Raw genomic sequence first — 70,838 nt, 5'->3', positions numbered from 1 at the left:
GACATCAGCCAAGCAAGCTTTTCTCCTGCCGCCCCACACCCCAAACATTCCCTAATGCCTCTGGACACGAGGCCACTCCATCCTAGGTCATCCCAAGATCCTGGCTGCTATCTTTTCTCTTGGGAAGGGAGGGGGGCGGGGAAGCACCCCTCCTGCCCTCTTTAGTCTCCACCCCTTTCAGAGGGAGTTTTTAAGACGGGAAGGAGCTGATCAAAAGATCATAACAGAGACGTGGATAACAGAAAGAGGCTGGTCTGGGAAGAAATCATCAGCAGAAAATAGGAGAGAGAAAAAAGCAAAAAAGGTATGTGCTACTCTACACCTGTTTCAAAAAGTTCATTTCCTGTTTTCAACGTTATTGGCATTATCATTAAATAGTACTAAATACTGTTTAATAAAGCCTACTAGGGTATCATGGTAGTTAACTAACAAAGCTATTGCTTTTCAGCTTCAGAAGATTTATAATGCTGGATAAAACTTTCAGCTTTCAGTTGCTTCAAGAAAGCCTCAGCAAGCTATTCCAGGGAAAGGGCAAATGGCCTCAGGCTCTGAACAGCTAGCAGGGAGGAGCCTCCTGCACAGAGAACATTTTGAAAAAGAACTAGCAAAGGAAGAGTTACAAACATTCCAATGGTAAGGAGAAGCCCCGAGAGCCAGGCGTGAAAGGACAATTCATTGTCTTCCCAGGAGATCAGACTACACATTTCACCCCAGGCTCACAATCAGGATAATGGAGGCACAAAGGGGAGGAGGAGGGCGGGTTGTCTTCAGTTCTTCCTAAACATGATTCTTTTCAAATGACAGGAAATATTGAGAATGATTCCCCAAAGGAAGCCAGAGCTTGAAATGCCCGTTTTCTCCACTGCCTTCAAAGACTTCAAAATTTTAAATTATTTTCCCCAAAAGCAAGCGCTTGTCCACTGTGATATTCTAAAGAAAAGCAGTACAAGCCTGATACTCATCTGCTCAGTTTAGAAAAGGGATATGGCAGCACTTTCTCCAAAAGGCAGGAAAAGGCATCAAGGACCTGCAGTCCTCTGATCTAGACCAAGACGGTGGTTTATAAGCAAGGGAGCTGCTAATGCTATGGATTCAGAATCGAAGCAAGTATTCTATATGTATACCAGGTGACTAGAAGGGATGGGTGGGGGAAGCTACCTTTACTTGCTACCAATGATGTTCTGTTTGACCTTTATAAGCTATGCCCCTTTTTTAGGTCTTATGCCACATCTGTAAATAATACACTCTCACTTCTTAGAAGAGCTGTTATTAATAATTAATAGTCAAAATATGCAATTTAAAGTATTCCTGATGATGATGCTTCAGCAGAGACACTGCATCTGCAGCATTCCTTATCTGCATCCAATTCCAGGTCTGTATTGAGGTATATGCTACTAGCACAATACCTGTACCGTGTGCAACAACTCACGACTTGCTGATCTATGTGGTTAGCATGGAATATCCAATCTCCAGTGAAATACTATTACACGTTAGTCGCAATAATGTTTTCCAGCTTACTCCATTCCTTATTGGCTATCATAAAAGGCATACATTAATAAAAAAAAAAAAAAAAAAAAACAATGTATAGAGCTGGCTCTGTACAAGTAGAAAAGTCCTCGTTGCAAGCCTGGTTATCTACTTCATCAATTCACTCCATTCTTTAAAACCTTCATACTGTTTTTAAAACTTTTTGCTTTTAGCCAAGCCTCCTAATTCATCCCCCTGAGTTCTAGTTCCCTCTTCTCTCTGTTTCTCTTTCAAAGGGCAATACTTCCTTTATTACTCACATGTCTGAAGTGTGATTATGAACAAAACAGGCAGCTTCTGATTCATTTAGAATTCTAAAAGAATTAAGCCTGAGAACCTCTAAATTTAGGGTATCGTATATCCTTGTTTTACTGTACCTCACAGCATAGAAACAGAATGTCAGAACAACACATCAAGGCCTCTGTCTTATTGCTAGAGTATTTCTTGTTCAGAGAGGAAACAAGATGAAAGCAGCAGGCACAAACTGCTTATGAGAGCAGTACCACCAAGTACATTGGTTGAAGGTTTCTGCCTGGAGTCTTGTAAACATGCTATTTTTCATAGAGCCATGTGGTTTCTGTTTGATAGGGCTTATCATTCAGAACATTCCAATTGACTGGCATGGTATCGTACCTTTCTCTGGACTGAAAACAAACATCTGGCAAAACCTGTTACCACTTTTCCTTGCACAGTGGGACACCAGCCACCAATGGACAGACAGGCATGGGAGAGGGGAAGAAGGAAGAAAGGGCTGTAGCACTGCAACATGAGCTAGCCTGAACAGGGCGCAGGAAAAGTAACTGGAAGAAAGGATGCAGTATCTGACGCAAGGCAACTTCAGGGATACATTCTGTAGCACTCCACGCTAGCAGTATGTACAGCATAAGACTAGAATCTACTTGTACAGAAGATTATACAGCATAAACTTGATTATAACATTAAGCCACTCAAGTAATTCATAAATAGGGACTCCTTTCATGTCAGTTTCCAAGACTGAAATAGCTCCCTGTTTCTCAACCTCCCTTCCTTCACTAAAACTAGCTATAGTTAGTTTCCTTCTGGTATCAGGAACCTAGGACTTCTTCCAAGATATTAATTAGGCCAGCTCTGCCACTCCAATCTCCCCTCAAAAAAGTGTTGCCAGTGTTGCCTTGTTTCCAGAGAATCTTAGCATGTACCTCAGAAATAAAGTCTCTACAGTTCTTCATAGTTCTTCCCACAGAATAATGCTAACAAAGCAGCTCAGTCAGAGTCGTTTCACTTCATGAGTCTTTCATACGCAAGGTCTAGGCTAGCAGAATCTTGTTTCTTAAAGCAGTCAGCAAGAAATTCCAGCCTCCTCCACAGCTGGCAACAAAGGTGACTGGTGGTGCTAATAATTAGCAATTTAAAATCCTGCAGCTGTGAGATTCAGAACACATCCCTGCACAGCTCCAATAATGAGCAACAGCTGCAGGGATTAAGGATAAGATAACACAGTGTTTGAGCAGCAGCCCAATAACTTCTGCGTGATTTTGGGTTATGCATTGCAGCTTTGGGAGCACCGCTGGCTGAGTTCAAATGCAGTTAGCATATTCCCGTGAAGTCAATGCCTGTTTGGAAAACTCAGCTTGTTTTTTTTAAAGGCTTGCTGTGTAATGCAAAATGCTTGTTAAGAGGTCAGAAAGGACTTGAAAGTACATGGAGATTACTACAAAATCTGCATATTAATATTACCCCTGAGAGCTGCTCTGGACCACATGTATTTCATCATTAAGGTATGACCCAGAGACAAGACTTGGAGTAATAATGCTCTCAGAAGCTGTTCCTATGAACCTCTTCAGTCTGACTTGCAACTTTGTCTCCCCTTCGTGCAGGCTAATCATGAGAAACCACTATCCAGTATGTTGTAGAGCAGCCCTAGAGACTGGGAATGGAAATGAGAGCCCACCCTCTGCTCTACCTCATCCACATCTCTTACCGCATAAATCTGCCAAAGTGATTTGAGGGAATAAAACATGCAGTTGTGATCGCATAGAAGTGACACACAGAAAGAAATGCTGTAACAAGGAGAGCACCAGATCAAAAGCTAGCCTGTCAGATGTTCAACATACTCTCAATTTTTAGCAAAAACATACGACAATAGTAGAAACTGAAAGCTCAGCAAGGCCAAAGAGGGAGAAACTGTAGAAATACTGAAAAATGAAGACGTAGCAACCCGCCTATCATCACCACCTACCACAAAGCATCCCTATCATCACCATAGTCTCCTTGCCAACGCAATCCATCAGCAAGCAGCCCTCACTCTTGCCCAAAGAAGCAGCCTGGGCAGAAAATACAAACCTTCTTAAACAACAGTTATTAGCAGATTTCTGTGCCACTGCAAAAGATCTCTTGGATGGGACTCAGTGACCTGAATCTCAGTTAATGCTTTCTAATCAACATTTCCTTTATTAGACAAGTCATCTCTTTAATAATGGGCATGATACTGTTGGCTTCCAGCAGCCTTGGGAAAAAGGACTTTCAATTTTCTTCTACAAGTCTTATTCTCCAGGAAACATGCTCTGAGTTTCCACCAGATCCAAGAGGTTATGCTTTAGGGTTGTAGGGTTTCTATGTTTATCAAATATAAGCGCAACTAGGTCCAGCCTGGCAGTTTCCTCTGTTCAGGGACACCAAGACAGCTAAGCCTAATTGCTGAGAACTGCAGAGTAGAAAGTGGGACTTAATGTAAAAAGCATTTTCATCATTTAAAACCTTAATTTAAACTCACTACTTCGGATGTAACTCACTCTGTAAAACATTTTTTTTTTTTTAACCCTCTATAGATAACTTGAGATCTGGAGATGATGTGGAAAACACTCCAATATCTCCTCCTGCTGATGGGAGCAATCACAATTACTCAGTGCCAGGTAAGGAGGGAAATAATGCTCTTGCCATCCACAGGCACTCAACCTTGTTTTCAGCAGCACTTCCTTGCTAGCGATTCCAGCTGTCTGCATCAGACAAAAGGAGGATCTCATTCTATCACTATAAATCAGAGGAAGGAAAGCCATGTGAACCGGTCTATGTCTAATATGGGATTTCTACTAATGTATTATCCTATCTGGTTTCCATTTCAGTAAGAAAGTCACTTCCAAATCTTCCTTGTGTATCTGTTCAGTCAGATACTATTCACAGTTAGGAAGAGATCCATCACAATAACCCTTTAATTTCCTTTCCGTTGGCCTCACCTTCATCATTATTCTCATGTACAACTAGCCATTGATGGTTTCCATGTCCTCTCATTCCACGCTTCACATTGCATAGCTTAAATAAACACTGCACAATTCTAAAGTTTAGTATCTTCTCAAAAAATTGTTATCCCAGCCTTCCTCTTTCTTTTTATGCTGTTCTTTCTTTTGTGTCCAATCAAAGTTTTCTAAATGGGTTTCATGCTTAAAACTTCAAAATATTTTATTTAATTGGCTGCAAGAAATTTATCTCTACCTTTCTCCTCTTTCCTCCCACCCCAATTTCAGTACTTAAGCATGATGGATAACAAGTGAAAGGCTTGTGCCAAAGGAAGGATCACATTCCGTTGCATACACGTGATCCAGTCCATGCTGAGCTCCTGTTATGACCAGCTAGTAAAATACGCTCTGAAAAAAAAATCAAATCTCATCAAGGTACAAAGGCTCATGAGGAAACTGCAAGCAACAGCTGCTGGGCAAAAGTAACTGTTTACCTATATTTATGTCTCTGAAAAATATTTCCTTGGACCTCCTGCAAATAGCAGAAAGCTGACAAGCTAAGAGTTGCGATGCCCTAAAAGTACATAATCATTTCACACCTGATGCAAGTACAACACATCACCAAGTTCACATCACTCAAGTGACAAACAATAACTGTATAATCAGTGGTAATTCAATGATTTGCAGTTTTCAGTACCCTTGCTGAAGTACTGAAGGCACTTTTCACTACTCTGATTTGCAAGACCTCAAGAGGAGGACTGTCCCTTTGGAGGCACTTGTTCTCTCAGTTTTCTTAGGAGAGCAGCTACTCACAGAATTAACCTTCTTTGCTTGCAGGGCTGGCACATGCGTTACAAACGGGGAGCCAGATCTAGAGGTAAGCCAGGCAAAGTACAACTGCATTATCTGGAGCTTTATGAGCACAGGACAGAAAAGCAGATGGTGCTGAGGGAATAGAGCCTGAAAGCTGTTTTCTATGGCTGGGGTGGGGGGGGGAGAGGGGATCTGAGAATGGCAGATTCAGAAGGCAAAATACTGGAGTATTAATACCATCTACAGCTCAAAGAGCAAAGTCGGCCCCCCACCCCCTGTTCTTCACTAGCAGAACAGAATACCCAGTAGCATAATAGTGAGAGTGACAGGACAATCTGGGTCTGGGGAGGAGAAAGGGTTGCCTGGACCCGATGATCTTTCGAGGTCCCTTCCAACCCCTACAGTTCTGTGATTCTGTAAGACAGATGCTCCCATCATGGATACTTTTTATCCTGGAAAGAGAAAAGAGTTCTTTTGCTAAACCAAGTATTTTCAATGAATCTCTAAGAGATTCCTTTCTCTAATTACAGCCATTTGCACAGACTATTCATCTGGAGAAATTTACCAGCACAAGGGGAGCTGGCTGAGGCTCTCAAGGAGCCGAATAGAGTACTGTAGGTGCGACAGCGGTCGGAGTCGCTGCCACACTGTTCCCATCAGAGGTGAGTATGAAGAAGAAAAAGAAGGAAAGAGCAGGAGATGACAGACTGTCCATCTAATTGTTCTAAAGAGCTCCACCGTCAGGGAAGGAAATTATCACATGGAAACCTTGCTTGAAATGAAAGCATTAATATACACCAATCAGGCAGAACTAAGAGGAATGAGCAAGAGGCTGAGAAAGGCTCATAACAGTGAACACGGAGAGAATGGAACAAAGGAAGAATGTGGCACTAAATATGTTTAGGCAGGGGGAAGTAGAGCAGGCTAAAGGAGACTGACAGAAGGACAGGTGGGTACATTGCCAGCTGCTTACTTCTGTGAATTCTAACTGTTTCTTGACTTTTCTTTCCTGCACAGCCTGCACTAGAAATAAATGCTACAATGGGGGCCAGTGTTCACAGGCATATTACTCCCCACAGCTCTTCGTCTGCCAGTGTCACCAAGGTTTCTCTGGGAAGCAGTGCGAAATAGGCAAGTATAATGTATCAGTTAATGGGAACAATGCTGCTCGTTTTAGCTATGTAGTGCAGAAAGCAGAGACTCAGAAACTACTGCTGTATACTGGGCTCTCCATTAAGGTGTCTCTTTTCACGGTAAAGCTTTTCTACAAAGAACCTTTGAGAAGGACACCTGGGTTGATCTCAGTGTCTCTCGATAAAACACTACATTTTGAAGCTGAAGATATTTGTATATCCTTGCAATTTGCTTGGAAAGACATTTTCACCAATTTACAATACAAGGCAGCTGGGAGCCAAGTTTAAGCAGAACAAGAGACAAGAGAAGCGGTGTGTGATGCTGTCCTTTCAGTAATGTTTTGTTCCCTTTTGCTCAGATACTGAAGTTAAGTGCTACAAAGATGCTGGAGTAACATACAGGGGCACGTGGAGCAGGACAGAGAGTGGAGTTGAATGCTTGAATTGGAATATTGATGGTTTGATGGACCAGACGTACAGCGGCCAAAGAAAGGATGCTGCTGAGCTGGGATTGGGTAATCACAACTATTGCAGGTGAGGGACTCACGACTCATGTCACAGCTGTAAGAATCTGCCCATTCTGAGAACCTGGGGCAAAAGAGAGGCTGTTTGATACCAGCCACAGAACACTGCATACAGGTGCACATACAGTGCAGTACGAGAGCAGCAACTGCAACTTCTATAGATAGATCTCAGCTTCTGATTCATCTAGAGTAGATGTTTATGCTGGACTAAAAAATGCATGCCTTTCTCACCCCATAGTCTTCCCTTGTGCCCATTTGCATCCTTCTCAGTGCCTAAAGCTCCCTTTGCAAGCCAGTTTCCTGCCACCTATGCCTGCAGATCTGCATGCTCCTCACAATTCTAAAATATAGTGCTTCCTGCAAATGAACTAAACTGCACAAACAAGTTAGCTAGCCCTGCTACCGGCTGTCTCATCCTCATCTCCACATATTCTTTGCTTTTATAATTAAAATAAGAATACAAATTACTTTTGGTGGTTCCGTCCACCTCTGCACTGCTGAGCAGGATCAAGTTACTGTACTAGATGACACACTTGAGACTAATAATGACAGTTTTATAATGATGCATAATGTCTTTATAATATCGCATAAATGCATTATGCATTAACTCTTTCAGAAACCCAGATGAAGACTCCAGACCCTGGTGCTATATCTATAAAGGGGGAAAGTACATCTGGGAATACTGCAGTGTACCCTCCTGTTCAAAAGGTACACGCAAGACAGGGAATGGACTTCAGAGCTTCCATGACTCACTGCATATATAAGGGTTCTCTGTGGACTTGTGTAACTGAAAAGTTGGTATTGTCATATTAAATCATGTTTAAGCTTTTTATATTTATGACACAGAGAGACTGACATAAGTAGAGCTAATATATAGATGCCTTGACAGAAATGACAATAGGAACAGCTGATGGTTTACATGCATCAGTTAACATGCAGCTTTCTTATTGAAGTTGGGAACAACAACTGCAAAACTGGAAGAGGCACGGTTACCGAGGCAGTCACAGTGTTACCAGTTCTGGAGCTACCTGTCTGAGGTGGAATTCTCAACTCATTGTTAGCAAGCTATATACTGCATGGAGAAGAGATGCTTACCAGCTAGGCCTTGGCAGTCACAATTTCTGCCGGTATGTATCATTATAGAATGAATTTAATAAATAAATAAATAACAGTAAGCTTTCTTGTGGTACTCCTGAGGCAGGGCATGTTGTTTATATGGGTTATTAAAGCCAGGTTATTTAATCCATGTTGTTTACATAGTTTATTAAAGCAGGGACAATACATTACAGCGGAGAATAAAGCTCACTGCCAATAGTAATTTTCATTCCACTTGACTTGTGTATACTTCCCTAACACTGGACTACATTAATAGAAATTCCACACTGCCCTGTGCTCTCTGTATCTCTAGAAAAAACAAAAAGAATACAGTCAGATCCCCACCTGCTCTCTTCAGGTGTCTCCTTCTCCCCAAAATCCCTGCAAACCTGGTGATTCAAGTTTTTCTTCTCCTTCCTGTGCTGCAGGAATCCTGACAATGACAACAAGCCCTGGTGCCACGTACTGAAAGGAAATCAGCTCACATGGGAGTACTGTAACGTGCCTACCTGTTGTAAGGCTCCTAACAGTCCCAATTCTTCTTTCTTTGAGGCATTACTGTTCAGAGTGTTGCAAGCCTCTTACAGTAAAATAAGAGGTGGGAAAAAAAGCTGCTTGGGGTAAATAGGGATTCTGTAGATCAGCTGTTATAGAAGTACCTTATCTGCCAGAAGAGAAGACTGCAGAACTGGGAGACAGAAAAGACAGGGTTTCTTTACTATATTGTTTCAAATCTATACAAGTTTCCTAAGAAACAGGAATGAGTCAGATACTGAACAGTTGATACCAGGCTGCCTTGATATGCAGTGACAACTAACAATCTCTTAACTCAAACTCAGTGCAGAGTTCCTGAACACGTTTGTCATCCACAGCCACCTGTGGCACACGGCAGCATAGAGTACACCAGTACCGCATAAAATTTGGCTCCCGTGCAGACATTGAAGCTCACCCATGGCAAGCTGCCATCTTTGTGAAGTATCGCCGAGTACCTGGAGAGCACTTCCTTGTGGAGGAATTCTGATCAGTTCCTGCTGGGTTTGGTCAGCTGCTCACTGCTTCGAGGAAGGGTGAGCTGAGGATTCAGTACTGTCTGGGAAATCATACCAAAATTCTGGAGAATGGAAGCATCCAGGATTAGCCTTACTGGAAGGGTGAAAGACTTGAAAAGCCATTTACTCCACAAAAGTATTCTATAGAGTTAAATGTGACCAACATATAGACAGGCAAACTGGCTGTATGGCATTAAGGTACCACAGCAAAACACCAAATAGCTGAAGAACAAAGCTGTCAGTATAGAATGCAGAGCCATCTGAAACTTGGTAACAGCAACAGCCTACAGAGGAGGCTTGCCAGTGTGCTCTAAGCAATTACTGCAAAAACTAAGGCAACAGGACATCTGAGGTTAAACTGCTTGGGCAATGACGTAGTAATAGTGCTAAATAAGCAGAAGTTCCAACAGCACATCTTCAAAGAAAGGGTCCATTCCAGTTAACACAGGAAGAAAGCAAAATTCTTTCATTTTTCAGCTTTAGTACTGATCAGCTGAAGATTGTGCTGGGCAGGACTTCACGAACAACTCCTGAGGAAAATGAACAGAACTTTCAAGTGAAGAACTACATTGTGCATCAGAGATTTGACTCCGAAAATTATGACAATGACATTGGTAAGAACTTCTTTGACATCATGATTTGATAGGTAATGATTTGCTCGAGCTTTATGTTAGTCAAGTAGTCATTTTTTTCCCTCTTCAGCTCTGCTGCAGTTGAAATCTGATACAAAAGACTGTGCTATTGAAACAGACACTGTCCGTGCTGCCTGCCTCCCAACACCAAACTTGCAGCTGCCTGACTGGACTGAATGCGAGATCTCTGGTTATGGCAGAAATGAAGAATGTAAGTAGAAGATACACCGGGTACAAAGTCAGGTCCCCCTGTCCTCAAAGAATTCAAGCCCTTAGTATTGTTTGACGTCTGACCCCCGCAAATAATTTTGTGGGCTTGTATCAGCACTCCAAAACATACACGTAAGTGAAACACATACAAAAAGAAGTTCTGGTCCAAGTTATTTCATTCATCTGAGATCTGTAGCAGCATGGCTAGTGGAGTCTTCCTTGAAACTTTCCAATAGTAAAAACATAGAAAATGACAGAACGTATAAGAGAAAAACTGCAGTCAAAGCTCCCGCATTTCTGCTTTACTGAGATATTTACTGCATTTAATATTAAACTTAGACATTGTCATTCTGACAGAAATCCATTTCTGTTGAGATTTACAGTTGCAGGTAGTTGCATTATTCTAAAAGATACATTTGCTGTGCAGTGATTAGCAAAAAAGCTAAAAAGTTGATGATCCTAGACATATATTATAAGGCCAGCTAAATGAATTAGAATAGTTCAGTTGGAAGGGTCTTATGAAGATCATTAAATCCAACTGCCTGAACATTTCAGGGCTAACCAAAAGTTAAAGCATATTACTGAGGGCATTATACAAATGCTGCTTGAACAATGACAGGCATGGGGCATCAATCACCTTGCTGGGTGAAAGGTTTTTAAAAATGAGCTATTTTAAAAAGCACAGCCAAACAAAAAACAGGAATAAAACCTGACTGGAGACATACACTGGCATTTTCTACTTATTTTGTTTTATTCTCTTCAAATTGTAAATGCTGAAGCAGCGACTGTGAAGCATCTGTCATAACAAGTACAAATCATGATTTGTGCTGTTAAGGTTTTTGGAACAGACTTGAAAATTTAACATATGAGCATACCATATGCTTTTCGAGCTAGTCCTTCACATTGCTTACAGGGAGTACAGAATAAACTCATTCAGAGCAAAGGGATACTGCAATTGTAATTCAAAACTGGACTGAAAAACAATCCTGCCAATGTTCAGCTTTGTGAACACACAAAACAAAAATAAATCTATTCCATTCTAAAATAGCACATGTGTATTCCTATCCAGTTACTCAGTGTTGTGTACAATAAGGCATCTTTTTTTTCTTAACAAAAGTTTAATACTAAAAAGTCAAGGTTACATTTCATGCAGGTAGTCATTTTTAGATGCAGTTACTATGACTTCATTTAGATGTAATTTGTGCAAAGATGACTTATTCATCCAAGAAACCTAGCGCTCTTTATTTTGCACCCAGTAGGAACCTCTGTAACATTGCTAATATTGCTTGCTAAGAAAGCAATATTCTCTCTCAGCTAGATTAAAGTTGTTCTCATGAGGAAAGCAGAACCCTCAAGAATTAAAAAAAGACCCTTTCAGCAAGGGAATTTTGCCACCCTCCCCTCCTGCCAATAGCTAGTTCCATATCTCTTCCCCAAACTGCAGAAATTGAATTGCAAAGTTTTTATAAGTATATATATATTCATGTCCCTTCCAGTTTCTCCCTTCTATTCAGAGCACCTGAAAGAAGGGCACGTCAGACTATTTCCAGCTAATCGGTGCACAGCACAGCATCTAGACAACCGGACAGTTACAGACAATATGATATGTGCAGGAGACACGAGGAACCTTGACGACGCCTGCAAGGTAAAGCCAGCTCTGTTCCTCTTTTCTTTCTAGGTCTGTCCTTTATAGTGTGAACAAACCAAACACAAATCTTCAGAAAATAATTTATTTTCTGCATTTGACTACATGAAATTCTAGTAAACTTCTGTTCAATAGAACAGAACTGCTGGGTCCTCTTTCATTTTTTTTCTCCTTTTTTTCTCCCCTCTCCTCATAGCTGAGAATGCAGGCCACATTCAATCAAGCAAATCAGAATACAGACTGAAAATTCCAAATACAGGAAATATCACAAAGCTGAGCAGGAAACTCCACCTCAGCAGGGTTTCCTAACATTTTCTCTTATGTGAGCCACCAAAACATTCATCAGTAGGTTCTGTAAGAGATGTAGGTGCCACTCTACTGGAAAGCGGAGAATAAAATAATAAAGATGAAAAGATAGGGGAGAATGAGCAGCTGTAACATGAGAAACAGGAGAACATACATTAAATTATAATACCTAAAACAAAGATTGACATTTCTTCAGTTTCAACATCTCTTTAATGTTCATGATTTACTATTACTCACAAGAGTATAAAGCAGCCCGGACCTTTATAGTTTGAACTTTATAGTTGTTGGGTTTTTTTTGTTGTTCTTAACAATACATCACCTACATTTCATAAATAACTGCCATACAAAGTTAGACACTTCAGTATTAGATTGTTTTCGGTCTCTCCCTGATACAAAAGAAGCACTAACGGAGACTGCCTGGAACACAGAAGTTGCTTATGTAAAAGTGTTGTTACTAAGAGCATTAGAAGCATGGTGTCTCTTGATTTGTGAGTATATTAAATGGGATATTTAGGAAAACACAAGAGATGATACCTAATGCACAATTAAAGGCAGTGAGAGAAAAAAACAATACAAAACACAAACAAAAAAGGAGATTCTTTACTAACCTAGTACTTCTCTGCAGGGTGACTCTGGAGGGCCTCTGGTCTGCATGAAGGATGATCGAATGCATCTAATTGGAATCATCAGCTGGGGAATAGGTTGTGGTCGCAAAGACATACCTGGCGTTTATACAAATGTGAATCGTTATCTTGACTGGATTCAGAACAACATGAAATCCTGAAGAAGAAAAATGAACTATCCACAATCTTGTGACCATGCCCTTGCAAATTCCTTTGGAGTGTTTTAAGGATATTAACAGGGCATCCTGGTTGCCCAGATGCTTATGTCTGTCTGTGAAAAAGGAAGACCCATGCCATGTGTGGTAAGGGCACATTCTCAAATTACTCCCTTTTCCTCACCACAGGTTATCAGAAGCAGAGTCCTTCCCCTCATCCCCCTTATATCTCCAAGCTTTGTCGTTTCATCAGTCTCATGTGTACAACTGAAAACAAACATTGGCTTGCAAAAAGAAAGCTATATTGTTTGGGGAACGGGAGTGAGCAGCAGGCAAAGGGGACAGATTTCATTTCCTGAAACTTTCATCTCCCTCTTTTGAGGGAACAGGACTCAAACATTGTTAAGGATGCTCAATGACACATGGACATACATCTTCTATAACACTGCCCCAGGGCATATATGAACATATTTCACAAAGGGGATTATTTATTATTCAAATTAATTTCCACAAACCCCTTCTCCTCTGCCCCCCCTTGGGGGAATATTAATTTTCTAGCATTTAAAGCATGGGACAGAGAAAAGTTTCTCCCTTTGAACAAGAGGCCAGAAGAGAAAGTTTTGTGATCTCATGTGGAATAACAAGAACATGTTTTAAAAGTGCAATGGAAAGACACGTACTTTCTTATCCAAAACACAGCTGAGGTGAATCCTTGAAGGGAGTCTTGAGTTTGAGCCCTCACTTTGCACAGATTCTTTCTAGCTCAGGTTGTTCCCATTTGGGACTCACAGAGCAAAAAGAACATATTGTGTAATGACCACTTCACAAACACACTGCAGTAACATTTTTATTTTTATTTCTTTTTTTTTTTTGGGGGGGGGAATGAATAATCTTCTGATGTATTTGTCTATACAATTCTGAAATTTATTTTATTCTTTTTAATACTACACAGGTATTTTAAGCTGTTCTGTGCTTGTCTGATTTAACAATAAGCTTTCCACCACTGTAAGAACAACTGACAGGTCTAAACTCGTCCACTAAAATATTAGAATCTACACTTACCCACTGAATTTACAACTACACTCTGATTAACACAGGATCAAAAATGGATTTGCAAATAAAAATGTTATTTCTTATTTGGCTCTAAGTTTAAAGTAAATTTCAATCAAGATTAAGTTCTTTCCTTATGAAATTTTACTTCATTATTTAATGAAGTAAACGAAGTAAAATTATTTGATTTTACTTCATTATTTAAGCGGATTTCAGACTCCAATAGATATAGCACAGCTCTAGGTGTGGGCTACTTATTTCCATATCAATGTACAACTTGCTTGTTCAGTTTGGAAAAGATTAATTAACAGAATCTAAGAGATCAAAACAAACACAGGATTGTTACATGTTATAAAGAAAATGTTATAAAAAAAAGAATTAATTTTAGCTCTTCAGACAACAATTTATTCCCAAGCTTACAGAATCAATTGTATGAAGACATTCGTCTCTCTAAGGTACCCACTATCCAAGGTCCAGTTGTCATAATTTACCTTCATCCTCAAACTTCAACTTTGCATCTTGTAGAGACCACACAAACCACTCTGAAATATCACAGATGACAGGTAAAAATTAATTTTATTGATGCCCTTGTTGAAGGTTATATTTGCACTGAATATATTCAGCACTAAGGCCACCTGCTGTGGCATTCACCAGTTGAACTGAAAACTGCAATTCGAAAATCAAGATGTCACTCATCCACTGCAACTAGCCCATCAGAGGCAAAACAGAATTTGTGTTAGCCTTCATTTAGGGCCACCTTGTTCTGCTCACAAGCATTAACTACACGTGCTGGACTTCACAGCCACCTGGAAGATGCTGTAGTCCATAAGCTACTGTACATGTAACAAGCTCTGATACCAGAGAAATTAACACATTGGCATCTAGTGGCCGAAGAACACATTACAAACAATAGGGAACAGTGCATATGCCTCATTTTATATTTATGTGTGCTATACAGAGAGAGATGCAGCACAGACTGGGATGGGCTTATGTAGCAACAGCTCCTGCAGAAGGGATGGTCCCAGTGAGAAATCCAACACAGGCTTGAATCCACCTGCACAGCAGCTAATTGAGACAGGAACTGGAATAAGGTACAGCCAGAAACATCACAAAAGGTACCAGGACATAATTATTTCAAATAAAGTCATAAGCGAGCAGGAGAACATTGGTATCACCTTCATTTGTAATAGGCAGGCAGGAAGAAAAATAGGTTCCAACAAGTTACTGGGATAGCAATTGTCTTCGTTTAGCTGCAGCTTCAGTTTCAAAGAGTTTCCATCAGAGTGCTATGTCTCCACGCAAATTCTTGTCCTGTCTCTGCCTCCTCCCTGACTTCCCAAAGAAGCCAGGAGAAACACTACCTCAAAATATTGAGAAAAGAACAGAAGCAGAATTACATTCAGATGTCACCATCCATCAGTTATAAGATAAGTGCTACAGGTGGCTTTTCAAAGGATTCTATACTAAAATTTGGATGGGTTTCCGGTTACTCCCCAAAGATTCAAGAAACTTAACGACCATGATAGATTACAAAATATCAAGGAAAAGTGTTCATTTTTTCCTGCTTCCTCCCTCTGTGGCACCACCCCCAATCTCAGGCTTCTTAAAATCACATCCTGGGTGTGACAGTCTACCTTTTCACTTCTTTCAGTCTCATCAAGGCAGAATGGCCAGCTAATCTCTCTGCTGCCAAGAACTATAGCTCTCCAACCAAACATGCAGTGATGGGAAAGGGCAGATGCCAGACCACCACAGTACAACAGAATGTTGTGGAAATTCAACTTCATATCATCTACAAAAGGGATAAAAGACAGCCAAAACATAAGGAACAGGAAGTAGAAAAGGGAATAAATCCCTAGAATTTCCTTTAAGACAGTAAGATGAAGATGGTACAAACTTATATCTGACTCACTATTCCCAAGTGACCTGAACTCCTCTCCCATCTGCTGTTGCTGCTATTACTCCAGGCCTATTTAGGGATGTGACAGCTTCAGGTTAACCTTACTTTTCCCTTCCCCCCAGCACACTAAGCACTGGTTATCCTGATCAGGCTAAAGGCAAGTGAGCAACCCTAAACGGACTGGGGAGATGCTATATCCAACAGCTAGGGATAGGAGAAACAGGAAAGTGCTTTTCCTCACTATCATGATCCTTTAAGTTCGGACTTGGAACTTGCCAGCCTTAGTCATGTATTTTATCCCCTTGAAGGGCTTGTACTTCTCCCCATACATGTCCAAGCGATTCACCTTCAGTCCTAAAAGCAAGCAAATATAGCATAAGACTGACCGCTGCCACAAACACAGAACTTCAGGATAAAGGAACAGAAGAGCGTACTAGAGGGGCAGAGAGCATACTTTAACAAGCAGGAAATGGAGGGGGGAAAAAAGAAAAAAAAAAACCAAAAAACATAAAAGCTGACAATTGCTAATTGTCAGAATCATTCTTACAAACACAACCATACTCTAAAATTATGTATGAGGCTCTAAGCAAGAAACGCAAGAGGATGTAGACAGGCTGTTTCGCAAAGCAACAGAGAATAAATCCTTTTATCTGTTGCCAAAGCACACAATTTTCAGATAGGATGTTCTGAAGAGAAGGTCTGAAGAGCTACATCAGCTACATGCAGAGTAAACACTTTGACAGAGAAGAAAACATTCAGCTTCTTCACCTGATAATCACTTACCAGATATAGCCAGCTGCTGAATTTTAAACTGCAGGTTAATAGTTGGATTTTCATCGGGTTTTGATGTCCCAGCTTGCAGATTCATGCTTCCCTTCAGACTTGGCAGCTTCTGGGGGTTTATTTTCCCCACATCCCATGAGAGCAACTTCAAGGAACAACAAATGCAGCAGTCAAGCAGAAATACAGTAACAACCTCTAAAGAATAGTCCCCTTCCAATGACAATTTTTAACATTTCTCTATGAAAAAGCTTTGTCTCAGTATCTTGCCTTTCAGATTGGACATACAACACACACTCCTCTCCCTCCAGTCGGGTCCTCCACTTCAGACATAGTAAAGGCTTAAGGAGCAGCTGTCTCAGAGACCCTCGTTCTCCCTCTCTTTCCAATGTTGCTCCCCAAAAGTCTACCATCAATGGTATTTCCACTATTTGTGCTACAAGCCACAATTGCTATGGGTAATAATAACATAGATAACACAGAATCACCTCTTTTCTATGAGGCTGAATCTGTGTTGCCTGATGCTCTACTGTGGATAAACTTCTAACTTACAGAAAGATAATATTGAACCAGTGGGGAGGAGGAAATCACTAACCAACTGAAATCCTCATCATTTCCAAAGGATCAAGCCTTAGCATGCAGTGCATGACAACCAGCAAACAACAACTTCTTATGTGCAGTTGTTCAAAAACCAGGGGTATATTAAGTTCTCACCCAAGAAAAGATACTGCCTTCAGGGCATCAACATTCAAAGGAATGATCTTGAAAGGATGAATAACTCAACTTCATTTGCTGAAAGACTTACATAAATAAATTAAAATATACTTTCTCTCACCTTTGTAACTGGGTCAAAGATGTGTGTTCCTTGTGAGGGTGTGAGGCTCATATTTAAGACACCTTTTGGCATCTGGCTAGTGACCATCACTCCCTCTATAGTCTTTCCCATAGTCTGCTTTGGCCCCACTGTGATTTCAAAGCGTCCCAGTGAGCTGCTATCACGGAAACTGATGTTGTGTTTAACATAGACAGGAATTGCCACAAGACTAGAATAAAGACAGTAACAAAGAGACCTTATGAATTTCTTGCCTTCATCTTTGCTTTTCAGTGTTCCCAGTAAAAAGGGCAAGGACTGCAGCAGGGAAAGCAATGAGATCTATGCTCTTTATTTACCAAATCAAAGAGCAAAGTCATAATGCTGTCCTCAAGTCTTTCTTACTATTAAAAAATAAAAAAAATCAAGCTTTCCTTATCTTACTTTTCCACTGTCATACAAGACAGGTAAGGACACCCAATGTAATGGAGAATTGAGCAAGAGAGGGGAGAAACTTTTCACACGTCACAACCAAGATGGTAAGTAGTCCCAGGCAGAGCAACAGCACTTGAACTGCATGCTTTCAGTTTGACTTTTCCCCCCACACTCCTTTTCAACTTCTTGAGATAAGCCTGACAAAGTCTAACAAAATGCTTTAATACCTGTAACCCCAACTGCTAGTCAGTAGCCTGCTTCCAGAAAAGAGTGCAAACAGCTGCCAAGAACTTGTAGTTTCATTAAAAAAGACATCGAAAAAATCAACATGAATATCAAACTAGTTTATCTTTAAAAAAAAAAAAAAAAGTAAACAGGAAATTAACAGTTACTCCATACTGCCTAATTCATTCCCACTCTAGATTGTTCATCTGCTACTAGTTTTTGACAGATGCAGGTTGACCAGTAAAAAGAGACAAGAATCACTGCTCCAAACAAGGGGAAAAGACATTTAAAAAAAAAAATGTGAATTAACACACATCCCTATTTCACATGGCACAAGTAGTCACCTAATCTTTAAAAGACATTCTCCCCCGCCTCCTTCTTTCTAGTCAGGAAGATCCAAATTCCATAATCCACTACACTAAATTCACCACTTACTTCTGAGCACTGACATGGTATGACAGCAAGCGAAAATTTCCATCAGGAGGAATAAAGGAGAGTATTCTCTCTGACTCCCAGCGCTTAAACCGTACACATGGATGAAAGCTGACATCATCCAACAACCGAGGGTTCTGAAATAAAAGAAAGGTTAAAGAAGGCAGTACTACCTAAAATAAGTACTTAAATTCTTCAATCTCCTATCCACAAAGGGCCCAGCATTTGACACTCGGCACCTTTGAGCATATCTACATTGAGACATTTTAAGCCGTTTGATGCTGCTACATCTGTGCAACAGCAGCACTCAATTATCATCAGTTCTAATCAAACTGCTCATTAGGAAAAAATTCTGTACCGTGAGGGTGGTCAAACACTGGAACAGGGTTCCTAGAGAGGTGGTTGATACCCCATGCCTGTCAGGGTTCAAGAGGTATTTGGATAATGCCCTCAATTACATGCTTTAACTCTTGGTTAGCCCTGAAATGGTCAGGCAGTTAAACTAGATGATCTCTTAAGATCCTTCCAACTGAAATATTCTATTCTATTCCATTTTTGCAAATTCCATCGTGTTAAATAATTATATTGATGCATACTAATAAAAAAGATGGCCCTTTAAAATATCTGCCTAAAGCACTACTATATCACAGAAACTTAGTCACAGAATGTGCTAACAGTACTTTCAACAAAGAACCTGAAAATAAAATCTTTACATTCAAAGTTGAAGTTCACTGTGAGTTCCCACTGTCCGTTCTTTCTCTTTTTGTTTCGTATACTCAGCTTCTGATCTAACTGAATACATCACAGTGAGACTGAGAGCTTGGTAGCATGGCTGGGAAGCCCTTTTCAGGGATTTAAGTAAAGATGTATCCTTGAGCTTTACCATAAAGGAAAGGGTAAGGTCTGGCATCCCAGTCAGCTTGACACAAGCATCAATCACCCCTTGGATTTCAGCAGTAATTGTGGAACCTGCAACAATAAAATAAACACAGGAGGTTACATGAACCTGGTCAAAATTCATTCCAACATGAAAAAACTATCAACAAGGAAGAAGGGAACGTAATGTCTTTATGAAGTGTCATGGCTCAATACGTTGCCTCCTCGAGATATTTCTCATTCCCAACCACTTTTAAAGAAGATGCATGTAAGAACCACCGATGCCAGGAACTTCCATTCTAATGGAACAGCAATAGCTCCCAAGACTAACAAGACTAAGATACATTATAACTACGGAGATAGCTCTCTACAGAATTTCCCCACACATTTCCCAGTACCGAGCTGCTTACAGGACCTCATGAACAGTCAGAAGAGGAAGACAATTTAAAATTTTGATACTTCTCTAAAATTTTTGACTGAAAAGCACCTACAAGCTGGCAACATTCCAAAGTAAGCATAGGAATAAAGCTTCCCACACAGAGATGAGGGAGCACCTCTTTGGAAAGCATAAATCCCTCTTCTGGCACCATCACGACAACTTACCCTTATCATAGCCAAAAGCAACTCCCATACCTGATTTGTCAATGATTGCATCTATTTCCTCAATCACATCAAAATATGCCTCATTGTTGGTATATTTTACACCAGTACGTCTCCAAGGCACCACTGATAGCTGTCCAGTAGGAAGCTGGTCACCCACATTAGTGCTTCCTGGAAAAAGAATGATAATCGTAACAACCACAAAAGATAGACAACGCTCCAGAACAAGTTCCTGGCCTCACCCAACTAGATCGTAATTAATTTCCAAGAAACCTCTGCCTCTTTGTGGAAGAACAATTACTCTTCCAGACTCCTTGTATTCTACAATTTGCATCTCTCCCTCACCCAACTCTAGAACATATCACAATAAACTACAGAAAAAAGTAACTAAAAGACAAAACAAAAAGCCACTGACAGAAACAAACAAACAAACAAACAAACAAAACATGCAGCTGGTGCTGGAACCAGGACAAACCTCAAAGAAAAGCGCTAACACAGGACTCCCAAAACACACTTCTGCTGGGGTTTAGAAACATACAGAACAACATACGTTTTCTGCACCTATGTCCAGATTTACTTCTGGAGGAATACTGCCACATGGCCTCACCAGTTTATCTACTTTTTGTTTCCTTGTACCTGTGATGGTGTTGACAACTGTTCGCAGGATTGTTGGAGGTTTTATCAGTTCCTTGAGAATATTGGATTCTGTTGCCAATGGAAAGCCATTGTCCAGCATCTCTTCCAGCACCTCATAAACCACTACAACATTGTCCTTGATCATCACCTCTGAACAGACACCAAAGTAATCCTGTTCAAAAGAAATAATTTATTAATCTCTAGAGGAGAGACTTAGTGATCATTCAGTTCACTGTCCTCCCACACAAAAACAAATCAAGCCTTTTCTTGCAAGAGATGAAATAACATCAAAGCTCCACACGTTAGCAGAAGAATATCAGAGAGACTGAACACTCCCAATGGGGAAGCACAATTCTAAGCATACCTCAAACCACTGCAACAGCAAGCTGGCGAATCACTGCGTCATCAAGTGTTTCCTATTTCCTTTCTATATAATGGGACTCGCTCTGATAGGCAAGAGATTTTTTAATTGGCACTTGAAAACAGCTCTATTGTAACTGATTAAGCTGCAATACTAAATAACATCTATTTCCTGCGGTACATTTTTGGCCTGAACATGAAAGAGAGCTGACTTCCATTTCAACAGAAGTAACTCAGATTCATTGTAACAACGCTTATAACTAGTTACTCCAATACTGATCATGGCTACAAAAAGAACTGCAGAATGATGGCTGGGAATGCAACTGTCACAACGTTCTTTGGAATTTCCAATTAAATTACTTTCCATGCAAGCCATGTCTAGCCAAATAGCTCAGCATAGCATGAGAACCAGTCTCAGGCAACCTAAAGAAAATATAACAGGTCTCACCAACAAAAAGTCAAACACAAGAAACCCTGTGCTGCTTGGATTCAGATCCTGGGAATTAAACAAAAACAGTCAATCCATGCACTGAGCTCAATGAAAGATGACTCTGAGCATACAACGAGCCATGGCCTGACCGGCACTTGGAAGCGAAGCTCATGTGATGCTCATTTGACCGAGCACTCACATGTCCTGTACTCTGGTAGGACGCTGGCCACGAGCCATTTCAAATCCAGACTGCACAATCGCACTGCTGGCAGGCAGAAGAGGCCCATTCTGCCTTTTACATCCCCACACTGAGTGGCACTCGTGCCAACTACAGCACAGAGGAAACACAGCTGCTCTGAGGCAACTCCTGCCACTGCTTTCTTCAGGCAGCACGAGACCCTTCCGAGAAACACCATCGGATGTAAGCAGGCGGGTGGGCCGCCACCGACTGCCTCGAGCACCGGAGCTGCACGAGCTCTTCACCGAGCAGCCCGGCTCGGTCGCGTTCCGCAGCTCCTCGCAGCCGCGAGACCGCACAGCAGCAGCGCAGCTCTCGGCTGCCGCGGGGCCGTGCCGGCTGCCTGCAGATCCGCCCCGGGCGGCCCCCGCCGACCCCGCGAGCTCTCCGGACCCGCGGGAGCCCCCGGCTGGCGCAGGACGGGCGTCGAGAGGCAGGGAAAGGCGCAAAGCAGCCGCGGACGGCCCGCCCGGCCCCCCGCCCCCCGGCCGCACCTGGAAGGTGTCGACGACGCGGTGCAGGAACTCGATGACGAAGAGCGGCGGCACCTCGCTCTGGATGACGGCCACGAAGAAGATCTTGTGGCGGTAGACGCTGAGCAGGCAGTGGTGCGGCGTGGCGATCACCGGCGGCACGTTCTCCGCCTCCGAGGCCCTCTCCTGCGCCTCGAAGAAGTAGTCGCAGACGGAGCGGCTGACGGCGCTCTTCCAGTGCTTCTCCAGGAAGATGTCCCCCGCGGCGTTGATCAGGAACAGGCTGTGGATCATGGCGGCGGCCGGCGCCGCGGCCGGGCCGGGCCTCCGCTCGCCTCGGCCCCGCTCCTCCGCCCCCCGCCGGCCCGGTCCCGGCCCCGCCCCCTGCCCCCCGAGGCCACGCCCCCCCCGGCGCGCGGATTGGCGTCGCCGAGGAAGAGCCCCCCCCCCCCCCCCCCGCGGCCTCTCGGAGGGGCTTCGCTGCGAGCGCCCCGATTGGGCGGCCCGCTGACGGCCGAGCCCGATAGGCCGAGGAGAGGCGCGCGGCTGATGACGCACGCGGAGCGGCCCGCCTGGGCCGCAGTCGGCCTGGAGGGCGAGCCCCGCGCTGCGTCGCCTGCAGGCCGCGGGCAGAGCCGCCGGGAGGGGGCGCCCCGGCCCCCCTCGCCCGCTCGCCGTGAGGGGCTCGCCCCGGCCTCGCTGTTCAGCGGAGAGCAGAGCCCGCGGCCTCCTGCAGCGGCAGGCCGAAGGGGGACGGAGCCTCTCCCTGATTGTCTTTGAACTTTGTTCTTCCTGCGGCAGACGTCTGTCTGTACAGCCTGCGGCCCCGTGCCGCAGCGAGGAGCAGCCGGTCGGATGTTTTCCACCGCGCTGTTCTGGGCTTGCTCACCACAGAGCAGTGGCACAGCTGCAAACGCAACCCGGCCGCAGTCAGAATGACAGCTGCCATGCACAACGCAGCTACGTCCTAGGCTGAGTGACTCCGTTGCACAACTAAGACAGGTGACTTGTGTACACAGAGCAGATCTCTCGACTTCTGCATCAAGCAGATGCCTTTGCCAATAATTCCCTGATTTCACTACCTTATAGTCCAAAAGGGCCGCTCCCGTCACCTACTGTGAGAACAAATGTAAATACAACAAAAAAGCCCGTTTGATACCATGAAATAAGCTGTCTGAGCATACAACCTTTATTACAGGGGAAGGAAGGTGACAGACTACTGGTTAGGACTGCTGCAAAAGCACTGAAAGACTTAGATCCAAGTCTCCACTGCTAACTGTTCTACAATGTTGTGGGCGTATCTCACTGACAGTTATACTAGCAGGTTTGGAAGATGAGTAAACAGGATGCATCGACTGTGTCAGAATGAAAAAAAAAAAAAGGCAGCACCATTTAAAGTTTAAATTAGATCTTTTTTGTACTACTATTTTCCCCCCAAATGGGGCAGAGGTCAGACTGTTTACTCTGATGTTACCTTGTATTAATTCAACATGCACTAGGTGAGCTTTTTTTACTATACCAGAAATAAGGGACAACTGACCTATACATTGGTTTATCATTTACACTCATTATTTGTTTCAAGTGCATTTTGAAGCAGCGAGATGTTTTTTAAATGTCTAATTCAAATTACTGCAATGAATTATGTATTTCAGAGCAACAAAGTGGTATAAATTTTTCATTTAATTACAGCATTCTGTTATAAATTTAAAATAAGTATGTATGGTTTTAACATCACTCTCTAAGAGGCTTTTGGAGTCTCTATTAACAGAAGTCATATAGGCATCATGGACAGAAAACAGCAGCACAAAGGTAAGCATATGCAACAGCATAAAACCTTTATAAGTTTACCAGGTTCTCTGCAAAACTCAAGCCTTTCTGTTTTTAAAAACTTTCTGTTTTTAACCTGGAAAATGAAGTCTACTGTTACGGGATTCTTCTTTTCAATACAGGCTTTTATTTCTTGTCTCATAAAACACAATTCAGTTTTCACTGTATCATACATTGTTTAAAAACCTTCATTTTCATCCAATTGCGTGCACTCCTCATCAAAATAGTTAATATTTTACCTAGTTCACGATGTCGTTACTTCTTTATATTTCCTATGGTAACCTTGTTTTTTTTAGTCATCAAGAATGTCAATGCCAATGCAAAAGAAACCACAGGGTAATAAATTATTTCTGCACACCAAAGGTAAAGGTTGTGGAAGGATGAAGGGGAATACATTTGTTTATAATCCTATAGACTTATGAAAAACTAATCACAAGAGATATCTTGTCAAAATCCCCTTGAGTAGTCTGACCTTTGCAGAGCTGCTGTGTAGTTGGGATGCTAACTTGAAATTTAAACTTCTCCAAAAATTTTCCCGTATCTTGTTGGCACCTGCAGTGAATTAACAGTTACACCACTGTTTACTGCTGCATAAACATGGCCTGTCTGCTTCCAAACTGTTAGCAGAAGGATAACATTTTCTTCTGAACATCAGTAATGCTTTCCTCCACAAGTCGCTCAGGAGCTTATATAAACTGGAATCTAAGAGAACATGGTAGAAGGTGTAGCCCGAACAGACTGTCAAGTTGCTGGTTAATTTAGTGGCAGCCTGAAAACAGTTCAGTAAAGGTATTATTCCCTTGTGAAAGTGCATGAACCCCCAGAGAAAAAGAGCAAAAAATTTGAATTGCGATGAAATGCTGTTGCCAAACAGTACCCTGTCTTCATGAAAAAGCAATCCCCTACTATCTGTTGGTTGCTGTATGTAGAATTCTGATGATTTAACTGTTAGCTTGTGATGTGAAAATAAAAGAGAGTAGAATAAAAAAGGCTAGTTTTCATCTCTGAAATACCAAACAACAACAATTAATTTTGTAAGGCTGACAATAATAATCTACTGCAAATTTTGAAACAAAATAGACTGCAGACTGACACTCTGCTTTCTAGAAACACAACTGGGGTTTCACTGTTATGTACTGAGTCGTTTCAGCAATGTGTGAGCAAGTACTGTTACGCTTACTCACATTATTCTCTGGAAATTACATTTATATATTCATTAGCTTTTCAGAATTCAGCACCGCAGCCTTGGAATTTAAGGCATTGAAGTACCTTAATTTCCACCCTTCCACTCAGGAAGAGGTGGGATAAGAGATTAACTTCTATGGCGAATCCAACTCTGAGAAGGGCAGACCTCTGCAGTTTGCATGAGAGGAACAGAACTGTTTGTACAATACCTCATACAACAGCACCTCAAACTCCATTAGCTTCCCAAACAGTTCAAGTAAGAAGCAGTTCATGTTCATGCTGAAAAACCTATTCTGTTAAAACATCAAAAGATTTCCTCTTGCTCAAAAGAGAAATTTCTCACCACAAGACATTCGGAAATGTCACACAGCCATTCAGAAAACACCACTTTGTTGCTTTTTCAACTGTCTTCCTGATGTTTCTTAAGATTTTTTTTTCTGAAAAGGGAAGCTTGCACGAATCTTTACCCAGCAGTCGTCCTCTAAGATAACACTGAAAAATGCGTACCTGACGTCGTGCATACGCGGCTGTTTTAGGAAAAGGTTAGGGAACTGCGCGCAGCACGCAACCACCCAGTATAAATAACAAAGCGAGATTATTCAACCGAGTACAACCCGGGAGAGAATGTCATCATTTCGTAAAATTAGAATTTGCTCTTTGCTCTTTTCCGTCAGCTGTCGACAGACACTCGGTCCGCCGCCGTCCCCCCGCAGGGCAGAGCCGCGCTGCTCCCTGAGGCAGCCTCGGGCGGGTGCCCCCAGCGGGTCCCCCCCGACTCCAGCCACAAGGAGCCGGCTGTGCGCAGCCTGCTGCAGAACCACGGCCACAAGACGCCGAGATCCCGAGCTGCCTCAGCGCTCACGTTCCGGCGACGTATTTCTGCACGATAACCCACAGCTCGTCACGACGCTGCGCACACCGAAGATGTAGAAAGTGACCGAAATTACCTCACGGAGCCGCCTCAGGAGAGCGTGGTTTTCACGCACGTGCACCCGCGCGGCCCCGCAGGCCAACGGGCGCCGTCAGCTCGGAGCGCAGCGGCCGGGGCTGCGGGGCACAACCCCGCGCCGCCGCTCCGGACGCGAGCTCGGCCCGGCCCGGCACCGCCGCGGCCCCAGCCCCGGCCCCGACCCCGCCACCGCCCCCTCCCCGCGGCTCCTCCCGGCGGTGCCGCGGCCGCCCCCGCCCGCCGCGCTGTTCCCTGAGCACGCCCCCTCCCCCCGCCGCGGGCTGTTCCCCTCGCGCACCCCCTCCCCCCGCCGCAGAGCTCCGGACCCAAGATGGCCGCCGTGTCAGTTTCGGGCTTCGCCGCCGCTCGGCCTCGGCTTCTCGGTTCCCGTCTCTCGCGGGCCTCGGTAAGGAGCGCTGCCGGGACCGCCCCGGCTCGGCTGCCCGGCGCCGGGGGCCGCGCGGGCGGGCGGCGAGCCCGCCGGCCGCTGGAAGGGAAGGCCCGCCGAGCGCACCAGGCTCGCGGCCTGTTCCGGCCCCGCCGCCGCCGCTGTGCGCCAGGCCCGGCCCCGGCCGCCCGTCGCTCCGGAGCCCGCCGGGCCTTCCCCCCGGGGCGGCGGCGGCCGCGGCTCGGCGCGGATGAGGCGGCGGCGCGGGCCGGGGGGGGGGGGCGCGGGGCGAGGCGCGCTCCGACCCCGGCGCGGGGAAAGGCGGGGAGGCGGAGGCGGGGCGCGGGCCCGGCCGAGCCGGTGCGAGGCGCTGGGCTGCGCCGCCCCCGCTGCCGGGCGCTCGGAGGCGGCGCGGGACTCGGCCGGCCGCGGGGGGATGGGGGTGCGGGTGGGGGTGGGGGAGCGGCCCGCTCGCCCCGAGCCCTCCGGCGCGAGTCCCGCGGCCGAGGCGGGCCGCCCGAGGGAGGGCCGGGGCTGAGCGGCGGCAGGTGCAGGGAGCGCTCGGCCCCGCCGCCGGCACCGGCCCCGCGTCGCCTCGGCCCGGCCGGGCGGTTACGTAACGCGCCGGGCACGGAGCCCCGCCGGGGGCAGCGCCGCCGCCGCCGCCCGGAGCCCTCGCGTAGCGCCGGCCGGAGCCCCCCCCCCCCCCCCCCCCCCCTCGGGAGCGCGGCCCGGCCTCGCCAGGCGGGCGGGTCTCTCGGTCCGCGCTTCCCTTCGCGTTTGTTGTTGGCGGGGTGCAAAAAACAGAAAGGCCAACGGAAACAGAGCTCCGGGCGAGTGCCGCGGCCCCCCTGGGCTGAACGGGAGTTCCGAATCTTTCTAGTATTGGATGCCTGGAGCTGCGCAGTTGAGTCTGATGCCTGTATGCAAATGCGTTTTGTGTGCTGATAAATTCTTGAATACTTACTAGAAAGCAGAATGGAAGAGAACCGTGTTAACGACTAGCTGATGACTAAAACTTCCCTTGCAGGAAAGTCATTATCCGTTTAATAAACAGTTTACAAATTCTTCAGGGATAGCGTACTTTTACAGTAGAACTTCAGCACAGTGTACTGTTATCATGCTAAGAAAAAGTCTTTGTTAAAGAGAACTGAGGGCTGTGAAGTAGAGCCTCCTACCCTTCCATCTGCACCTTTAATTAGCAATGACATAAGCATTTGTTTTTCATTTGTAGGGTCACCTGTTACTTTGTGCTCAAGTGTTTTCAGTGTGCCTCATCTATGAAAGGTTATAATGTTGTAGTCTTCTTTTCTACACTCTTTGGAAGTGAAACGTTTAATTACAGTCTCAAGCTGTGTTTCTTCACTTTTTTTCTTGATGGAACAACTGTCATAGCTTTTCTTAGCGGGAGGGAGTCAGACCTATGATTACGCTCTTGGAAGAGTTCTGAAAGTTCCTTACTGTTTGCTCAAGACTCTTGATTATTGCTACTGCTTTCTATTCAAGTTTCAGGCAGTGTCTTCCATGTGCAAAAATGAAGAGAGCTGCTGGTTTGTTTTCTTTTGTTTCGTTGGGTTTTGACTGTGTTTTGTTTTTTTTTTTTTGTTTTTTTTTTTTTGCTCGTGATTTGTATAAGATCCTGGTGTATTTTTTTAATGGTAAAGTAGGTTGTGCTCAGCAGTGATATAAAACTTGTGTAGGGTTTATGCTAACTTATGGATTGAAATTAAAAAGGTGTGCTTTTTTTTTCTTTCCTCTGGGTTGTATGGAATTAGTTATTGCAGTGTTACACCATTTTTTATTAGCAGTGAAGACAGAATCTTAATTATTACTTCAGTGTAACAGAATTGTAGTAATGGATTAAAACTCTGCAGTGTGTGTAATGAATTAATGTTGGCTGCTATTTTTTTTAACGGTTCACTGGAAATATCTCTCTTCTTGCTCTCTTCCAGGCTTAATGTTACAGTTCTTCTGATTGTGAGTGTGCAGGCTAGAAGCTGAGGTGAGACTTGTTGAAATCTTCCTACCTTTGTGGAAAAACATTCTTGGAATTTATTATGGGACTTATCGGAAAGAACGAGGAAATTTCTAATAGTTTTGCTTTCTTCTCTGCAGTGTGAAAACAATTGATGTTTGAGAAAGGAGGAGTAATTCAGAACAGAAAACGTGTATGCTATGGTTAGCTGTTTCCCATCATCCGAGAATCTGTTTTCCCATCGTGTGAAACTTGTTCAGCATCGGGATAAAGGATAACGACTCTATGGATATACAGAATTCTTCACCATGGTAAAACTCGCCAACCCGCTGTATACGGAGTGGATTTTGGAGGCAATCAAAAAGGTAAAGAAGCAAAAACAGCGTCCTTCAGAGGAGAGGATATGCAATGCAGTGTCTTCATCACATGGTTTGGACCGCAAAACTGTTCTGGAACAGTTAGAGTTGAGTGTTAAAGATGGAACTATTTTAAAAGTCTCCAACAAGGGTCTCAACTCCTACAAGGATCCTGATAATCCTGGGAGAATAGCACTTCCAAAGCCCCGGAACCATGGAAAGTTGGATGGTAAACCAAACGTGGACTGGAATAAACTTATCAAACGGGCAATTGAGGGCTTGGGTGAGTCTAGCGGCTCATCCTTGAAAAATATTGAGCGCTTTCTGAAAGGTCAGAAAGATGTGTCTGCATTATTTGGAGGTAGCGCTGCCTCCGTTTTTCACCAGCAATTGCGATTAGCTGTCAAACGTGCTGTTGGCCATGGTAGGCTCCTTAAAGATGGACCTCTGTACCAACTCAACACTAAAGCAACCACTAATGCTGAAGGGAAGGAGAGTTTTGAGTCTCTTTCCTGTCTGCCTCCAGTGTGTCTGCTTCCCCATGAAAAGGATAAGGTAAGGCCCAATTTACGTGAACCTATTTGTGTATTTGATGGAATATATCAGTGCAGAGTCACAATTTGAAGTCAATTTGTCTAACTTGCATCTTGTAAGGTTGAAATGCTGAATATGCTTTGAGGATCCTACTCTGTTCAAATTTCTAAGCATGATCAGTGAAACTTGAATAGGTGATAATTTGTACCTTGGACCTGAAAACTGCGACCAAAAAGCTGGCGTTTTGGTACAGCAGAGCTGAATGGATGCTGACAGGCTTATTATACAGTTATGTTACTGAACCTGAGGAAGTAAGCCCCCTATTTTTAAGGTAGGGTGTGGATTTGAAAAGCAAACGAGATTGTCTTATTTTCACATTTTTATTTGACTGCTTATTCATTTTATTTTTTTCATATTTTACATAAAACATAAAATTTCATATTATTATGCAGCTGCTTATCTGAACACAGGTAACATTACAAAGTGCTGACGAGCAATTGCTGCCTAACCTTGTCATAGAGGCTTTAAGTGTTTGCAGTGAAGGATTCGGTTTCTGTCCCCATACGGCTTTGTTGTGAAATATAAAGAGAAGACGCATAGGATATAGCAGTTGAAATGAGGAGCGAAATCAGAAGATGTAGAGAGCAAAGGAAATGTTGTAATGAACAATCGTAGACTTGTACTCTCTTCTGTGTGCCTCGTGCCCATCCTTGAATGTAGTTCATTATACAAACCAAGGCACTTTTCTGGTGTTTTCTTTTATTTTCATGTTTTCTTTTTCCACTTTCTTCCATCTTTCTGCATGCTTAAAGTCTCTGACCCTCCACTCCAACCTCGAGATCAAGTTGTTGGAGTGAAACTGATACCACCAGTATCTTTCCTGTCCTTGTTATGCTGCTGTGGGAGTAGAGTAAAACTGAAGTCTGCCTTTGTTTATTGAACATCAGTTTGCCACTAATTCATATCTTTGTACTACAAATCTTCAGGACTTCTAGTACTAGAAAATTACTTTTTCTATATGTAATAGATATTTCATCAACAGTGATAGGATTTTTTTGTTGTTGTTGTCACCTTCAGTGGTGAAGTTTTTTGAGTGTGCTGATCATGGTTTTTTACTAATTAGGTTCACTCTCCAGTGAGAGGGCTTGTTTATGATCTAGTAGGGTTTGAAGAGGTGAAACTACTGTAGGAGTCTTCCCCTTAAATCTGAGTATCTGCTTTATCACTGGTAAAGATTCTCAGAAGTCTTCATTTAACTGTGCAAGTTCTTCTGGGGACGGAGTACTTGCTAGTCAGCAGGCTGTGTTGCATGCTGGTGGAATGTATGATTAAGTAACAATATGTTGAAAATTCCAGCAGCTTCCTCAAGTACTCTGCCTAGATATATTTCCTGTGTACTACTACAACTGTATCCGTAATAAAATTGGTAATGAAAACTGATTATAAACAAGCCTGGTACACGTGGGAGCTGAACTGAGAGTGGTAGTAACAGCAGAAAATATTAGCTGTGCTTATTATTATTAACACTGTGTTTCACAGCCTAATCAGTCTTGTGATGGACAATCTGATATTCTTTCAGATTGTTTCCTGTTTTTTTCATAGAACAGGGCATATGAGTGATAACGTGAGCTACCGTAAATACTGAGTTTGGTTTGGAGTTCATTTCTGTCCCCTGGTGAAATATGTGTGTCAATTTCTTGTGTGTGCACGTGCATAGAAAAATAAACATGCACAAGGTATGTATGTTTGGGGCAGTTAGATATGCTTCTTATTTCCTCTCTACCTGCTCAGGTCTGAGCAGCTTGAACAATAAAAGGGCTGTTAATAACAATAGAAGGTGTTATGTGCTGTAAACTTTTAAACAGTAACTATAGTGGAAACCTTGCAAGGGATTTCTTCATTAAATTCTGATCTTTTTTTTTGTTTATCCTTTGAAATAAGACCCTAGATTTCTGCTCTTCACATACCATTTTTGTGCTGTGTAAACCATGTTGATTTTCTTACTAGTTTCTTGAGTCATTTAGAAGATACTGTATTAAAACATCTATATGTAAATTTTGTCAGCATTAATTGGCAAGTCAGAGGAAGCCAAAAGATCATTCCTATTCTACAAGAATTTTAACACACTTCTTTCTTAATGCAGACCCTATGTGATAGTTTTTCTGCACTCTGTCTTGTGTTAAATCTCAGCCAGTTATGCGTGTGCAGAAGGCTTACATGTATATGGTATAGTAATTATTATTTTTTTTTTACTTAGTTCTTGAGACTGGTGAGGTTGTTTGTTTTCTTTCATGGAATCATGTAGACCAAATTCTTCAGGAATATCACTGCCATGTTTCTCTGGTTCTTAGAACAGTCTGGTAACAATGTGAACAAACCCTTCGCCTCCCAAATCTGAGAAATCCTAATGACCTTTCTCATACTCACTGTCATTATCTTTTAACCTTGCACTGTTTGGTCTTTAACGTCCTTTAAAGAACTCTTTGGGTATTCATATGATCGAAATTTATAATCCTTAAAGGTAAAATATTTCTTTGTTTCCTATCTGTACAGCTTCCTATCAGCTGCAAGTGCTTACCTGTCCGTGTTTGGTAGTACCACTTGGTTTAGATGCCTAAAAGTGAATATTCAGGTCTGGATATTTTCCTGTGTATTATGAAATTATCCTTATGTGGTAGGAGATCTATGAAAGCTGACATTTTAATTTTAAAAGTTTAAGTAGTTCTATAGAAGTTTGTTTAGTAAATATTACTTTTTTTTTTTTTTCAAGTCTTTCTTTCTGTGTTCTGTGAATACCACATTACAGCATTCAGGCAAAAATATAGCAAGTTACCATGGTTTGCTAGGTAATACTGACGTGCTGCTGACAATAAAGTCTTGATATCCTTGGCCTAAAAAACACTACTTGGATGAAAACAAGCAAATAAAACAAAACTTGCTGATGGGCGGAGTTCAGTGCTGAAGCTTGCTGACCTGTTAGTGACAAGAGCTGACAAAATTTGTCTTTAATTTCAGTTTTAAGTGCTGAATGTGGCTTAACTTACATGCAAGTTTAATGGAACTGGCCTTTTCTTTTTGTTCGTATTCCCATAGTTTAGAAGGTAAAATAGGAAATGCACTTCCATGCAGTTGTATTATGTGCATTGTATTATTTGGGACATCTTGGACTTAATTTTGGAAATGACTTTGTCACCTGTCCTATAAACAGTACCAGGCTGGTAAGATCCACAGGGCCTACTGCTGCTTTGGAAAGAAAAGTAAGAGGCTGGATGGCAAGTTGTTGCAATACCTAGAAGTAAAGGGAGTTCATGCAGAAACTGTAGTGAAAGAGAAGACTGTGTTGAGTTGCTGCCTCTTGGTTATGTACCCAGTAAGCACTATTCCCTCAGAACACCTGAAAGTGAGGAGGTGTCAGGCCTCTCACCTTAGGTTAGCCAAGGAGGTGATAAGTGTGGAGCAGAGAACATTCTGCACTGAGTCCGCTCTCCATCAGAGACTTTTCTTCTCACATGTGTAGGGAACAAGCAATACTATACAGGCTGAATTTTGAATTGCCTAATCCCACAGCTACAGGGCAACTTCTGCTGTGACGCTCTGACTAAATATACATGAAAAATTTCTTCAAAGTTTCCTCACTTCTGTTCTGTGTATAATTAGCCTACTTGCAGACTGAAACAGGGTTTTACTCTTTAAAGTCCTTTTTCTTAAGGAAAAATTGCTGTGTCTAGCATTTGTTCAGAGTAACAGCTTTATTTCTTAAAACTTCCTGTAAATTATTATGTTAAAAAATGCTTTTTCTGATTTTTTTTTTTTTTTTAAAAAAAAAAAAAAAAAAAAAAAAAAAAAACAAACAAAAACACGGAATAAACACTAATACTGCTTTACCATATGGTGGGTATTGACATGTCTTTGGGAATAGAAAGGCTTGACAAAAAATATACAGAAAGTTCTTAGGGACTATCTGGATGAAGCTTTCTGGGCTATTTCACCACTGCTTGGATATGCCTTGGATTAGCAATACTTGTTTGTGATTTCTGGGGCAGGTGCTGCTGGGATGGCAGTCAGTTGATCTCTTTTTGTGCTGACTCCAGGCACCTCTGCCAGAGATTACTGCAGCCAATGCAAAGACAGAGCAAATGGTGTTTTGCTCCTCAGTTTGTATCGTTTGTAGCCCAGTTTCTTACTATGAAATTAAATTGTTGGTGTCAGTTAATGCTCTGTGCTGGGAAATTCAGCCGTAGCTAGGGGGGGAAGGAACCTCAAGTGAAGTACCAGGGGCAGCACAGAGCAGTCACCTCCGTCCTCATCCCTGTGGTGAACAGGCAGAGCCACAGAGGCCTTGATGTTGAGTTGGCCTTGCAATCGGCTGTAACGTTGCTTTATCTGTGCCACTGGTAGCTTTATTTCTTGGCTTCCTCTTGAGTGCAAAAGGTTGTATTTGCCGGACAATAAACACTGACTTGTCTCTTTTATAGGCACTTTATTTGATATGCTTTATTTGTGGCTATCGAATGTGTATTGTATGCTCAATAGTGGGAAACTTCTCAAGCAGTTGTGTGCCGCATCTTCAGAACATTTCAGGGAGACTGCAATACTTCAGGAGGCTTTTTTGGTCAGAAACTTTGAAACAGATAACTGCTGGTTTTGTTTGTTTTAGCTGATGGACAGAGTTGAAACAGAAATGCTCACTGGGTTGCCTTTTTGAACAGTTCTAGCTGGTGTGGTAGCCTTTATCTCTAGGGATCTGTTACCTACCAGTTCAAGTCTTACAGCATTGGCACTGTGCAAATGGGTAACTGAAAGGCATATCATTTTAAAGTTTGGCATTTTCTGTAAAATACCAATACTCCAAAGGCATAAAGCAGGAGACAATGTAATCTGTGTAACACATATGAATCATAGCACATTAGCTACAATTTCTAATCCCTTTAGATGCTACAAAATAATACACTCATGATTTCAAGATGGAGGGAAAAAAAAAAGGTATGTTGTGGCACCCCTTACTGCAGCGTACATCTTCTTTTAAAACCATTTAGAGTGTTTTTAAATGTGCATAATATGATGGCTAGCAGGAGGAACCCAGCCACAGCCTGAATTCCAAGTTCAGTCAAAAACTACTGGAGGTGCAAGACATCACGATGTAGTGTTTGTGTTTAAAAACAAAACAAACAACAAAAACAATCAGGTAATCTGTTACCTCATTAATGAAGCACTTTTTGAGAAAAGCTAAAGCTGTTTTTGCCAGAATGCCAAAGTAATTTTCATTACCCTGTGTATTCTGCTTATCCATTCGCTGTAAACAACAGTAGTAATAACTTAAATAGGAATAAAACTTAACCCTTCACGTGGTCTGTGCTTGATTATTTTTTTTTGTGGTGTTGCTACGGTTACCGAGTACTGTTTAGTATTTAGTACAATATTACCACAATACAAAAGTTACTACAGTACAGGAAGTTTGCCACAATACAACATTTAGTACTGTTTACAAGCAAAGAACTCTCTTTCCTGGTACGTGGTTGTGTGGAACTGAACTGTAGTAAGCCTTGAGGCTGGAGGCACTACATGGAAACAGTTTGCTCTACCTCTGTTTTGTCAACACTTGTTCTAGAGCACAGGTCAAAATTCTGTCAGATTTTTTGTGAAATTGTTATTATAAGAAGTTATGTTAAGACAACTCATGAAAGGGTCATTGGAATAATTGATGTGCATGGTAAATGTTTCCAGAGCATTTGAATTGTGATCTCAGGACAACAGTGGCACCATTTCTTCTGTAACTGTAAGGAAAATACTAATAGTATTAATTGATCTGCATTCACACTGAAATGGCTTTCTATGCCATTTAAACTGCAGAGGGCTGTAGGTAAATAGCTAAATATTGTCCTGCAGTACAGCTAAGAGTATAAAAACATTCTCCAAGTGTTTCCTGGAGGAAAAAAATGGCGAGAACTTCTCTAGCTGAAAAATAGGAGGAATATTTAGAACAGATTCCCTCTGCTGCTGTCCTGCATGTTCTTTTGGCATGTCTGCCTCCTAGTTGTATGTTGCTATTTATATGCCAGTACTTACCAATCATTTTAACTGGGGGATTATTATAAATACCCATCCTTTAGGCTTTTCCTATTGCAAATACTGATTCTAGATCCCTTTGTGCCCTCGCTGTATTTATGTTGCTTCTTTTCAGAAAGTTTACATGCTTTGAGGGCATCATAGTTGTTTGGGCCATTAAACATCCAGTAGCTGTTGCTATATTGTGCCGGTTTTAGATTAATACCTGTTAATTCCATGTCTTAAAGCAAAGAACTGTCCCATAAGTGGGGAGGAAGTTATTTGTGGATTGGTTTGTTTTGGGTGGAGTACACAAAGGATCTGCAGCCAGGGCACTGTAATTACATTTTGAGAGCTCACCCTCATTCTCCACAGGTGCTCTTCAAGCTTTGCTCCCAGCTGGAGAAGGATTAGGATTTGCTCTCTCCCAGCTGGCTCGTTGGTAGCAAAGATTTTAGCTCTGGTTAAAAAAAAAATGGTGGTTGATAACAGATGGCCTCTGTCTGTACCCTGTAACTCTGGAAATCCAAGTGTTGAAAAATTACCTTGAACTTGATTAACTTGATGAATGAACAAGTGAAGTAGCTCATGATAGAACAAACAGAAACAGAAACTTACTCTCGTGGATGCTATGGGACGATGCCTTTACGACAAAATGATGCAGAAAGATACCAAGACGCGGTCTGCAGAATTTGGAGCATTGGTAACTTAAAGGCGAAGGTTTTAAAGGTTTTACTGTGGAAAGACATCAGATGTTGTAATGGAGTATGTACCTCAGTGGGGTGCTGCTGAGGGGGAGGTGTTTGTAACGGTATGCTCTGACACAGCTGAATATAGGGTACCTGTCCAAAGAGAATGAAGTTGGCTGAATCCCTGTTGTTAGTGCTTTCTGTGCTGGTGATTGTTAGGTATGGAAAGACACATCTCCGAAGTTTGGTTAGTAAAAGAAACTTTTAACTACAGAGCTCTGAAGTATGGACAGACAGGGAGGGTGGATGATGGAGAACAAACATAGCTAAATAAATGCCAGCTTTATTCCAGAGTTAGCTCTGCTACATAAGAGGGGAAGAAACAACAGGGAAAATGACAGCAGGTAACTTTCTCTGTGCCCTTCCCTAGTGTCCCAGTGATTTTATCTTACAGCGGTGGTAGGGAAAAACAGCAGAAAAAGCTATAAATATTAAATGAAGTCACATCATTTTAGTCAAAAGGTGGGTTCTGTGTTCTTACAGTAAGCACAGATCGGCAATCAGCAGAAAATCTGGTAGACAAATCCTATGTGTGACAGATTGCAGTCCCTTGACCTCTGTCCTGTAGGTGGGTAGCTCTGCTCCGTTCCTGCTGCCTCTTGAAGGAGTTGCAAACTAAACTTATTCTAATGACTCATGTCATGTTAGTCTTCGTTTCACCTATTTAGTGGTTTTTTCTTTACTTGTAATGTAAATCTGCCTTACCTTCTATACCCCTGTCGTTTTTTCTGGCTATGTGAGTGCATTTCCCTGAACTACAAATACTGTCTTGTGCACTGGATGAGGAGTTGTAGCTCGTTGCTAGTTTCATTGTCCAAGAATCTGTCAATCTTCCCATTGTTGCTGCTGTTGTGGTAAACCTGGGCTTGTAGTGAGATTGAAAAGAACGGAGGAAGAAGGGTATCCAAAAATAGTGCTCACGCGTAGCAAACAAAATCCCACTGATAGTCTATTTTCTTGTTTTGAGTTCCTGTTGAAGTTAATTTCTCTGCAGACTTGTGTGTGAATGATGAATTACAGGTAAAAAATACTGAGCTTTTCAAATATGTTTCTATGAAGACTTACGAATCACCAAAACTTTTAATTATCAATGTCTACATCAGTTCAGTGTGTTTTTTGAAAAAGGAATAGAACAAATTATGGGTCTTGGTATGCAGGTAAATGCCAATGGTGTTGTTTGATGCTAATGAGCTTTGTGGGTCAAGAACATAGGACTTTGTTAAATCTCACGGTGAGGAATGTTGTAAGATGAGGATTTGGGTAGTGTAGGTTATATGCAGAGCAGGTTTTGTTTGGCTTTGTTTTGTTTCTTCCTCCAGTTCAAGACAGTATAGCTTCAAAAAATGAGTAGGCATCAGTCCCATAATTGCAGTTGTGTGGGTATCCTGAGCAAACTACAAATATCAACTGTGACTGGTATCTCTGTGAGTTGTTGTTCACAGTTCCTTTTATACTTTCTGTTAGTGTGTTTATGTGGGCTGCTGCATTGTTTTAAGTATCTATTGGTTTGCATTTTTTTTTTTTCTAACTAAACTATTTTCCCTTCCTTTAGGGATGTGGCTGATGTTGAGGGAAAGCAGCGTATGGTGTCTAAAGATGGAATTATTCACTCTATGCATGGAAATTACTTTGGTGCTTACAGAAGTATATTCCCCAAAACAATTCTTTATTGTTAGAAATTAAAGTCAATAATGAAGTTTCTTATTTTCTTTGAAAACCCAAGTATTGTGGGATGCAAACTGTCCTCTGGGAGAGGAGTTAAGACTTCAGTTTGCCATTCTGTTGCCACGTGTTGCGCTTTTGCACTTGTGGAAGTCTATGACATCTTAGGAATAAGTTTTCATCTAAAATTGAGAGATACAATCATCTGTTGTTCTGATTATGGCATTCTTTACTTGCTTGAAAATTAGGAAATGGGGACAAAGTATGTGAGAGAGCTTCTAGATAATAGCTTTGGGTAAAGAGAACCTCAGTGGCTTGAGCCACCAGGTTCCTGAACCAGACAGCTAGCTGAAACGAGTACCGTTCTGGCTGCAAATGAGGAAATTTGAGCCTCTCTCCATAAGTGGTTGTCTCCCCACCCCTCAATAATTTGCAGGCAGGAAGTCTTGACAGATGATGCTGACTGGTGTACGGATCTTGAATGGTTTTAATCCTCTCATTAGAGGAGTTAGCTGTGGTACAGTTACTTAATGGTGGAGCATCTATATATTTCAAGATAACGTTTTATAAATTTCTTCTGTGCATGTCTAACGGCAAAGCATTTTCTTCAGTTTGAGTGTCAGCCTCAATTAGCACCCACAATATTTTTGTTCCCGTAGACTTACAGATGTCCTATAGAATTCAGCCTGTGGATGCCATCCTGATATCTAAGCTATTACCCACTGTTATGTCACTTTACTCTCAGAAGCATTTCTGATGTTTGCTCTGTAACAGTCCTTCCCCAAACAGGGGCAACAACGGCAGACTTGTTTTGAACGTCCATTGTTGTTTTTTTAACGACCCCTCTGGAGAGATCAGTATTTCATACTTGTCACTTCTACTGTCTACTTTTTTCCCTTACGCATACTTTAATGTTGTCTCATGTTTTAGGCTGTGCATTCTGCTATATAAATATGCTTCTCTAAGTGAGACCCAGCGTAGTGGAGACAAAATATCCATTGACAGAGGCAGACATACATACCTGTCTTGTTTTAATAGACGCGTGAAAGACTATGGCGATATATTTAGCTTTCTTTTCTTGAGCACAAAGAGTGCTTTAAGGAATTTCTGTTTTTACTGTAAGTTGGTTCATGATTTTCACACCATACTGTCTGCAGAGGATGTTAACAATTGTGATTTGGTAATGCTGAGGTGGAAGAAGAAAGCTGAGTGATTCACCAGGCGAAAAGCAAATCGAGCCCACTGCTGCCACAAGTTGATATTACTGAACAGCATTTCCCAAGTTAATTTTTTTTGCTGTATATGGCAACAACAACAAAATGTTAGCTGTAAAACTACAGTGGTAATATAAACAACAGTGGCTCTGATTCTGTTCAGGGGCACAGAACTGACATGACTTTCATCTCCAGTCACCAACCCAAAAGGCATGGAGTAGAACCTGGGCTTCGTGGTGCCTTCCTCACTGAAACGTGTTCCCTCATGTTTTAAATCACTTTATTCACGTGGTGTAGATCGTCCTTCCCTTCTGGCTTTTCTGGTTCATCAGCTCCCTCCAGTAGCTTCAGCGTTTGAGGCAGACTTTTCCAACAGCTTCAGGTGCTTGAAGTACCTGGTCATAATGGTTTTTTGCTTGTTCAAAACAGACTGCTGTGGTTTAACCTGACAGGCAACAGGTCGCTCACTCCCCTGGCCAACTTCCCCATGGTTCGTTGTTGTGCCTGATGCCCTGTGGTGTGGGACATCCCCTCGGCCAGCTGTCCCAGCTGTGTCCCCTTGCAGCTCCTTGTGCACCCCCATCTGCTCTCTGGCAGGGTGGTACTGGTAAGAAATGCAAAGCACCTCGGGTCTGCGTAAGTGCTGCTCAGTAGCAACTAAAACATCCATGTGTTATCAGCATTATTTTCATCTTAAACCCAAAACAGCACTATACCAGCCACTAGGAAGAAAATTAACTCTCTCTCAGCCAAAACCAGGACACAAACAAAAGCTCATGACCTAGCATGACTTTTAAGAAGCCATCTGCCAGTGCTCCTCGGTGGTAACTTTCAGCTAGGAAATGAATGCACAGTAGTGGGCATGGTGCTGTAAATACTTGTTGTGGCAGATTCTCTCTCTGGAGAACTGATGTGTTCTGTGTGCATTTCTTTCACTCTGGCTTTAATTTCACACCTACTTGATCCCAACCAGTCACTGCAACAAGCACGTGTGTGATGGGGGCAAAGACAGTCCTGGTATCTAATGAGTGGCTGATGGCACTGAAATGTCTGCGGGAAGCGAAGTGTGTTCAGATTACTGATGATGACCACTGACAGAGCAGGCTGACAAGTATGCTATAGAGGCTTTTCTGTCAATTTTGAGTAGCTTCCTAAGTCAATTTCCCTGAATTAAGAAGACAACAAAGCAGATGGATTGGCCAAAACTGAAGTGTTTGGGGATTCTTTGTAGGCACTTCTCTGAAGTCGCCTTTAGGAGGGGATACAGCCTGCACAGAGCACGTTTGGTTTCTAGACATCCTTTGTATAGTAACAACATGTGCTGAGAGGCTGACAACGTCTTACAGGCTGACAGCCTCGTTTGTTCTGGCTCCCTCCCTCGCTTAGTCTGGTGACATCACAGAGATAGATGTTCTTGTGAGAAAAACAGCAGAAGGAGTTGAAAGTCTGCCAAAAATTTGCTGGATGAAACTGAGCTGGCTGCTTCCAGTCTTACTTTCACGACTCTCATTGTGTGCTTGCGTTTTTCACTTGCCAGGATGTTCTTTGCTGAACAAACACAGCAGCAGTGAGATCTCCCCATCCTTAGCATAATGCTGTCTCACACAGAAGCTTTGGAGGAGTAGCAGCCTTATCTCCATTCAAAATCATTCTAATTTAATAAATTATTCTAAAACATTTTGAAAGCATTTTGCACTCTAATAATATCTTATTCTTTATCACCTATCTCCCCCACCACCACCCAAACTGGTTTGCTTGCTATTTCTGGGTAAGTATGTGTTCGCAGCTTGTCATAGGTGGTAAATGCAGGAAACATTGAATTTGTGAAGGTCAGTGTTTGATCTGATTCGTTCAAAGCTAGAAAGTGACTATGTTGGGCACCCAAATTCGATGGACTGTGGGAACGAACAGGGTATGCAGAGAGATTGGCCAGAGGAGATCAGAGAGACTAACTTTGACTGTACAGATGCCCCATACGGTTCTCTTTGAAATAAATTGCTTGCAAAGGTTGTATCCACAGAGGATATGCGAAAGAGTTTACTTCTTTCCTGGAAACTGTGAATGCTCCAGCTTTGCTAGGAGACTGCTTTCACAAATTTGTGAGGGAGTCAGTTTTCAAGCTATATAACTTCCCCAGGGGCTGTAGCAACCTGTTTCAATAGTAATTGAAACTACATGCTGATAGCTCTTCTGAATAGTTATAATCACCAATATGATTCCGTATGTCCAGATTTGCAGAGCAGTACCTTAGGCTTATTTCAAGTCTACGAATTAACTCATTTCACAGCCCTTTGAACTAAAGCCATAAATGGTGTTGATTTTTTTTTTTTTTTTTTGAGATATGTAAGCAATTTAGATTGAGGTTTTATGTAGATTTCAGTTTTGAAAGTATATTGTCTCTCTTGTCTTTAAAAGAAAACAAATACATTTGGTGTTTTTTCTATTACAGTGTCTGGATTCTTCTGTAGTTTGAGCAAGGATTTGCTGCTTTTTGGGGGTCATATTTTCTTTTTGTGTCTTTGGCAGTCTTAATTATTGCTGCTTTGAGTTTGTAACTTTGAAGCCTGCAAAAGAATGTTGAGTAATATGAATGTTTTGGTCATGGCTCTTCACCTTTGTTCTGCTTCGTTGCTTTGATACCAGATGTAATGTTTAGCATTTGATAGTGCAACTTTAACATTCCAAAGGATCTTAACTCTTAAATTGGGAATCAGGAAACTGCTTATGTCAGCAAATATGTTTTAACCATGGATGCAGGGAAATTGTTGCTATCTACTGTTCAATTACAGTAAAGACTCACTATTAGTAAGAATGCATGTTCATCTTTCCCTTCAGTCTGAAGGGCTGTTACAGCATAGTTGAGATTCTGTATGAAAATTTATCATGCGCTGAGACTGAAATAAACTTTTCTGAAGTGAGAGAGAAACATGATTCTGGGATGTGAAATGTTATGTTCACTAAGTCTACGTCTAGCAAAACTGTGCTTACAGTGGATGTTACAATTTATTTAAAAGATGCTCAAGAGACTTACTATTTATCTATTCTGACTGTGCTGATATTTGGACAAATATAAAGGATGAATGAACATGCCAAAGTTGTTCTGGGGTTTCTAAACTTCAGCCTATGGATACGTTTCATACTGAAATACGTTGATTGTCAGGTGTTTTCATAGTAATTTTAAGCTTAAACATCTTCCTGGACTTAGCTGAAAGCTAGGATAACCACTTGCATTCAGGCTGAGGAATGTTAGGCTGTCATTCCCAGGTAGTTCCATGTTGTGTGGCTTAGCTCTGACGCAGTGATTTTCCTAAGGTATTCTGATATCCTCCATCTAGTGGATGTTTTGAGGAGCACAGCTCAGTCTGCAAGTGTACTGGATCTGTACACCAATGTAAACGTGGCTTGAAACTTCTTCTTGTGTTACTGCAGTATAAACCAACCTGATTTTGGCAAGGAACTATGCTGGATGGAGCTTTGGCTTAGCCAGGATAAAGACTTGTTGAAGTATTTTTGGCATATACTTATGTTCTTTAACAGTACATCTGTGTTTAGTTGCATAATATAATTTGAAAAAGATGTGTGAAAATAAAAACAGTAACATAATACAGTTTTAGGAGCAATGATATAAGCCAAATTTTATTTTGTGTGTGCATGCAAAAATAAAAAAGGGTGCTAGAATCACGTTTAAAACAATGGAATGAAAAAAGTTAGACTATAGCATGTTTTCAGGCAAACTTTGTATAACTGTAACTTGTAGAATTTTCTTAGAAAGCGCAGAATTGGATTAGAAAGGATTACATAATCCAGCACTTAATATTACTGGAGATAAGACTGCCCTTTCCCTCACATTCGTTGATCAAGTGTCACTTTAAAACCAATCAGTTCATTGCATTCATTGCTTGTTTGAGGAGGCTGTCACAGAATATCAGTCCTTTGGCCTAAAAACCTATTTATTTCAGGTTAAATGTATTGTTGGCTAGTTAACATCTGTGATTTTACGAATTTGTTGTCATCTGAAATATGACTTTTTTTCCTACCTAATGTTTAAATCCCACAAACTTTTCCAGAGAGGACAAACCTTTTTGTCTGCTGTTTTGAATGCTAAGCAGCAGATTTATATTTTACACAAGAACTTCCTTTTGTTTTAATTTTTCATACACATGTTAATAGTGCTACAGTTGTAGTAGTTCCATAATACATTTAATCCCAGGTAATATATTGTAAGAGCTTTTGAGAATTCCACTCCAGCTTTCTGGATACACAATGGGAATTTTTAAGGCTACTGTGTTCTAGGATTATTTGTGCATCACCTCATAGTTTATTCATTTAGTGACAAATTAAGACATCAACACTCTGATTTTTGCATTCAATTAATTTACAGCCCTCATTTTTCCAAGTTTCTTCAAGTCCTGCAATTCTATTCTTTCCTTTGTACCTGGGATTATTTCTCATGTCTTTGGGTGTTCTAATTTCTCATGAGGTTACTGTTCATGCAGTATTTACTGTGTGGTGAGAACCAACTAGCGTCTGTGAGACACAGTGTGCATTGCATACTATTCACATGCAATATAACGCCTGCATGATTTTGCATATTACACAATTTGCTCCCTTGGTATACTCAGTGGTTTTATTGTTTGTTTTTCTCTCCTAGCCGGTTGCTGAACCAATTCCAATCTGCAGTTTCTGCCTTGGTACAAAAGAGCAAAATCGTGAGAAGAAACCTGAAGAGCTCATTTCTTGTGCCGACTGTGGCAACAGTGGTAGGTGACTACTTATGATGCTACTAGTAATAACTACAGTAATTTCTGAGACAGAAAAGTTCAGCGTAGTGACTGCTACCAACCCGTATGTATGAGGACTGCGCATCTGTGACATGATACATTTAGCTGAGCTGAATCTCATGGTCCTAGGAGGAAACGCTTGGGTTAACCTAAGACACAAACAGCTTATTTGACTCCTGGAGGTTTCTTTAAAAATGTAGTAATGATTACTAGTTATATTGCGTTACAATAAAACAGAACTCAGTCATGAAAAATAATCTTGGTGGGCTTTTGTATGTGGGCATGTCATTTGCTTTCTAGACTATTGTGTTATAAGTGGAATAGAGGCATCTGAAAAAAGGTGTATCTGGATAAGCAAAATTCTACATGGAACTATATAATTAACAGTTACTGCTGTGAGCTATCTGTGAGCATTAGCAGCAGTGGAATGTTTTTGTTGGTATCACTTTCTTGCTTTCCTGTAGGTCATCCATCCTGTTTGAAATTCTCGCCAGAACTGACAGTTCGAGTGAAAGCCTTGAGATGGCAGTGTATTGAATGCAAAACATGCAGTTCCTGTCGAGATCAGGGCAAAAATGCTGTGAGTACAGTAAAGTATGGACTGAATGAATACAGTATCAGTCTTGTGAATGTTCTGTTAAAATATGCAATAAAATAATTCTAGAGTCAAGTATTTGCAGCTTCTGTTTAAGTTTGGTAGTCTTTCTGAGACCTGTGAAATACCTTACACCTTGTAGTTGAGAAATACGTGCGTGTTCTCTAAGATAGCGACAAATTAATGGGGACTTGATGCACATTTAAAGAGAAATTAAATCTGTCTTCAACAGGATAACATGCTATTCTGCGACTCCTGTGATCGTGGCTTTCACATGGAGTGTTGTGATCCCCCTCTTACCAGGATGCCAAAAGGTGAGGACTTTGTAATGAAAAGGGTAATTTAAGGTGATGTCAGAAGAGATCAGTAGGCAGAAAGTGCTTCTGTACATTTTATTCTCTTTTAGCGACTTTTAACTTGCTATTTATATCATTGCTTTTCAGGTATTAGAGATTGTAAAGTTTCTTTTGGAAAGGGACAGAGCTGAACATCCAGTTTTTCCACTGTTTCTTGCTTCCTGTACATTATTATCTGTGAAGGGTTTTGAAAAAATCCTTGAGATCTGAGGGAATAGAAGTGATCCCTGCAGATTAAAGTAATCAGCTTAAAACTGAATGAATAGCCTTGTACATAAGAAAGAGATTGGCTTGTGAGTTTTTGAAGTCATATCTGGTTGGACAGTAGAGATTCCTGGAGTATAACCGAACTTCTCTTTTCTGTCAGAGAGCAGACTATCTGTGGAAGATTATCCCTTGATAATTGGAAAAAGAAAAATCTTCCTATAGAAGGTAGTTGGAAGTAGTGTATTCATAAGCAGAATATAGGATAATTAAATGTGTTTGTTTTTTCTGATAATGTACTACCAATTTAAGAAACTTCAAGAATGGTTGTTGGAAGTACATCATGGGAGGTGTGGATAATTAACTGAATTTGACTTTAGATTGCTGGATCATACTTTATTTTTTTTTAACAATGAATATATGATAATTGGGGCCTTTGGTATTGTTCTTAACCTTTCTGTTGGAAAACCTAGGGCCTGTAATTCTCCTTTTCATTCTATATAGATATCCACTGCATTCAGTGATGGGGATTTGTGTCTTATAGGTATGTGGATATGTCAAATATGTCGGCCACGGAAGAAAGGAAGAAAACTTTTACACAAGAAGGCAGCACAGATAAAACGACGCTATGCTAATCCAATAGGACGTCCCAAAAACAGATTAAAGAATCAAAATGCAACGTAAGTTTCTATAGAAGAGGAGTAAGGTGTGCGATTCTATAGGGCAGTGAGCACTTCTGAAGTGTGTTACCTGCTCTCTGTGAGGAGGTATCTTTTCCAATGAGGAGCTTTTCATTAATTCTTGAAGACAGAATTTCTGAAGAGTACTGTAAAAGAACAGAAGTAATCTCACAGTGCTTCTTTGTGCCTAGGTATTTACTCTGTATAACAACTTAATATTTGTTTTTAAAGTATTCCTTATAGCAATAGATTTTTGCTGATTTTTGTTGAGTCTGTTTTTCTGAATGGTTACTTTTACCAGTATAGTAGCTTTGCAAGCATTGCTCAAGAAATGTTTTTGATACTTAGAGAAACATAGTAATCTACAATAAAGCAGTTAAGGTGGTCGTTTGACAGACTGTCTTGCAACACTATCAGATTAAATATTTTTGTCCATATTCTGCTTCCACTCCTAATGTTCCTGCACTTGTACAACACTTAATTGCCCAGGGACAGATTGTGTGACTTTGTTATGGTGGTTATGGAACCAGTTGTCGGGGAATTCTTTGGATTACTCTCCAGCCAGAGCGATTCCTTTAATTAAGATTGCTGTGCAGTGCTTGTTGTGATGCAACGTTATTAACTATGCTGGGGACAGAACAGTGAAGGAGTATATCATAGTATATTACTAAATTTTTCAGTTCACCTTTAGCTTCTGTGCGATTCATAAATACGGAAGATGCTAATCTGCTCTGCAACCTAAAACAAACCACTTTACCCAATTTTCTGACCATATCTTTCCTCTTTCCCTTCTTTAGATCGAAGGGCCCGTTCAGCAAAGTTCGAACTGGCCCTGGTCGGGGTCGGAAGCGTAAGATAACTCTGTCCAGCCAGTCAGCGTCATCGGAAGGAGGATACCTGGAGCAGACAGATATCTTGGACTTCTGCAGAGATGGCAGCACCACCTTGAAGTTTAATAAGAAAACCAAAGGGCTTATAGATGGCCTTACTAAATTCTTCACTCCCTCCCCTGATGGACGAAAAGCTCGAGGGGAAGTGGTGGACTATTCTCAACAGTATAGGATCAGGAAAAAGGGTACCAGGAAATCTAGCACTTCAGAGTGGCCCACAGGTAAAGATTTTTCACCCTGCCGATGTAAGTATCCTGTACTCCAAGAAAATGTTCAAAGTCCAGGATATTGAAGTGACTAGAATTTTTTTAGATGCTGGAAACTTTGAGCTGAAAAGTTAACACTCAAATGCAGTTATCTTTAGTGCATCATGATAGAATAGCAGTTGGAAAAGGGAAAAGAGTTCTTTGACTCTTCATATGTAATAACAAGATGTGATGAGGGATCGAACAATGACTGTGAGGTATAATGCCCTTTGATAATGAGGGGCTGGCAGATAACAGGAAATGTGCAAAATAATGTTGAAAAGAAGTTCGAAAGAAGTAACTTAAGGAGTGGTTAATGAGAATAAGAACAACAAGGTAGAAGTATGAAACAGGAAGTAGATAAGAAAGATTCATGAGTTTCCTATCTGTGGTAGAGGCTAGCAAAAATTTCTTTCTTTTTCTCAGTCACAGAAGAGCCTGCTTCATGCTGTACTTCTCACCTACCTGCTGAGGAGCATCTCTTGAATTAACACAGTTCTGCTTTACTTGTTTTCTTTTTTAGTTTAAGATGATCATCCATGACTGCACTTTAATTTAATCTTTGTGTTCAGATCTTTAAAGTCTTGTGTATTTTCATAACTTGAGTTGTTCCTAAGCAAGCAGTGGATAATATTCCACAATCAAATACAGGGGTTGAAGCTTTAGAATAGTTAATTGCATTAGCCTGGCTGGTGCTGGAAGCATCAAAAAAAAAAAAAAAAGTGTGTTACTGGCTTGAGGGTGAGGTAAAGAGTCTTGTGGGGTTAGTTTTTTTGTTTCTATGTGGTGGTGCTGTTCAATTTTTTGTTGTGTTTTGTGTGTGTGTGTGGAAGGGGGTATTCCTTAGGTGATGAATGCAAGTGTTTGGTTTTGATTGTGGCAACTACAGGGTTTAAATAGTTTTGTAGTCCTTTTGTGAGAAACAGACACAGTGGTAAGCCATTTACCTTAAAAGATCTTATAGTAGAGTCCTGGTGGCATTTGTAACAATGAATACCTGAATGCTGCATTTGAGTCAAATAACTGACGTTACTACTTATGTGTTCAGAAATCCAGAAATGGTTCTTCCTTTTTGGTCCCAATCTGAACAGAAAATTGCATCAAAAAAACTCAGCTGCATTCAGTCATTTTGCTACATGTTGTTTCCTGCTGTACTAAAAAGTATGTAACTCTTTGTAAATGTAGGTGATGACAGTTTTCTCACTCAATTACAGACAATCAGGATGGCTGGGATGGAAAACAAGAAAATGAAGAGCGCTTTTTTGGGAGCCAGGATGTCTTAACTGAAAAAGATATGGAGTTGTTTAGAGATATTCAGGAGCAAGCACTGCAGGTAAAGTTAAATTTTTAGTGTTTGGTAGAAAGTACCAAGCCTGTAAAAGAGTGTTTTTGTTGTTGTTGTTGTTGTTTTTTTTTTTTTTTTTTTTTTTTTTTTAAAAAAAAGTAGACTCTAGATGAGTCAGTCTGTTACAGAAGCTACTGTGCTCTGTTTTTCTGGTTGAGAGTAGAGGGAAACTGATCTCAAGAGAGCTGAAGAATAATATAAAAGTGGACGTAAGGGTGTTAAGGGGCTAAGGTGAGCATCTAAAAAGCCTTGAGGGCTGTGGCTTTAATTATGTTAGAACATAGCTGTTAAGTAGCTGGTAAAATGTATGGAGTGTTAATAAAATATGGAGGCTGTTTGCATGGGTCATATAGGACCTCTGGGTGATTTAAACATTTTTTTCTAGATAATATTGCTACTTATGAAAAGGGATGAGGCGTTATTTTGTGTGTATATTCACGTATCTGTGTAACGTGTATATATCCATGTGTATTACATACTGTGTATGTGTGTACTTTTCAGTACCTTGAATGGTTTTATGATTCACTCCTTTTCAAGCCAGAGAGGTCAACTGAATTTATGAGGTGACTTCCCTGAGCAGTGCTTCTCTAAGTATAACTGTCCTTTTAACTTTCTGCAGATATTTGACTTCTGTTTGTTTACATACAATTCTGTCAAAGGTTGATTCAATTCCAATTACTAAATATAGCCTCTGTACCTAAAGAGTTACAGAACAATGATTTTTGGTAAGACTGAACTCTGCCATCTGTAGGATAAAGCAGACTAAGATGGAGAGCAGTTAACTTTTTTCTGAGGTGCAAATACAGCAGTAGTGTATAACACTACTTATTTCAAACTTATTTCAAACTTTGTTACAGGTTTGATTTAAGAAAAAAAAAAAAGAAAAAACAAAAGGAAAAAAATGCAATGCTCAGCATATGCATTACTGAGCAAATTGCATACCTGACTATGGCTTGCCACCATAGTTTAGAAAAACACTGAAGAGCTGAAATGGTCTATGGACATATATCCACAACAGAGAAAATACTCATCTCCAAACACCTGCTTAGAAAAAAAGAACCTATTTTGAAGAGTTTTTTTTTTTGCCCTATGTGGGGAAAATACTTGTTGTAGTTAAAATACCTTACATTTAAGGTGGCTAGTTGGTTGGTTTTGGTGAGGAAGGTGTTACCCAGAGTTGTGATGCAATGATACAGGAAGTGTGCACTTGTATCTGAGCTAACTGCCTCACCCAGGAGAATGGAAACGTGTGGTGATGTGTCAAAGGCTTTCAAGTGAGCCAAGGAAAAGATACGGCTTAGTGAATGTTCAGGGAGAAAGCTGCTAGCACAGAGGCTGAAGCGGTAGTCTGCTATTGAATGCCTTCTTGTAGTGACTGTGATGTGTAAGCAGCGATACAGGAGCTAGATGTGTGCTGTGTGCCTACCTTTGCACTGGGCATTCATTTGGAGGAGGGTTTTCTTGAGATAGCTCTTTTTCTGTTAGCTTGAGATAGCTATGCACTGAATTTTGTTTTGGTAGGTACTGTGTTCACAGTACATATAATCTTAGTGCTGGGAAGACACTGTGTTCTATTAGTAGACACTTGTATATTCTAGATCCTAGCATCAGGAACAATCCGTGTTTCTGTACTTGGCTATTGAAATAACAAGGAAAGAAATAACAGATGGACTGAAAGAAAATTATATTAATTATATTAAATTTTGCTGTCTACTAATTTGCATGTAAAGAGTATGACATGCAACAGTGTGAAAGGTAGTGAAATATTTGATATGACAATACTCACTACTTCAATTTTGTGAATCATGTTTGCTTGATATGTGATTGCTGGTTTCTTCATCTTCTTACTTTGAGTTCAGATTGAGTAGGATGGACTGGGTAGATGGAAACACTTCAATTTATTTCAGCTTGCAAGTCTTTCAGTTGGAAATTCACATAAATGTCTTTTTTTCTTGCATAGAAAGTAGGGGTGACTGGACCTCCTGATCCGCAAGTCCGATGCCCCTCTGTCATCGAATTTGGCAAGTATGAAATCCAGACCTGGTACTCCTCCCCATATCCCCAGGAATACTCAAGGTACGAGCGAACATCCTTTTTTGTTCTGCTTCAGTGTTTATGGGAAAGCTGTAGTCCAGCAGGTGTGGAAATCTTAAGAAGATTGTATGTGAATGTAGGACAGACGCCAAGTACATGTAATCCAGATACTTTTCATGGGAGTCTGTAGACATCTGAAGTTTTTTTTTAGGCTGAATGAGAAAGGCGATAAACTCTGTAATATGCTGTATATGCTGTGAACATTAGAATGGCCACGGAAACATAAGATTACATAGATTCCCAAAGAACTGACATGTTATGTTGAAGAGAGAGCAGCCTCAGCTAAATGATCTGATATTGGGCTGTAAGTAATTAGAGTATCCTGACTGACAGCAGTAGTTCTTGACACGTGGCAACATCTTTATATAAAATTCTTGATATAAAATAACACCATATTCCCTCAGCAGATTTGTTAACTGTATTTTAAATGACCTTATTAGAAAGGGCTGTTTGCTATATAGGACCTGAAAGAGAAAAATAAGAAGAAATTTAATAAGAATGACTTTTGATGTATTTTAATGTTGTACGGAATTCAACACATTAAATCATGAATGTTTATTGTTTTACATCTTAGCATTTGAAATGTTCTCCTGTGATACTCATTTAGTTGTTCTTACGTTCTGTTTCTTAAGAACTTTTCACACTGTCTAGACTGTAAACTCTTCAGACATAAAGTTGATTCAGAATGAGGAATAACTTCCGAAGGCCATAGCTAGAGAGAGAAAATGAAATAAAACTTACACCATTTCTACCACAGAGCATATGGTCTGTTATCAAGAATTATTCTAGTTCTGCTAAGTGTATTAAATGTAATTGCGAAATAGCTTCCCTGCCCAAGTCAGTGTATGCAAATGGAATTAAATCACAGCAGGACAAGATACTCATTTAAATCGTCTGTGTCAATGTGGTACATGAAATGGCTTTGTGATGGCATTGACAGATTTCTCATGGGGATTTCTTTTTTTTTAAATACGTATTCATTACAGAATAAGTAAATGCTGTAACTTTAAGCATGCTAAGGTTTTTTGTCCTCATTAGCACATACATAGGTTCACTATATACTGGTTTTGTTTTCATCAAGTTCTTTATCTGCAGGAGTGAGGAATTTCATGTAAAAGTCTGTATCTTCAATCTTGGGTTTTCTTCACCTTTGCTTACAGGCTACCTAAGTTATACCTTTGTGAATTCTGTCTAAAGTATATGAAAAGCAGAACTATTCTCCAACAGCATATGAAAAAGTGTGGCTGGTTTCATCCTCCAGCCAATGAAATTTACAGAAAAAACAATATTTCAGTCTTTGAGGTAAGTTAAGATATGAAGCCACTCACTGTTATCTCTAAGATGGGGTCTTCAGCATCCAGTAGTGTGAGTGTTCTGTAGCCCTGAAGTCTTCATTCTTCAAGCATTCGCTTAAAGAATGAAGCAGTGGGTGAAGCAGTACAAGCAAGCAGTGGGTGCTGGTATCATATATAGATTATTCATACAATAAATGTGTGGGAAGGCTTGCTGTGTTTAAAAAAAAAAAAAAACTTATTCATTTTAGGAAAATGAGTTTTAACTTCTTTTAAGGTAATTTAAGAAGCAATTGGACTGTGCACTTAGTCACATGGTCTAAAATTTTGGGTAGACCTGTGCGGTGCCAGGAGTTGGACTTAATGATCTTTATGGGTACCTTCCAACTTGGGATATTCCATGATTCTAATAAATGTAACAGGGACTCAGCCACGGCCTTTTTGCTGTGAAATTTTAAATCATTTTAGACTCTGCCTGTGGCACTGAAGCCTTCCTATTGTTACATATGTCAAATATTCAGGGATGCCCAGATGAAGCATTTTCTTGTATGACAGAATATAGAGTGTAACAACTTCTCCTTGTTTTTGTAAGGTTGATGGCAATGTCAGCACTATCTACTGCCAGAATTTGTGCTTATTAGCCAAACTCTTCCTGGACCATAAGACTCTTTATTATGATGTGGAGCCATTTCTTTTCTACGTGCTGACACAGAACGATGTGAAGGGCTGTCACCTTGTTGGTTACTTTTCCAAGGCAAGTATTTGAATGCTTCAGACTTGGAATTGCTCTGGTGAGAAATGTTGCTTCAGAGTCTTTAACTGTAATTTAGGCCTTTGCATTTTATGAAATATAGTATGCAAACTGAAATGATGGTAATAGAGTTTTAATATTTTTCTCTCCTCTAAAGTCTTTCTGTTGCTCAAGTATGTTTTTCCTAAAAATAATAATAAATAAATAAATAAAAACCTTTTGTGGCTTTCTATCTCAGTTTTTGATAACTAATTAGAAGTTGTTCTGTACAACTCCATATTTCTGACTGGTCAGAAGTTTTCTACTTTTAAAACTTGCTGCTTTTATTTATTTTTTTTTTCCCAACAGGAAAAACACTGCCAACAGAAATACAATGTTTCCTGTATAATGATTCTTCCACAATACCAGCGTAAGGGCTACGGCAGGTTCCTAATTGACTTCAGTAAGAAACTTCTTCACTTTTTTTTCTCCTTTTCATATTTTAATTAAAGACTTAGTCATTAAAGAGGATATCTTTTAAAAATAAAAAATAAAAATAAAAAAACAAGATCTCAGAAAAAGAATACTGATATTCACAGTAATCTGAACTTAAGTAGTTAATCTTTTTGTTGGAAAGCTTAAATTCTGAAAACAAGTAGATGAATTTTCCTCTAATTCAGGTGTAAGCAACTATAGGCATTTGCAAGTATAGGGTTTTTGCAGAAGCTTATCTTGTGCATGTAGTTATAAAGAAAGACAATTAAAACCACATGGTGTGTTCAAACTTTCAGCAGCTTCATTAAGTGAATGTGTCTTAAGCAAAAGGTAGTAGTCATTGTTAGGTTTTAATTTAGCCTTGAGAGCAACAAAAAAAAGATGTTTTTTGGCTGTGAATACTCTTAACAGTTCTCAGTTTCATGTGGATTTTAGTAAGTTCACTAAGAAACTTGCCACTGTAACTATACCTCACTTACTATGCTGATATATAGATAGCCTTCCCTGTGGACATGCTAATTTTGGTGTTAATGTCCTAAGGAGAAACTCTACTGCCGTAATTATACTAGAATAGTTCTAGAATAGTAAATATCCTGTGCACATAAGATGTTGTTCTCCTGAAAATATTGATCAATTAATGGAACTCAGTGATATATCTTCAGAAAGTAACAGATTTGGGCTATAGGAGAGCAGCAGTGAGAAGAAGCCTTTGTCAGCTGATTTTTTTTTTTCTTCTGTTATATTGGGGAGATGTAACCTCCCTGTTTTTATTGAATCTGTGCAGCATATCACAGTCTTTAATTGAGGTTCTTCTATGGGTAGAAGAACTCTAGTATGGCCCTGAAATTTCTTAATAGAGAATTTTTAAGTAAATTATTTGTTTTATTAGTTTTAAAAGGTTAAAATATGTTTTCCTTTTATCTTCTTTAAAATGACAATTATCATCTTAATTTTGTTTAAAATTAATGAATTTTGTACAAAGTAGCTGATCTGAGGCAGCTGTTACTAGTTATGCTAATGGCAATTGCTGAAGTTATTTGCTTTCAAATCATGTATTTCTTCAAAGCCCAAAGTGACACTGATAGATACATTAATGACTTAACTGGCAGAGTTGTAGTTTCAAAGATTCAGCAGACCTCATGCTATCTGTACTACAGTCCTAGGTTAGTTTCTAGGTAGTCAACTGCTGCCATCTTGTGGTATTGTCCATAGCCAATATTGAAAAACAATGTAGTTTAGAAACCTCATACTCTATCGTTGAATAACAGAAATTCGAACCCCCCAGAACAGGGCTGATCACTCGGTGCGTCCTTCAAAAGTGTAATATATGTTATCTCATAAGAAGCATTCAGCTACTTTCTTGCTCTTGTAGAACTTGGAGTAACAGGATGCAGAAGCTATATATGCCAATTTTTTGAACATTTTTTCATGTGATTCTTTAGGCTATCTGCTTTCAAAGCGTGAAGGTCAAGCAGGATCACCAGAGAAGCCCCTGTCAGACCTGGGACGACTCTCATATATGGCTTATTGGAAAAGTGTAATATTGGAGTGCCTTTATCACCAACATGACAAGCAATTAAGCATCAAGAAATTGAGTAAGCTGACTGGAATCTGCCCTCAAGATATCACTTCCACTCTGCATCACCTGAGAATGCTTGACTTCCGTAGTGATCAGTGAGTACTGTAGTCCTGTTTTATTTCCAGACAAACTCGGGTGTATTTGAATGAACTTCAAGGATGTTTGGAGACAAGTCACATCCAATAATCTTGATTTTATTTAAAAGTAATGTGACCAAATATTGACTGTTGAGATCTGTGATGTTCTCATGCAGTAAAAGAATTGTTCTGTGCTGAAGCTGCATGAGGTTACCAGCCATGTAGCAGTGCAGCTGTGAAATGTCCAAGTAATTTGCAGCTGTGAGAAAAAGCAAGCTGGTCTCTTGTTCTCCTGGGGTCCCTCTGCATAATCAGTCTAACAACCTCACAGGACAGAGCAGGAGGATCTCTAGAGAGAAGGGAACATGTTCCTTTTTCCTGACACTGAGCAGACAGTTGTTTTCCCCTTTTCTCTGCGTGTCCAAGATACAATTAACTTGCTCAGACAATGGGATAGATCAATGGGAGAAATGAGGTGTATGGATATAGAATAGAGGTTTGTCCAGCTGAGTGTACCAGTCAAGTGAAATACAGGGAATTGTTCTTAATTCAGACAGTTGCTGTTTTGGGAGTGGGGTTGTATTCTTAGTTTGTGTTAAGCTTACTTTAGAGCGCTTTTATATCCTCATTTCACAGTGTGCTTTCTAATTTGATTAAAAAAATAATAGTAATCGTTGATATTACTCCCAAACAGCTGAATAAAATCCAGTCTGGCAGTGGGAACATAACTCTTTAAAGCAGCCTTCTTGTTATCACTGAGCATCTTTTGCCTTATATTGCCTTTTTACCAAATGGCTTAACCCCTGACTGTTTAACAGATAATAAAAGTGTAAGTGTAATATCTATGTAAGGATAATGGCTTCACCTTTAACAAGAAATGGAAAGAATTCTAACATTTTCTCAGTTCTAAGATGCTTTCTCTAGTCTGAAGCCATTGCATATTTGCAGATTGTAGATTTTTAATAAATTTCCTGAATTCTCTGAAGTTACTGCAATTGAGATTATGATGATTGAGAGTACACAGATTTTTCTTTATTTTGTATGTCACATGATGACATGTATAGTAAGTAGCCTGTTGTTGATCAGAGTATTATTACTGTTCAGATTTGTGATCGTTCGTCGGGAGAAACTTATCCAAGAACATATGGCAAAGCTTAGAACTAATGTGAGACCTATAGATGTGGATGCGGAATGTCTGCGTTGGACACCTGTTATAGTTTCCAACTCAGTTGTCTCTGAGGATGAAGAAGAAGAGACAGAGGATGGGGAAAATGAAGAGCAACAACATCAGAAAGAAAAAGATTCAGAGGCCAGCGTAAGAGTGAATTGGTTACTTCTATGTGGCGTATAGTTTATATTCGGTGCTTTTGCAGGCAGTACTAACAAAATTTCAAACGGCAAGCTTGGTCGTTTTGCATAATAATAATAATTTTAAAAAAACATTGCGGTCGTAATTGGATGATGTATTTTTGTAGTTTCAGATTAGATACTAGAAAATAGTATCACTGAGGCATAGCCTGTAAAAGGTTAAAGTCTTTTTCAAATTATTAAGTGCACTCTTAATGCATTTTTCAGTGTGTGGAAGTCATGGTGGTCTCAAAAAAAAATAAAATAGCAAAACAAACCCCTTCCTACTCTCAAGCAACCTGGACTCTCATCAAATTACTGAAAAGGCATTAAATTTGAAGGCACCCAGCACTTCTACAAGTGAGAAATTGCATAAATAAAAATGACAAAAAATCTTCAACATTTTTTACCAAAATATTTTCCATTGTTGCTTTGCAAAATCACCAATAACTTTATCGTAAATCACTGCTCACAGAGCAGTGAAACTTTCTGAAATCTAGGCTGCTAACCTGGAAGGGTTGTGCTCTCACATCAGGTGATGAATGCTGACTAGAGTACCATTTCAGAGAGAAATTATAGAACATTACTACATTTGCATGAAACTCATTGTGCATTTTTACAGGAAAAAACACTTCTTGTAATTTTCAAGATAATTGTGAGATAAATACTACGTTTGAATGTAGCAAGGTTATGCTTGCATTCCAGCAGGCCACTGGATGGCTGCTGCCTACTGAAGTCAATTGTCAGGAAGCTAATCTGGGGTATGTTGTCATCTGGTAGGGAAAGGAATTGCAGTGGACAATATTACAACATCATAAAAGTCGATTCATTTATTCATTTGCTATTCTCAGATTCTGAAAAGTCACTCTTGTTAAAGTTTTCTGAATTCTTGCTCAAAAGCTTTTGCTGAATCAGTTTCAGGATAGATGTACATGATTAAATAGGAAGTATGAAATCTATTTATTTTTATTTATGTTAGATGGTAAAATCTGTGTCATGGGAGAAGAAAGAGCAAGAGCCTTATTCACCTACAAAGAATGAAAAAAAGCCAGACATTGTTGCTCCGGTCAGTTCTACACGGCCAAACAAGCATGTTTTTCCCCTGGACAGTCTTCCTGCAAACAGTCAGTCATCACGAAGAGGTCGATGGAATCGCAAGGGCAAAAAACTTCGAGAGACCTTTTGTGAGAAGGAACCAATATTGCCCACTGAGGACAAGACAGACATTCCTGGTGAGCGATGCAGTGAATGTGAAGAGAAATCAGCAGCCTCACAAGGCCGGTGCAGTGAATGTGAGGAGAAGTCAACAGCTTTGCAGGGAAGATGTGGCGAATGTGAGGAGAAGTCTCCAGCCCCAAGAGGTCGGTATGCTGATGATGAAGAAAAATCTGCAGTTTCCCAGGTGCAGTATGGCAAAAGTGAAAAATCTGCAATTCCTCGTCGGCGGTACAGCGAAGGTATGGAAAGATGGAGAGGACAGTTAAAAAACATGGAGTCACTGAAGTGTAGGTTCCCAGAGGACTGTGAAAGATTACCCCGCCGCTACCGCGATAGTGATAGGGCGCTTCCGAGATGTTTTAGTGAGAGTAGCGAAGATGATGATGATGACCCTGTGAGTCCCCGATCAAGCTCTCCACCTGTTCTCACCAAGCCAACTTTAAAACGAAAGGTGTGTGCTTTATTTCTTGTTGTGTCTGTTATGCAGTATATTTTGTCAATATGTTGGTACTGTTTTAAGGGTCAGTGCAATTAGATGTACAAGTAACACCTGTTCAGTGTGCCAGGTCTCTGGAGAGTACTTTATGCTATCTTACTGCTAGTGGTGTGTTGTTTGTTGTTTTTGCTCTTGTTTTTTGCATCAGAGGTAGGTTTTTTTCCAGATTTCTCACTTGTGGGTTTGATGTTTTCCAACTTGCCTGTTAAAGTTTTACTCAATTACACTGAGTAAAAACAGATACAATCCTACTTTTAAAAGAAGCTTTAAAAACACAAATGCTATCTAAACAGCTAAAATCACAGCATAAAGTCTTTGGAATCATTTACCTTGGAGATGTCTGTCAACGTGACCAAGAAAATCCTGTCTTCATGGCATGCTACACTAAAAAAGTTATTTTCTATATCACCTTTGTAGATTATTCTAAACTATTCACATCTATGCTTTAGTGACTCTGAACTCTCATCTGTTAAAGTTATCTTCAGCCATTTAAATGGCTTATAGCATTTAAAGATGGCCATCACAGATGCACAGATGGGCACAGATGCCCATCTAGCAATATGCATGAAAGTCTATGGTCTTGCATTGTATTTGATATCTGTCTAAAAGAAGGCAGATGCTGGCCTGTATTTCCAAGTGAAGTTCAAAATTTGAATTCAAAAAAGAATCCGTGGTCCTTCTTAGACCGTTGAACTCTGCTGTTCATGTTCTCTGTTTTTTTTAGCATCCTATTTCTAGTATACATGATAAAAATATCTTTTCTTCTACCTTCCATTTTCAGAAGCCAATTCTTCATCGGAAAAGAAGGGTACGCAAGCGTAAGCACCACAACAGCAGTGTTGTCACTGAAACAATCTCAGAGACCACAGAAGTGCTGGATGAACCATTTGAGGACTCAGACTCTGAACGACCAATGCCCCGATTAGAGCCTACATTTGAGATTGAGGAGGAGGAAGAGGAAGAAGAGGAGGAGGAAGATGAGGAGAACGAACTTTTGCCCAGTGGATACTTTCGGCACTTAGCCCCACAAGACACCCTCAGGAACAGACCCTCTTCTAAGAGAAAGTCCAAAGATGAGGAGGAATCCGATGACACTAATGGTATGTTTGGTGGTAAACTTTTGAAAGTTTGTTTAAGCATAAGTTACTAGTCATACCAGCCTGAAACATTCCCAAATGTTATGAAAATATGGTGACTTAACTTTAAGCACTGACCCGATCACAGGGCATTTTCAGTTCATCGTTTCTAGTGGATCTGGTGTAAGCGGTTGTGGAAAAACCTGTGCAGCAGAGCTGCTTACAGCAATAAAATAAAAATTAATTAGAGAGTCCTCAGTTTTCCATAACAGAGAAATACTTATTTATTTTGAGATCCTGTTTTTTATCATATTACATGTCCTGCCTCACAGCTTTTAATATCAAGAGTGATACTTGAATAAAGAATGATATTTGGAAAGTCACTTTTATGACTTACACACACTATGTACCACAGTGATAAATTTCTTGCTCACCTAGTTTGTAAATGCTTCACTTTCTTACCATCCTGTTTTCAATTTAGTGCTTCCTGTTTCCTGGTGTCACTTCTGATGCTTTGTTTCTGAACTTCCGCAAATTTGTTAGTACCTCAGAGGTAATAATGTAATAAGCACCCGGATTTAGGGTTTTGCTGCTCCTGAAATACTGTATCTGTTGTTTTTTTTGCCTTTGATACAGCTGTCTTTGCATATGCGTAGTAAAACTGAAGTGATCTTAACTGAAAATACATCGTATTTTCTCTATCTAAACATATTATTACATGGGCATAATAATCAAGCAGTACAAAAAGCTTACTACTGGACATTTTGGATAAAGCATTACACTAGGTGGAGTTGTGGTGGCACAGCCTTCTGACATTTCAAAAAGGAAGTATAAAAGTCATTTATACTTGGTTCAGATTTAGAGTATTTTAATCATAACTATGAGTTAGAAATGTTTATGGGAAGCTTAGATTCACTGCAGTTTTTCCTTCACTACAGAAACCTGATTGTACATTCTTACTAGCTAAGGGTGTTTTGGGTTAGATACTAACTTAATGTCTAGCTGAGTCAGTGCGTGGAAGGTGTTTTATGATTTCTCTCTAAGGTGACATTTCAATCTATTAAATTTGGTGTCTGATTAGAGTTTGAATTGGCTCTGATTGCTGTCAGGGCTACGGTGAGAATGGGTAGTGTGGTGTAGTGACTTGAGGCTGGTATTTAATATGGGTTTGGCATTCTGGAAGACAGGTATTCTGTGGTATAGGAAACAAAAAAAGCTTCTCTCTGTATATTCTAACAGTGTTGTACAACTTAGGAGAAGAGGGAGCTCTTTGACAGGTTGGGCTGTATTATTTTGCTTTTCCTGCTTCTACAAGAGTTTTACTGTGAATGTGAATACTGTAAGGATCTTCTGTTCAAGCTCACGTGCACACTGACTTTTAACTAAGCGCAACAGAAAGCGTGTATGGATGTATGTATCCCAGTATCCTCAAAAACTGTGCAGAAAAGTTGAGTGGTTATTAAACCCATATTCTTTTGTAAAGACAGTGTCAACTGCATGTGGTAAAAATCACAGAATCACAGTCCCTTCAGGTTGGAAGGGACCTCTGGAGGTCATCTGGTCCAGCTCCCTTGCTCAGGACACAGTTGCCATGGATTGTGTCCAGATGACTTTTGAGTGTCTCCCATGAGGCAGACTCCTCAGCCTCTGGGCAACTTGAAGTGTTCTCTGATGTTTAGAGGTAACTTTCTGTGTTTCAGTTTGTGCCTGTTGCCTCTTGTCCTGTCACTGGGCACCGCTGGAAAGTGTGCCACCATCTTCTTTATGTCCATCTTCAGGTATTTGCATGGATTGTTAAGATGCTTCTGAGCCTTCTCTAGTCCCAGCTCTCTCAGCCTTTCCTTATAGGAGAGATGCTCTAGTCTCTTAGCAATCTTAGTGGCCTCTTGCTGGACTCTTTCTGGTGCCTCCATATCTTTCTTGTATGGAGGAGACCAGAACCAGACACATTTAATATTATATTACTCTAAGGGGAGCCTACCATCATAAAGAATAAATACATAAAAATCTTAAGATATTAAATCCATGACAGTACAGGTGAAAGCACAGTATCTTTAGGTAAGAGATGGTAAAAACTAATCTTAAGTAGTAGATAGAAAACGTAAGGGAAGGGGAAGAGAAATAGTTTTTTGGTTTTGTTGTTTGTTTTTTACGCAGGTTAATTTAATTTTTTTAAGACCCTAAATATTAATGCTTTAACAAATACCATGAAAGTAGCATTTTCTTCCTGCCTAAATATATGCTGTCTGTGGTTGATCCTTTCTTTCCTCTATTCACACTCCACATCTATTTTATGGATGACTTAAAGGAGTTGTTGAATTTTGAAATCAGTATTTATTTTAAGTTAATTTTTAATACTCAGAATTTTTCCAGGATGTTTCTGGTCAGGGGCATTCAGAATAAATGCCTGACAGAATTAGTTGCATGGAGTTTTTGGTGGATTTCTAACTTCAAATAAATAACATTTCAATAGAAAATGAATAAACCCTTTAAGGCTTTTTTTTTTTTTTTTAAGTGACTTACTGTGTGTGAAGTTGTTTGTAAGAGGGTTGAGTAGCTTCTGAAGACACAGAACACTGTTCAAAATTATTTCACAAAGTTGAGGTAAGGGCAAGAGTAATTCAGTTGACCTGTGATCAATTCTTAAGCACTTGTGGGCTACTAAGAATACATTATTTAGTTTTGCTTTTGTTGAATTCTTTGCATAACTAGATATACAGCAGCTCTTCTTGGGGAACGTTTAGCATGGAACGTATAGTATGGAATTGACTTGGACTTGATGATCCTTGTTGGGACCCTTCCAACTCAGGGTATTCTGTAAATCAGCTTTTAAGATGGATGAAAGGGCAGAAATGTAAATAAGTCTACTGTGAATTTGGGAGGAAAATTATCTTGCATCCATATAGTGGGATGACAAGGATAATTACAGGCCTGTCAGCATGACTTTCATCCTGATTTAAATAGTAGGATGCATGGCTTATGACTCAGTAGAAAGTCCAGGAATGGTTATTTGCTCAATACAAACGAACAGTGGAATGTGAAAAATGTATTTTGTTAGAGAACATGATATATTTCACAAGCCTACAGCTCAGCTAATAAGGGTAATTGATGTTACCCACTAGTGTTTTGTGAGGTATGTGACAAAACCATTTGCTTAAGCTGAAATGTTACAAAATCAAGCTAGTACATATCAAATAAACTGCAAGCAGGGAATAATTAAGCTGCTTTTTTATCAGTAGGGTGCAAGGGAGATTGTTGTGAATCTTGTTTGTCTTTACTGCTATTTTGGGGAAAATATTAAAAAAAAAAAAAAAAAGCAGGTGACAGGAAAAGAGGGGATTTGGTAAATGAACTGAAGTGCATTTCACTGGGATAGTCTCACAGGTATTTGAAGGTCTTGTCAGTAACAAGATGAGCATGGTTTTCTAAATCAGTCAAAGAGATTCCTATAATCGTTAAATATATGAACAAGGGAAACCTCAAGTGGAGCAGAGACACCCTGTCAACTCTTTATTTAGCTTTAGTGAAACTACTACAACTGTCTTTACTAAGTTATTTACACTTGATAAGAGTATTGATGAACTGAAAAACTTTGAAGAATAGTCATGGGCTGATTAAGGCACTGAAACAAATTTTCTCTAATGACAGATTAAAATAATTCTGTCACCTTAGATTATAAGCAGAGGCAAAATATTATTACTTATATTTACTTATGTAAGGACTATTGTGTGGTAAGAGGAATTATCTGCCCAGCAGATAAAAGAAAAACTGACACAAAAGCAGATTAAGAAAATCCGGTGTCTGAAGACAGAAATTCAGATGATAAAGCATGAGTATCAACTAGTGTCAATGCAATTGTTTATCAACAGTTGTGTGAAATGTCACTGGCTCTCCTAATTGACAAGTTGAAGACAGAATTGCTTCAGGGAAAGCCTTATAGTATTCAGTAAGTTCTCAGTAGATTATGTCAGCGTTTGTTTCTGGCAGTATAGGCCGTGAACCTATTTTCATATTTAGAAAGCCACTGAAATGCAGAAATTGCTTCATCAAATGAAAGTCAGATGAGAGTGAAATTCAGCTTCCTTAATTGTTTTCTCAGGATAAAAAAAAAAAAAAAAAATCCAGGCAAATTCAGTCACCTGTATATTTCTGTTGACATCATGGACATTCAAAAACGTAAGCCATGACAAAGCAGAAATACTTTCTTCAGCAGAGGCACAAAATACAGATCTAAATGGAAATACAGTGTTATTGTAACATCCAGTGCTACACTGGAACATTTTAATTTGTAAGCATATTGTATAAATAAAATCTTTAAAGGGTGGTGAGTCTGTCCAGGATTTTATTATATAGACTAGTGCTTCATTGATTTATATATTGAAGGTTCAGAGCTTTGACCATGCAAAATCTTGAAATCATCGGTGTTCTTTGAAAATGTAATGTTCTGTGTGACTGCTGATGAGTAAACTTTGATCCTTCTTGCTCCCTTCACAATAAATCACTACGCTATTATTGATGTATGAAGTTGATAATCATAATGGAATACTTGGGAAAGCTTCTGTGAATGCTCGGGTAAAACAAAATGTTTGAACAGTGTCTTTCCATTTGTGTTTTCAGGTACCCCAACTTTGAAACCATTATCTATGCTGAGAAAATGTGAAGCAAAGGATTGTTCACTTGAACCAGATACTTCTACACCCATGAAAAAGAAGAAGGGATGGCCAAAAGGCAAGAGCCGAAAACCAATCCACTGGAAGAAGAGACCTGGTCGAAAACCGGGTTTTAAACTGAACCGGGAAAAAGTGCCATCGTCAGTTCAGGGTGAGGGAGCTGATGCAGTGGTAGGTAATTCAAAACCAGGGCGTAAGCCCAAAATTTCAGATGAAGAGGAAGGTGTTGAACAGAAAGAAGAGCTACCTCTAACTGAGGAAAGGAAAGAGGAAGATGTGAATATGGAAGCAGAAGAGGTAGGAGAGGGAGAAGAGGAAGATACAGCCAGCAGTGAAGTAAGAGCAGTTTCTCCTGTGGACAGCAGCAGCAGTCCAGTGCCAGAAGTTAAAGAGCCTGAGATAGAAGAGGAGGTAGAGGAGAAGCCAAGGGTATTAGAAGAGCAAAGGCAATCAGAAGAAGAGCAGCAAGAACTAGATGAACCTGAGCATGACCATGAAGAAGAAGATGAAATTGCAGTTGTGACAAATCAAAATGAAGACCATGATGCTGATGATGAAGATGATGGTCATCTAGAGTCTATGAAGAAAAAAGAATTGGAGGAACAGCCTGCCAGAGAAGGCGTGAAGGAGGAGCCTGATGTGCAGGAATGTTTTTTAGAAACAGACATGCAAAACAGTAGAGAAGATGCAAAAGGAAAAGATGAAGCAGAGGCAGATTCTGAGGAAGAGCAGGCTTCCAATGAAACATCAGTGGGCTCAGAGCATGTCCCTGGGTCTGAGGATGATCACGAAGAAGAGCAAAGTAACAAAGAAGGATTAATTGAATTAAAGGAAGAGGAAGAGATTCCTCATAGCGAACTAGATCTTGAAACTGTTCAAGCAGTCCAGTCCTTGACACAGGAGGAGAGCAATGAGCATGATGTAGCTTACCAGGACTGTGAAGAAACTCTTGCAGCTTGTCAGACTCTGCAGAGTTATACCCAGACTGAGGAGGATCCTCAGATATCAATGGTTGAAGATTGCCAGGCCTCAGAACACAACAGTCCAATATCCTCTGTTCAGTCCCACCCTAGCCAGTCTGTACGTTCTGTCAGCAGCCCAAATGTGCCTGCTCTGGAGAGCAGCTACACCCAGATAAGCCCTGAACAAGGATCCCTGTCCGCACCCTCTATGCAGAACATGGAGACCAGCCCCATGATGGATGTGCCTTCAGTATCGGACCACTCTCAGCAGGTGGTGGATAGTGGCTTCAGTGACCTTGGCAGCATTGAGAGCACTACAGAAAATTATGAAAACCCAAGCAGCTATGACTCTACTATGGGAGGCAGCATTTGTGGAAATAACTCTTCCCAGAGCAGCTGTTCCTATGGGGGACTGTCCTCTTCTAGCAGCCTCACTCAGAATAGTTGTGTTGTCACTCAGCAAATGGCAAACATTGGCAGCAGTTGCAGCATGATGCAGCAAAGCACTGTCCAGCCTGCAGCTAACTGCAATATCAAGTCACCTCAGAGCTGTGTCGTAGAAAGGCCTCCAAGTAACCAGCAACCAGCACCGCAGCCACAACAGCAGCAGCCTCAGTCACAGCAGCCACAGCCCCCGCCTCCACCCCAGCAGCAACCTCCGCTGTCTCAGTGCAGCATGAACAACAGCTTCACCCCAGCACCTATGATCATGGAAATACCTGAATCAGGAAGCACTGGTAACATAAGCATCTATGAGAGGATTCCAGGGGATTTTGGGGCCGGGAGCTATTCACAACCATCAGCCACGTTCAGTTTAGCCAAGTTGCAGCAGCTGACGAACACCATTATGGACCCTCATGCCATGCCTTATAGCCATTCTCCTGCTGTGACTTCCTATGCAACCAGTGTTTCTCTGTCCAACACAGGACTGGCTCAGCTCGCTCCCTCTCACCCATTAGCAGGCACACCACAAGCACAAGCCACCATGACACCCCCACCGAACTTGGCGTCTACCACCATGAACCTCACGTCACCTCTGCTTCAGTGTAACATGTCTGCTACCAATATTGGCATTCCACACACGCAGAGGTTGCAGGGGCAGATGCCGGTCAAGGGGCACATTTCCATCCGCTCTAAATCAGCGCCGCTGCCTTCTGCGAGTGCACACCAGCAGCAGCTCTACGGCCGCAGCCCACCCGCAGTCGCCATGCAGGCCGGCCCTCGTACGTTGGCTGTTCAGCGGGGTATGAACATGGGGGTCAACCTCATGCCAACCACCCCGTACAATGTTAACTCCATGAATATGAACACCCTGAACGCCATGAACAGCTACAGGATGACACAGCCCATGATGAACAGCAGTTACCATAGTAACCCTGCCTACATGAACCAGACAGCACAGTATCCTATGCAGATGCAGATGGGAATGATGGGGAGCCAGGCCTATACCCAGCAGCCTATGCAGCCAAATCCTCATGGGAACATGATGTACACTGGCCCCTCCCATCACAGCTACATGAATGCTGCAGGGGTGCCCAAGCAGTCTCTCAATGGACCATACATGAGAAGATGAGCAAGATGAACTTGCATCCTAAAAACTTAAATATATATAAATAAAGGAACCTTTTATACTGACGAACCAGAGAAAATGGACCTTTTTCCAGTTAAAATATTGCTGTAGATTTAGAGGGATTTTCTTTGGTTTATTTTATTTTTAGGAAGCCTGGTGTTTTTTTGTTGTTGCTTTTTGTTTTTGTTCTGGGGGGTAGTGTTTTCTTCACAATCCTGAAACATTTTACAGCTAAAATCATTTACAGATATTTTTTAGAGGGAAAACATGCACAAAATCTTTTCATAATTTAAAAAGAGCCTTACTTTGCTGACCATGTGGACAGAATATGTGTAACAGTTAAATCATCTTTCTAAATTTTTTTCAAATGTATGTCCTTCTCCCTTTCTTGTGCCCCTTTGTATGCAGTTTTTAGTGCTGCAGTAATGTAAAATGTCTGACATCTCAAAGAGTAACAGTGTTTCCCTCCAAACCCCACTTGAAGTTTCCTACTTCTAGCAGGAGGCACTTACTGGGAGACGTGGAAAGGGACACAGGATAAATGAAGCTCTTCATTTCTGCAAGTCAGGAAAAAATGTTAATCTTTAACTTTCCCTGACTCCTTCCCCTTCAGTAAAATTTGGATTTACATGTAAACAAACTATTCACATCGGTGTTTTTGTAGATGAGTTCATTGAAATTGTATGTTTCATTCTGAAAATATAATGTAACTTCAAACAGATCCTGTTCACCACGCAGACATGCACGTGTGCGCCTGCACAAATGTTCTGTCACTGAACTACTGGGAGCATCTTGAGAGAGCTGTTAATAACCCTCGTGCAGTCATGAGGAGGATAGCATGGTTATTGGGCTGCTAGGACAAAATACGGTTGCAGGCTCTTCAGGTGAACTGCATGTCAGCCATAACTCGGATCCCAAACTCTGCTTTAGTATGTACTTCGAAATGCTGAGGGTCTTGGTTCTGAGCCTTTGAGTAGGCTGAGCTCAAAAGCAGCTGTTTCCAGTGGTCTGCCTCTTAACCTTTTTTCTTAGGTAATCTTGGAAGACAAAGTGTATGTTTTAGGTGGCTTGATGAGAACCCTATGGTGTCCTTGTCACTATTCCATTCCTGGTGTGGTGTAGGAAGTAGCTGAATGTGCCGCTCTTGGGGGGAGTTGGTGACATCAAACACTTCCTTGATTCTTCTGCTATGTTTGAGGCCGTTTCATCTGAATAGCCACACTTTTGATCTAGTGTGGGAAATGAGGGGAATTGCCTGTTCTGCAGGAGTGAAACAGCCCAAACACCACAGTAGGATGCAGGTGGCAGGATTTTGCTGTTTATTACTGCATAATCCCATTTGCATTCTTTTCTGGCTACACTGCTCTGTGATAGAGACAGCAGTTGCTGGCGTGTCACCCAATACAAAAAGGGATACCCTTTAAGGTAGTTTTGTTGTTTTTTAATTGTATATGAAGTAGAAATGCAGACACATTAAGACTAATTTCTTTTGTTTTAAAACCAAAAGAATCTAAAAGTTGGGTTTCTTCAGATGCACTAAAATGGACTTTTCCTCCAATAACTGCTAACCATAAAAGGCAGAATTCAAAGGACTTCCACTTCTTATTTCTGTTTAGTTTTGAGCATGTACAAGGCTGTGTAGGACCCCATTTCTCTGTATATACTATTCCAGTTCCAAATATCCCATGTAGAAAGCGCACTGTGCTGCCCTCTCCTTCCTAGATCGTAGCTGTGTCACTGCTTCCTGACTGTTGGGGGTAGTGGGGCAGGCACGGGTCTGCAGCAGGAGGAGAAGCTGTTGAAATGAGGGCCGTGAGTTTAGTTTGTTTGCTGTTATGTTTGGTTTGGTTTTGTATTTTTTTTTTTTTTGGTTTTATGTTTTATTTTTTTTATTTTTTTTTTAAATCAATTGGGCAGCTCCCTTTTCCACAAGCCTTTGTGACTGTAGAACTATTGTAGAAAAAATGTTCTTTTCTATATATAAAAAGAAATTATCCAACGCAGTAATATTGGTACCTACCATTTTTCACTTCTGTTTAAAAATAAAATAAAATATGTATTTTTAGCAAGATAACTTGGGTAATCTTCTAAAAGAAATTAAAAAAAATCTCACTGTTAGTGACTTTGATGCCTTTTAAAATAAGAGCTTTTTCATTTCATTCCATCTTTAAAATTTTTTATCTTTGTTGTAGAATATTAAAAACTATTTTAAGAAAGATAAAAATTCTCTTTAAAGAGATCTCTAGAGTGTGTGAATAGGAGCTCCAGATGCCTCTAAAAGCCGCATGTACAAATGAAGCTGAGTCTATTCCTGTCTGTTTATATTTGCTTTTCCTGTTTTGTAACCTCTTTGTACTTTGTTCATGGTGACTTGTAAGCTAAGGGGAAGGGGGTGCCTAGATGCCTTTGTAATTCTCCATGTCATACGCTCCTGGCTGGATGGTCTCCCTTCCTCTACTTGTATGTAATATCACTTTTTTTTCCCCTTTCTAGCAAGTACTTTCAAAAGAACTCTGTACATTTTAACATAAAAAATAAATTATGTTGAGCCATTTTGGATGTCTGTTGTGCATGTGGGTTCTTTCTTCCCCGTGAGCGCTCCGCTCTGGCACCAGCCCCCGGGGCTGATTTTCACCTTTGGGGCTGGAAGGGACGGGGTCCTTGGAGCCCAGGCGCGCGGCGGCCGAGCTCCCCGTGGTGGCGCTCAGCTTCCCCTGGGAAGAGCGATACAGGAAGGAGAACGTGGGAAAACCTCAGCGAGCTGCTCCAGCTCGAGCTCGCCCTCTGCGAGGAGCACCCGCAGCACCGGGCGAGCGCTGGAGGGAGGCGGAGCCGCGGTGGGCACGGCCGAGCGCGTTCCCGTCCGCTCGTGCGCGGGGGCGGCCGGGGGCGCGCGGCGGGGCGAGGCGAGGCGAGGCGAGGCGCGCGCCGCGGTGTCCCGCGCGCTCGTGCAGGGAGGGGGCGCTGCCGGCCCGCCCCGCACCTCGGGGCTGAGCACGTGCGGGCCCGGGGGGGGCGTCGTGCGGCGCTGCCGGGAGCGGAGGGGAGAGGGGGGGAGCCGCGGGTGAGGCCGGCGGGGGCTGGCGGGGGCCGGCGGGGGCCGGCGGTCACCTGAGAGCTGCGGGGAGCGGGCCGGCACCTGCAGGTAAGCGCCCGCAGGCCCCCAGCAGGCGCACGTCCTGCAGCTGGCTGCGCCCGTGTTATTTTCCCGTAGTCAGCGTTGGAGTTAAGCCTGCAGTAACCATTCTGTGCCAGCAAGCTCTCAAGCTATTTGTATATTGCTCATAACTCCCTTTTTTTTTTTAAAAAAAAAAAGCTTTGTCACCATCCAATAGCAAAGTTGTAAGGTAGAGGGTGTCCGCCTCTTCCCACCCCCCCCCCCGCCCATTGTGCCCCATTTATTCTGTACTTGGGGGTTATAGTTTGGATTCTTTTTGTATTTGCTTGTTATTTGATATCTAAACCCATATTTAACATGTTTGATTTGACCATTAAAATGTGTTTGGCTTGAATTGTTATTTACAAGCAACACTGCATCTGCTTTCATTTATTCCTGATTTTCAGAAACATCTCTCATTTTTCAGATACGGAATGGATTTTAGAAGTAAAATGCCAACTGAGAATGGTCGCATGTCCTCCAGCAGTTCAAAATGGCTTTGACTTCTGGAATCAATGCCCTGAGTGGTTAGACTAGAACATAATTCTGTTGCTTTAGGTAACAGTAAAGTTCAAAACAGTGATGGTGAATCGCTGCTGTGAAATGATGCCATACGTTTCTGTTCTTGTAAAATGCATAAATCATAAACTGAGCAGGAGAACAATACAAGGTCTTTTTCTAATGCCCCAGTACCAAATTGTTGTTACACCTGTGCACATGAAATACATTTCAGTTCATTGTTTGAGATCTTTGCAATGCTTAATCACAAGCTATCAAGCTTGGGGTGAGCAGGGCCAGCACTAATAACGATTAAAATAGTACTTCTTGTGTATTTCTGAGTTCTTAAGGTAGTTAAAACCATTTTAAGAAGAAAAATGCAAATACCAGAATGTAACAGTTTATAACAACTTTCTCTCTAGCCGTGTAGGCCAAGGAACAAAAATAAGTGCTTATGAAATCCATAAGCGAGATCATAGGAATGTGATTTTCCAGAGTTAGTGAACTGTTAAACAAGTATGGCTACTTAAGAAAAGTTTATAAAAAACGTTATTTGCTCAAATAAGCTTCACTATTAATAACACCTGTTTGTTTTTGTTGGTGGTGGTGGTTTTATTTTTATTTTTTTAAGGGAAATTAAAAAAACAAACTCACTTGTGTGAGTTAACTTGTCTTGATGATAGACTGTTTAGGAGTCATGAACAAGGAGATCTCTTTTTCAGTTTCTTGTTGTAGAAACTATCAAATCCTGTTGTTAAAGGACTAAATATATGAGTTTTTTGTGGATTTGGTTTTGTTTTGTTTCTCTGAGAGTTGCCATGCTAGATAGGAGTGAAATCAGACTGTCCTGATGTGCAGGAACTGTTAGTACCTTACAGCATGCTGTGAGCAGCTGCTGCTGCATGCTCTGGATTGCCACAGCCAGGTAATCATGCTGTGGACATAAAACTATTCCCTTCAGCACTATCCGTCTTGCTCCAAATTTGTCAGTATGTGGACCAAAATGTCTGTTACCAACACTCAATATGCAGGGAAGAGTTCACATGCAACCAACAGCAATGTACAAACTTCTGCCAGGGAGACTAGTGTTGAGGCTTTTCAGCAGGTTAATTGGAAGGCTGAGAGCTCATCAGTGAGGTAGTTAAAAAAAAAAAAAAAAGAAAAAAAAACACTAAAAGGAACAGAAACATCTTAATTAGGTTCCTAACTTGGGGAGAGAGATGCTTGCTGAGATCCTGTCTCTGCAGTAACACGGAAATGCAGATAGGCTGAGGTAGGTTTAGTTTACAGAAGATGAGGTGCAGCCTGCAGCATCTTTTATCTTCACAGCTTGTCAGCCAGAATAATATGGCTAAAAATAGCTGCCTGAAATTGAAGTTTGAATGTAAAATCCTTCTGCCACTAACACAGAATCTGAGCAACTTCAG

At 41.0% G+C, this 70,838-nt stretch overlaps 3 protein-coding genes across 5 annotated transcripts in view; 2 read left to right on the top strand and 1 right to left on the bottom strand.

Annotated features, from left to right (window-relative positions):
• PLAT (plasminogen activator, tissue type) overlaps nt 1-14,060 on the top strand; it is a 15,523-nt gene extending 1,463 nt beyond the window's left edge. Inside the window, 16 exon segments of the mRNA XM_032204222.1 lie at nt 1-304; nt 4,335-4,418; nt 5,577-5,616; nt 6,083-6,214; nt 6,570-6,683; nt 7,045-7,219; nt 7,826-7,917; nt 8,163-8,195; nt 8,198-8,336; nt 8,733-8,818; nt 9,177-9,305; nt 9,308-9,371; nt 9,831-9,967; nt 10,056-10,196; nt 11,692-11,840; nt 12,772-14,060. The exon segment at nt 1-304 is cut by the window's left edge and continues 1,463 nt beyond it. Of these exon segments, the coding sequence (XP_032060113.1) occupies nt 4,353-4,418; nt 5,577-5,616; nt 6,083-6,214; nt 6,570-6,683; nt 7,045-7,219; nt 7,826-7,917; nt 8,163-8,195; nt 8,198-8,336; nt 8,733-8,818; nt 9,177-9,305; nt 9,308-9,371; nt 9,831-9,967; nt 10,056-10,196; nt 11,692-11,840; nt 12,772-12,930 (1,656 nt within the window). The 5' untranslated portion in view covers nt 1-304; nt 4,335-4,352 and the 3' untranslated portion in view covers nt 12,931-14,060.
• Nucleotides 14,061-14,531: 471 nt separating this feature from the next.
• On the bottom strand, nt 14,532-22,516 carry AP3M2 (adaptor related protein complex 3 subunit mu 2). Of its 3 annotated transcripts, none has more exons than XM_032204224.1 (9): nt 22,192-22,516; nt 20,670-20,841; nt 20,067-20,204; nt 19,441-19,526; nt 18,561-18,694; nt 17,490-17,697; nt 16,658-16,802; nt 16,116-16,228; nt 14,532-15,335 (listed from the first exon to the last, which is right to left on the bottom strand). In XM_032204224.1, exons 1-8 carry the CDS (start codon nt 22,462-22,464, stop codon nt 16,128-16,130), a joined length of 1,257 nt encoding a protein of 418 aa, XP_032060115.1. In that variant the 5' UTR covers nt 22,465-22,516; the 3' UTR covers nt 14,532-15,335; nt 16,116-16,127. The 3 variants fall into 3 exon arrangements, with proteins under 3 accessions (XP_032060115.1, XP_032060116.1, XP_032060114.1); XM_032204225.1 differs by having other exon boundaries at nt 14,532-15,331; XM_032204223.1 differs by having other exon boundaries at nt 14,532-16,228.
• Nucleotides 22,517-26,462: 3,946 nt separating this feature from the next.
• KAT6A (lysine acetyltransferase 6A) lies at nt 26,463-67,610 on the top strand. The gene is made up of 18 exons (XM_032204036.1): nt 26,463-26,537; nt 28,472-28,521; nt 28,635-29,405; nt 43,706-43,814; nt 44,300-44,415; nt 44,663-44,744; nt 45,535-45,670; nt 46,468-46,781; nt 48,020-48,138; nt 50,111-50,226; nt 51,405-51,546; nt 52,129-52,290; nt 52,636-52,729; nt 54,204-54,435; nt 55,522-55,732; nt 56,744-57,433; nt 58,260-58,578; nt 63,172-67,610. The coding sequence occupies exons 3-18, from the start codon at nt 28,803-28,805 to the stop codon at nt 65,757-65,759; spliced, it is 6,033 nt and encodes a 2,010-aa protein (XP_032059927.1). The 5' UTR covers nt 26,463-26,537; nt 28,472-28,521; nt 28,635-28,802; the 3' UTR covers nt 65,760-67,610.
• The last annotated feature ends 3,228 nt before the right edge of the window (nt 67,611-70,838 follow it).

This window comes from Aythya fuligula, chromosome 27, assembly GCF_009819795.1.
Source record: "Aythya fuligula isolate bAytFul2 chromosome 27, bAytFul2.pri, whole genome shotgun sequence".
Lineage (NCBI taxonomy): Eukaryota > Metazoa > Chordata > Aves > Anseriformes > Anatidae > Aythya > Aythya fuligula.
Note: the sequence above shows the minus strand (reverse complement) of the source record. Positions and strands in the feature narration are given on the sequence as shown.

Coding starts and splice junctions, on each gene's coding strand:
- KAT6A (XM_032204036.1), top strand. CDS start 28,803: ATGGTAAAACTCGCCAACCCGCTGTATACGGAGTGGATTTTGGAGGCA. Junction 46,782..48,019: donor CACTTCAGAGTGGCCCACAG/GTAAAGATTTTT, acceptor ACTCAATTACAG/ACAATCAGGATGGCTGGGAT. Junction 57,434..58,259: donor AGCCAACTTTAAAACGAAAG/GTGTGTGCTTTA, acceptor TTCCATTTTCAG/AAGCCAATTCTTCATCGGAA.
- AP3M2 (XM_032204223.1), bottom strand. CDS start 22,464: ATGATCCACAGCCTGTTCCTGATCAACGCCGCGGGGGACATCTTCCTG. Junction 20,205..20,669: donor AGTTGTCAACACCATCACAG/GTACAAGGAAAC, acceptor TTCTTTTTCCAG/GAAGCACTAATGTGGGTGAC. Junction 17,698..18,560: donor TACCATGTCAGTGCTCAGAA/GTAAGTGGTGAA, acceptor TCTTTATTCTAG/TCTTGTGGCAATTCCTGTCT.